The following is a 72,089-nucleotide window of genomic DNA, read 5'->3' as shown; positions in this document are numbered from 1 at the left end:
TAGACGGTGAGAGAGTGAAAGGGAACATGTTGAAGAGGGTGAGTGAAAGTGGGAGAGGGTGGTTACAGGTGGAGGCAGAGAGGAACAGAACGCTGGGGGAGAGGATGCAAGAGATTGCGAAACAGTTAGCTTCAAGGAAAGAGTTTGCAGCGTGGGCTACGGAGACCTGGACTGGGCGTAGGGAACAGTGCAGAGGTACATACAACTCTGTGGGGTGAAGGCAAGGTTAATGCAAGCAGGCTTTTTCCACTTAAGTTGGGTGTCATTGGACCTAGAGGTCATGGGTTAAGTGTGACATGCAAGCTGAAATAATTAAGGTGAATATAAGGGGAAACTCTTCGATCAGAGGGTGGTGAGAGTGGGAACTGATGGAAGTTGGATGTGGGTTTGATTTCCAATAACGAGATGCAAATTCACGGAGTCATAGAGACGTACAACACAGAAACAGACTTCGGCCCATCTATTCTGTGAAAAGGACTGCCTATTCGCATCGATCTGCCCCGGACCACAGCCGTCCATGCCCCTGCCATCCATGTGTCTATCCAACCTCCTCTGAAACGTTGAAAACGAGCTAATTTTCCTCTTCAGCTTTTCAACGTTCATCCGTCGCCCCTGAACACTACAACACAGTACAGGCCCTTCAGCCCTCCATGGTGTGCCGACCCATATAATCCTTAAACAAAACAGTAAACCCACACTACCCATAACCATTTTTCTTTTATCCATATGTCTGTCCAAGAGGCTCTTAAATACCCTTAATGTTTTAGCCTCCACCACCATCCCTGGTAATTCATTCCATGCACTCACAATCCTCTGAGGAAAGAAGCTTACCCCTGATGTCTCCCCTAAACTTCCCTCCCTTAAATTTTTTACATATGCCCTCTGGTGTTTGCTATTGGTGCCCTGGGAAACAGGTACTGACTATCCACCCTGTCTATGCCTCTCATAATCTTATAGACCTCTATCAAGTCCCCTCTCATCCTTCTACACTCCAAAGAGAAAAGTTCCAGCTCTGCTAACATTGCTTCATATTACTTGTTCTCCAATCCAGGCAACATCCTGGTAAATCTCCTCTGCACTCTCTCCATAGTTTCCACATACTTCCTATAATGAGGTGACCAGAATTGAACACAATAGTCTAAGTGCGGTCTCACCAGAGATTTGTAGAGTTTCAACATGACCACTCTACTCTTGAACTCAATCCCCCTGTTGATGAAGCCTAGCAACCCATAGGCCTTCTTAACCGCCCCTATCAACCTGTACAGCGACCTTGAGGGATATATGGATTTGAACCCCAAGGTCCCTTTGTTCATCCACACTCTTAAGTAACTGACCATTAATCCTGTACTCAGTCTTCTGGTTAGTCCTTCCAAAATGCATCACCTCACACTTGCCCGAATTGAACTCCAATCTGCCATTTTTTGCCCAACTCTGCAGCCTGTCTATATCCTCTTGTAACCTTCAATCACCTACAGCTCCATCCACAACTCCTCCAATCTTCGATTCAGCCGCAAACTTACTCATCCGTCCTTCCACCTCGACATCCAGGTTATTTATAAAAATCACAAATAGCATGGGTCCCAGGACATATCCCTGCGGCACTACACTAGTCATCGACCTCCAGGCAGAATACTTTCCTTCCACAACTACACTCTGCTTTCTTCCTTTAAGCCAGTTTTTTATCTAAGCAGCCAAGGTTCTACTTATCCCACGCCTCATGACTTTCTGGATGAGTCTCTCATCAGGGACCTTGTCAAATGCTTTGCTATAGTCCATGTAGACCACATACACTGTCCTACCCTCATCCATTTCTTTTGTTACCTCTTCAAAAAATTCAATCAGACTCGTGAGGCATGATCTTCCCTTCACAAAGCCATGTTGACTATCCATGAGTAGACTGTACTTCTCCAAATGCTCGTAGATCCTATCCTTAAGAATACTTTCCAGTAGTTTGCAAACCACCGACATAAGACTCACCAGTCTATAGTTCCCAGGTTTCTCCTTATAACCTTTTTAAACAAGACAACTACCTTTGCCATTTCCAATCTTCTGGCAATTCCCCTGCAGTCAAAGAGGATACAAAGATCATAGCTAATGCTCCTGCGATCTCTTCTCTTAATTCCCACAACAACCTGGGGTGTATCATATCCGGCCCTGGGGATTTATCAATCTTAATGTTTTTAAGAAGATCCAGCACTACTTCTTCCTTAATCTCCACATTGTCCAGCACACAGGCCTGCTCTACTTCGATCTCATCCAGATCAAGATCCTTTTCACGTGTGAATACTGAAGCAAAGTATTCACTTAGGACCTCTCCAACCTCGTCCGCCTCCAGGTGCATGATGTCCATGTTCCCACCTTCGTTCTCGTCATCCTCCTATTCTTCGCATACGCAGAGAACGCCTTGGGGTTCTACTTAATTCTACAAGCCAAGGCCTTCTCATGCCCCCTTCGAGCTCTCCTAAGTCCTTTCTTTGGCTCCTGCCTGGCTACCCTATATTTCTCATATGCTCCTCCTATTTCCTGTTTCTTATATCTAACATATGCTTTTGTTTTCCTCTTGACGATGCCTCACATGTTTCGTCAGCCACGGTTCCCTTTTCCTACCATTTTTCCTTGCCTCAGTAGGACAAATCTATCCTGAACCCAGCTCAAGTTGTCGCTAAACTTCTCCCACGTTACTTCTGTGCTTTCCCCTTTGAACATCTGTTTCCAATTTACTCTCGCTAGCTCCTGCCGCATCCCTTCAAATTTAGCCCTTCCCCAGTTAAGCACTTTACCATTTTGTCTGATTTTATCCCTTTCCACACCTATGCTGAAGCTAAGTGAGTTGTGGTCACTCTCTCCAAAATGCTCCCCCACCAAGAGGTCAAGTCAATATATTTCAAGACTACTCATTGTAGTCTCGCCCAACCTCGGTGGACAAATCAGCAGATGCTGGAAGTCAAACCAACAGGCACACAATGCAATTCCAATGTGAATTCCACACACTGGAACTCAACAGGCCAGGTCGCATTTATTGAAAAGATTGAACATTTCAGGCTCAGTCTTGATGAAGGATCTCGGCCCGAAACATCGACAGCTTACATTGTGCATAGATGCTGTCTGGCCTGAGGAGTTCCTCCAGAATTTGGTGTTGCTCAGTGAAAAAATCCTGCTTGCATTTGTCCTATACGTATGCCTCAGTATTTATTATACCTCTGTTAAATCTCCCTCTACTCTCCAAGAATTAAAATGCCAACCTATCCTTCTTTCCTTATAACTCAGGTCCTCCAGATCCGACAAGGTCTTTTGAAATTTCCTCTGGACTGCTTCAACCTGATTTATATCCTTCTTGTTAGCAGATGACCAAACCTGCGCACAGTACTCCCAGTCAGGCCTCAATGGCGTCTTATTCAACTTCAACATTACATCCTGTCTCCTGTAATCAGTACTTTGATTTATAAAAGCCAGTGCGCAAAAGGCTTTCATTTCAACCCCTATACCTCTGCCAACATTTAAATGAACTAAGGACCCGTATTGCCAGATCCGTTTGTTCCATCGCACACCCCAGCGTACTGTTCACTGTGTAAATCCTACCCTGGGGGGGTCCTACTGAAATGCAGCACCTCGCACTTGTCTGCATTAAAATCCATCCACCAGTTGTACAGCTGGTCCAAATCCCACTGGAATTTAATAGACTTCCTTGTTGTCCACTGGACCCCTAATATTGGAGTCATCCGCAAATGTGCGGATCCAGTTAGCCACATTATCATCCATATCAATGGTATAGATGTCAAGCAACAGCGGAACCGGCACGATCCCTTTGGCACTCCACTAGTCACAGGCCTCCAGTCAGAGAGGCAATTACTTCCTCGCTTCTCCCACAAAGCTAATACTTAATACAATTTACTACCTCTCATTGAATGCCAAGCCACTGAACTTTATTGACCAGCATCCCATGCGGGACCTTGTCAAATATCTTGATAAAATCCATGCACATAACGTCCACTTCTTTGCCTTCATCAACGTTCCTAGTAAATTGCCCTTAAAAAGCTATCATATTCATTCGACTTGACCTGCAGGACGCAAAACTGTTCTGACTATCCGTAATCAGCCCCTGTCCATGCAAATACTCACAAAGCTGATAGTTTAGAATACCGTCCACTATCTTTCCCAACACTGATGTCAAGCTCACATCAGCTTTCTTAAACAGCGGAACAACTTACACATTACTCATCGACACGATGGGGCAAGTGACCTAATTCTGATCAATTATAGTATGGTCGTGTTCTTGAGTCAGAGAGGGTAATTAAATCGGCCAGAATGAAATGGCAGTGCCGACTCCATGGGGCAAATTCCTCAAATCTGCCCTTATACCTTATCACCTTATTCGCTATTCTCCAGTTTCCCGTTTCCTCACCCGCCGCTAATGGTGATTGAAACATTTCTGCTGGAGCCCGAGCAGTTTCTGCATCTGCCTTTTCGGAGGGAGCATCTTGGCAGGACCTGGGAGTTTGTCAACTGAATTTGCCTCAAGGCAGGAACATGTCCGTCTCTGTGATAAGTATATGGTCAATGAGCTGCTTCGCCTCTTCAGATTCTGCCTCCGTCTCCCGAATTAAACTGGTAACTCCCACAGCTCCCGATAACAATTGGCTTCATGCACTGATGACCGTTCAGGATACAAATTTTGTCCCTTGCAATTATTTTGCTTTTTTCCTTTTCTGAAATCCCCTTCGGATTCTAGTCATATCGTCTCCTTGGGCAACCCCGTGTCTTCTTTAACCTTCCTGATCTTTTCTTTAGTGTTCTCTTGCATCTCCCATACCCCAGAAGTACCTCATTTGTCCCTACCTGCCAATACCTGTAAGCTACTTCATGTATTTCTTCAATGTCTGCCTCAATATCTCTGAAAAACAAAGTTCTCTAAATCTGTTACCTTTACCTTTTTTTCTGACAGGCACATACAAGCCCGCTACTCTCAAAATGTCACTTTTGAAGGCCTCCCTTTCGCCAAGTACACCACTGCCTGATAACAGCGTGTTCCAAAGCACAGTTCTCAAAGCCTTCTTAGACCCCACAAGCCAGACTGTTCCTTATCTATATTTACTTTTAAAATAACGGCATTGTGATCGCTAGGTGTTAAGATTTCGCCTACGCAATCTTCTGTCACCAGCCGTGTCTCAGTATCTAATCGGGAATCAAATCTCGCGCACTCTCTCGATGGGACTTCCACGTACTGATGAAGGAAACTTTTCTGAACATATTTAACAAACACTATCCAACCTAGGAATTTTGAGCATGGGAGGCCCAGTGAATGTGTGGAAACTTAAAATCAGCTACTTTCACAAAGTTATGTTTCCTTATACAATCTGGGATCTCGCTACAAGTACGTTCCTCGAAATGCCTCGGACTGCTGGGTAGTCCGTAATGTAGCCCCAGTAACGTGGTCCGACCTTTTCACCCTTAACGCCTCACTGGAGGAATTCTCCAGTCTGTTCTGATGGAGCACTGCCACGGTATTTTCCCGTGCCGGTAACGCGACCACTTCTCCTTTAAACCCCACCCGCCCGCTCTGTGGCGTCTAAAACAACGGAACCCCGGAATATACAGTCTCCCTCACCACTCCCTCTTCTCAGTCCCTCTTCATCTTCCGGCCCTCTACTCCAGACTTCCCTTCTTGCTCACTGTCTCCCTGAACGTCTCGCCTCTCCCTCACCCCTTCCTTATCATCGCCTCTCTCAATCATCCTTGCTTCCTCACCGCCTCTCTCTCCCTCCCCTTCCCTATCCCTCTCAGTTACACCCCTACTCAACCAGTCTCCCACTCTCTTCCACCCCTGTTCTCGCTCTTTCCTTCTCTTTCACCCCCCTCTCTACTACTCGATCATCAACAGGTCAACAGAGGACGCCATCTCCACGGCACTTCACTCTGCCCTGACCCACCTGGAAAACCCCAACCCTCACGTCAAAATGCTGTTCATTGACTTTAGTTCAGCTTTCAATACTGTGGTTGCCTTTAACCTGATCGCCAAACTTTGCCAGCTTGGTATCAGCTCATCCGTCTGCAGATGGACCTTGGACTTACTGACTAACAGACCCCAATCCGTTAAGTTAGACAACCTCTACCTCTCCACTCTCACCATGAATACAGGTGTGCCTCAAGGCTGTGTGCTGAGCGCTCTTCTGTACTCCCTGTTCACCTATGACTGTGTTCCTCTACATGGTTCTTACTCCATAATCAAGTTCGCAGACGACACCACAGTGATTAACCTGAGCAAAGGGGATGACAAGACGGCCTAGAGGGACGAGGCCCAGCACTTGGCCGCGTGGTGTGCCGACAACAATCCGGCCCTTAATACCCAGAACACCACGGAGCCCATTGTGGACTTCAAGCATGCTAGGAGCTACACTTACATCCCCAGCTACATCAACTGAGCAGGAGTGGAGCGTGTATCAAACTTCAGATTCATTGGTGCCCACATATCCGAGTATCTCACCTCGTCCCTGAACTCGTCCACCATGATTCAAAAGGCGCAAGAGAGCCTTTATATCCAGCGGAGAATCAAGAAAACTCACCTCTGTCCCAGGAAACTGACGGACTTTCCCCGCTGTACCATTGAGAACATACTCACCAACTTCATCTCAGTGTGGTATGGTAATTGACCCGTTTCGGACTGCAAAGCACTGCGTGTGGTGAGAACTGCCCAGCAGATTATCGGCACCCAATTGCCCACCATTGAAAAGTCTACCATAAACGCTGCCTGGGCAGGTCGAAAACCATTATCAGGGATGTATCTCACCTTAACCATGGACTTTTGCCTCTCCTCCCATCCGGTAGGTGCTACAGGAGCCTCCGCTCCCGCACCAGCAGGCACAAGAAAAGCTTCTTCCCTGAGGCTGTGACCCTGCTGAACCTCACATCACAGCGCTAAGCAATATTGCACCCATATTGTCCTGTCTCAGTAACTTTATATTTGTGTGCCGTAGCACTTAAGCACTTACTTTCTATTCGCAGTTATTTTGTAAATAACACTATTCTTTGCATTTCTGGTTAGATGTTAACTGCATTTCATTGGCCTTGTATCTGTACGCGGCACAGTGACAATAAAGTTGCATCTAATCTAATGGAACCTAAAACAAATCGTACTCTTCTCTCCTGTCTCTCTTCATCACCTCACTCCCCCATGCCTCTCTTCATTTCTCTCATACTCTCTCCCATTCTGTTTCTCTTTCTCTTCTATTCTCTATCCCATCTCACAATCCTTGTTCCTACCCCTGTCACCTGCCATCTCACTGTCAATCTCAATCAAATTTTGTTTTCTCCTCTCCATCACCCCTCTCCTCCCTCTTACTCTTCTCCCTCATTCCATCCCCCCGCCTCTCTGTAACCACCTGCATCTCCAGCTCTCTCCCTCTCTTTCTCTCTCCATATGTCCCACCCTCTCCTCCTCGCTCTCCCAAACACTCTCCCTGCTGACTCCCATATCCCACTTTCCCCTCTCTCTCGCCCGCTAAATGCACTGCTCACATCACGCGTTCTCCCTCTTTGTGCGCTCTCTCTCCGTCTCTCTCTTGCTCCCTCTCGTCACACCCCATGCTCTTCACCTCATCCCAACATACATCAACAATATGTAAATGGCAAGTGGCATTTGTAACTGGGATCTGTGTAGGTGACAGATCCTCGGTAATGCTCTTTATATATGAGGATCAGAGGGATCCTGGGGTCCGAGTCCATAGGATACTCAAAGCTGCTACGCAGGTTGACTCGGTGGTTAAGAAGGCATACGGTGCATTGGTCGTAATCAATCATTATATTGATTAAGGTACCGAGAGGTAATGTTGCAGCTATACAGGACCCTAGTCAGACACCACTTGGAGTCTGTGCTCAGTTCTGGTCGCCTCACTACAGGAAGGACTACAGAACCTTTTCTCCTTGAGCGAATGAGGTTGACAGGTGACCTGATAGACGTGTATAAGATAATGAGAGGCATTATGAGAGGCAGAAGAAAGGAAACTATAGGCCACTTAGACTGACAGTGGTTTGAAAGATGTTGGAGTCGATTGTTAAGGATCTGAGTTTGGGGTACTTGGAGGCACAAGATAAAATAGGACGGAGTCAGCATTGTTTCCTCAAGGGAAAATCTTGCTGGATGAATTTGTTGGAATGCTTTGAGAAATAATAACCAGGGTAGACAAAGAAGAATTGGTTGATGTTGTGTACTTGGATTTTCAGACCTTTGATAAGGTACCAAAAATGAGGCTTCTTAACGAGCTCTGAGACTGGTTGGGTGGTGATGAGGAAGGAGCTGATCTCGGGTTTACGTAAATCGACGGTAGGTTGTAGTGGGAAAGGGCCGGGACCGAGCCAGACAGCTGCAGTTTGGGCCGGGGAATGTAGGATCAGTTACTTCTGGTTCCCCAAGCTCTGAGAGTGGATGTTGGTGATGTGGATCTGTTTGCGTGTACGGGTGTGGGGTAAATGGTGGGAAAATTGTGGGGTTACTGGCGGGGTGGAGGGAGGTTAAGGATGTGGGTTATCGGACACAGTGTGACCTGGGAGGATGGATCCTAGGGCAGAATCAGTTGTAAGCAAGGGAGGATCTGGTCCATTGCATCAGACAGCTTTCAAGAAGCAACAAATCTCTCTTTATATTGATCACTGTCTAATCTCGTTGCTAACACTGTGTTTGTCACAGAGCCCAGCGTCTGGGAACAGCTCGATGGTAGGAAGCAGATGGTGATGAATGGAGGCTGTTTATTGGAGTCAAGGCCCGTGCCTCCTGGAGCTCCCCAGGGTGACACCCATTGCTGCTTGTCATCTATGTCAATAATCCGGTGGAGAATGTACAGGATATGGGGAGTGAGTTTGCAGCAAGTAATTACAAACAATTACTTCTTTTTGCAGGATAGTAAATATAAACACCCCTCTTTCCCTCTCTACACTCAGAACTGACCAAAAGCTACTTCAGAAGATGCAAGATCTTCAAATGAACAAACACTGAGTGAATGTGAGTGACTTTAAAGAGCAGGTATACTGACAGTACATTACCAGACCTGGAGAGATTGCAACTGGGTCAGACAGACTTAACTGATACATTCATTCTCACCTCAACTATTCCCTACTTTATTTTGTACAGATACCGTAAATTCCAATGTTTGGGGTCGGCTTATACAGAGGGTGCCAAATTTGGAAAATCAAATACAGGGAAGACAGGTCGGATTTCTTGGTTGCTTTTGAGTCAAATTCGTTCCAATCTCAACGCATGAATCCTTTGGTTTGTTTAAACTCACATCTAGTGGCTGGAGCACGGAGATCAAACCACCGGGGATGACTGCAATGTCTCTATTTTCAGCTTTCGATGCTGCTTTTGTCTCACCTGACAAGTAGCAACTTTTCCCTCCCAAAATCTTCGGGACGTTGACGCCACACCTCTTTAACCCACGTCAAGCAACCGGCTTCGTCTATCCAGCAGCGCTCTTGAACATAAACACCACCCCGAGGGAATTTTCTGAGCAATCTGTGTTTTTTGTCTCAACCCAAGATCACATCTATTCATAAATCGGGTGCACCAACTTCGCGTAGCTTTGAAATTTTCGCTGCCCTCACGGTGGCTTTCGGTCGATTTCAACACTTGAACTCGAATCATTTCTCCGGTAACAATGTAACCGGACTATCGCTGGTGATTCACCCACTCTAAAACGTTTTCTTCCAGTTCTGGACACTGGCATGTTTTCCTGCGGTTTGCACATTTCGACTTTGGCATTTCCCTCAGCGTGTCCTCTGCCTTTCTCCACTCTCTCACTTGTTTCTCGTTTATACTAAACTTCTCAGCAGCTGCAGAGTTATTCGTTCCTTTCGCAAAATCAACAACCTTCAGCTTGAAGCCAGCACCATATCGCACTCGTTTTAATCTTTTGTACATGGTGGTCGCAAACTCAAAACTGAATACATGTATTGATCACGCCACCCCGTGTTATGTTTTAACGATATTACGATGGGTGCCAAATGGTTTCGCGGGGGCGCTTTTCAGAGGCTTCTTTACCCTTGGAGACATAATCCAAAATTTCCCTCCCTGGTTTATTTATTAAGAATTTGCTTATAACGCTCTTCAATGTGTAAGCCTGTTTTCTTAGCAGGTCCCGGTTCACAAAATTTCCAGGTTCCGGATCCTGCAAAGCTGAGTACCGGCATGTGAGATCGTGTGATTGTTTCTGGTTAAATCAAAAACATCTACAAAAGGGGTCGGCTTACACTCCGGAATATACGGCTTGTAATGTCTAAAGAACCAGTGTTTGAGTAAATGAAACTCACCAGACTTGCTCCTGACTGAATCAATGGAAACCCTGAGTCAGAAGGGTTTCTCTCCAGTCAGTGCTCTCAGTCCTCGGGCTGGTTCACTTGGTGCTGTTCCCTCATCTTCAGTCGCGGGTTGCTTCCAGTTTTGGGTTTTTCTTCTCTCACCGCAGGTCTAACATTAACATTAAAGATAATGAAGCATATTAACAATACAAAGGAGAACAAAATATTTCTGCTCACTGAAATCTAAACATTGAAGACAAATATAACGATCTCAGTGAACAAATCTGTCCCTGACACGTCACAAAACCTGATATGGGATAGGAAGGAGTCATCGTTCATTCATGGTAAGACATAAGATGTAGGGACAGAATTAGGTGATTCGATCCATCGAGTCTGCTCCAATCCAATGTCCTCAACCATTCACTGTGGCAAAAATTGCCACAGATCACACGTCTTTTGGCTGAGGATTTTTTTCTCATCTCAGTTTTAAAGGGAAGCATCTTTATTCTGAGACTGTGCTGTCAGATCACAGACTCTCCGTCTGAAGGAAACATCCTTTCCATGTCCCCTGTATACAGTCTTTCCAGCATTCGGTAGCTTTACTTAACCATACATCCCTCCACAACTCCCACAACTCTCAGGAAATTTAAACCATTCCAGAGTGAATGTAATAAAAATAAACCGGAATCATCAGAATCGCTCAAAAGTTAAGGAACTGCTGTGGGGAGAGCAACAAATTTAACGATTCAGGTTCGCAATCTTTTTTCAGAATGGATTCAGAATTTTTCATTTTTAGTGCAGATTTCCAGCAACTTGAGTTTCTGTTTGATTTTCACTGTCTGACAGACAGCTGACAGTGAGAAGGAATTTCCAAACACAGTTCAAACACTGAACCCCCCCCCCCAGGTCTATTTCTACCAGTTCCAACACAGAACAGCCCATTTACTCGCAGCCTCTCTGTGATGGAATACAAACTCATTCTCTCCTCAGATCCCCGGGTCCATGTTACTTGGATCTAATCAGGGGTGCAGAGCTGCCGGAGCTCGCCGGAGCTCACCGGAGCACCACTTCAGCATCTCTGTAAAAAAAAAGTCAAAATAAACAAGCGGGAAATTACATTTGAATAGGATATTTGATAATTTTTGGTGAAATCCTGGAGGTGTAACTGTGGGGGTCCATGGATTACTCGCTAATACAAAACTTAATTTTTCTCACTAACAACCCTATGGCTTCTAAGCAAACATTGCTTCACTTGCTTGATAATTATATTTTATGATAATTATTGAATGCAACCATGCAATACTTTATCATCTTATTAAATTATTATATGTTTTTTGCACCAGTTATAAGCTGAAATGTAGTGATAGGCTATAATTTTCTTAATGTCTGTACTATCACTATATTTTTGTGGAGCTCTGGAATTCATGTATTTCCTTCATCTTGTTTTAGTGCTTAACATTATAAGAAGCTCTATTTATATATAAATATGTTATAGGTGAGGAAGTTGCCCAGTACATGAAATGAGCAGGTACACAATTCGGAGTGACACAGGAGGAGCGATTGATAAGTTCGTGGCCTAAGGTGGAAGGAGTCAATTTTACAAAACATAGCAATTTTCAATTATCTGAAACAGAAATACCGGAACAGTTATTAACTTCAAAATTTCTGCATGATCCCTCAAAGAGTTGAACTGGACGTACATGTACCGAGAGATGTATAATTTTAGGCCTTCTAACTTAGGTACGTACTTATCAATCACCGCTCGTACACTCGCAAGTAAAAATGTTTGCACTGCACCCCTGCTCCAGCCGTCTGGCAAAGCGCGGGTCTGGCCCTTTCCCAATGCAACCGGCCCCTGATTTACACAAACCTACCCCGGGATCAGCCCCCCACTCAACCCCACCCGAACACCAACAACAGATACACGCACACGGCACCGAGCATGCGCTTAGCAGAAGGTTTGCGGCAGCGCCACCCTCGGCCGAAGGTCTTTACATCGTTGCAGGTGGCTGGAGTTCCGTACAACGCTACCTGTGCCGGAGGTCCATAGAGCGCCACCTATGCCGGAGGTCCATACAGCGCCATCATGTAGTTGGGAGGCTACCAAGACGGATTATTATGAGCTGATCCTGAACCCCGAAGGTGGTCTCATCTTGACACAAGGAGGCACATCGGAACGGGAATGGGAATCGGAATGAAAATGTTTGGACACCAGCTGGGAGCGGACAGTTCAAAGGTCACTGTATTACCAAAGCAGGTATCCATAAACAACTCTTGCGTTTTATTATCTTCTCCAGAGAACCACAAAACAAAGAAACAGCATGAAAGACGTTCAGAGAGAAAACTCAAATTCCCTCCCCACCCCCCGCATCAAAAAGAAAGGCATCCGGATCATCAACCCCCAAAACTCACCCCTCCCGCACAAAAGGGAACAATAACATCGATCCGCCCCCCCCCCCAAATAAAACAACCATACCCCGCACAACTGCGGAGGAGCTGGTGTAACCAGTGTAGAGGCGGCCGCATGGGGAGCAGCGGACACAACGGGCGACCCCGGAAGATTCACAGGTAAAGTGTCGCCTCACCTGGAAGGATGTTTGGACAACGGAGAGAGTTCGACCGTCCGGCCCTTTCACTGTGACACCCCGAACTCCTCATCAAATCTGTCCAAACGAAACTGGTGAACTTTAATGACCAATAAATTTAATTTCTCTCAGCGATCAGTTGTCTGAATGAATAACTGACTTTAAAGAGGAAGGGGTATCTATGTTCCACAGTGTCAGGATGTTGAGTTTACCAGGAGACAAAGACTGCAGGGACGAGAGATTTTCTGTTGACTAATACACTGTGAGTGGACCCCGCTGGCAATTCTGGTGTGTGACCCGAATCGAGACAAACACCACGCTGCCCACTCCACCAGCAACACCGCACAGCCTGACACGTAACAGGGGACTTTACGTCTCACAACTCTGGATTCAGTGGTGAAACCCGTGATTAATGTTTTTGTCCCACTGAAATCATAAGAAACGTCCAGTTATGTGTTTTCTCTGTGTTACTAAGCTTTATTTTATCCCATTTGATGTCAGATATAAACTGACTGGATAAACTGACTACAGTCCACTGTCGTGTCTTAAGTGTACACTAAAATACGTAATAATTCTCTTTGTAGTCTCAATACTGCTCCATACAAAATGTAATGTTAATTTACCATGGTGTAAAAATAGATCATGGCTACAGGAAAGAATGCCTCAATAATATTCTTACTTAAACCAATGACAGCTTCCACAGTAACTAGTGACAATTACACAAAGTAAACTCCAGGGCTGCTGCTATTTCGTGAAATATATTCACAATTAGTAAAAGTGAAGGCAGCGTCTTTATCAGCACAACGGAGACTGATACAGGAAACGGCACTGTGATGATCTTTGCAGAGTGGAGCACATTGAACTTCCAGGTGACACAGGAGAAATCAACTTCGCTGAAAAATGTGGTGACACCGTATAAGGTTACTCCTGATCTCCAACAGAGATAATTTCTTCTGTCACAAAAAATTCAGCAACCTCTTCCTCCCAATCATCAACTTTACTGCCCAGCTTGTCGGTGTCAGCACCTCCACGGAGCTCTGAGCGTTGGAGGAGTTGGAGGAACCAGACGAAGGTTTCGTGGATGATCTCCCCGACGAGGAATTGCTGGGTGCTATTTTAAACGATCAACCTCGAAAAGCTGATGGAATAGATTCTGTTATTGTTGTGGATAATGTACCACAAGTTGGACCAGATCGGCTAGAGAAACTTCGAAATGTTATCCAGAAGATATTTTCCAAGTTTGGGGAAATTACAAATGAATTTTACCCAGAAACAGATGGGAAGACTAAAAGGCACATTTTCTTGGAATGCAGTTCAGCAGGTTTTGGTGTGGATGCTGTAAAAATGCAGATTGATATAAATTAGACAAACAGCACACATTTGGTGCTAATCGGTTCACAGACTTTGATAAGTACATGGATATTAGAGATGATTGGGAAATTCCAGAGAAACAACTTTTCCAAGATTTTCGGAATCTTCGATACTGGATAGAGGATCTAGACTGCAGAGACCAATGCAGTATTACCTATAAGTCCGGAGACAGAACACAGTCTATCTTATGGAATGATATAAAAGTTGAAGAGCGTGCGCGCTGGGCAGAAACATGTTCGTTGATCTCCCAAGGCACATACATAGCAATAGTCCATTTATGCGTTTTTAAATACGAGCACTCCCCCACAGGTGACGTCACACAGGCGCACTCACGCGGCTGACATCACACACGGGTGCGCGGTGTCTTACGTCATCCACGCACTGGTGAGCTCGAGCTTTATCGGTTTAACGGCTGAGCAACTAATAATGTGACCAGCCCTCCCCCCCCCCCCCACCGCTGACAGCCGACGCAGCAGGAGCTGCGCTATTGCCATTGGTGCGCAGAAATGTCAATCACTGATTACATCCAATAGATGAGGCGGACCAGCGGAGAGGGCGTTATCCCCGCTGAGTTCGTCTCCCGCTCCGGCCGAACTTCCCTCAGAGCGGAACGAATCTCAAAGTAAACTTGCCCTCCGAGGGAAGCTGAAACGTTTGTGAAGCGTCTCTTGTGTCCGGAGTCTGACGTATCGCTGAGAGGTAGGAGCAGACCGTTCGGCCCGTCGGTTTGATGCCGGTTCCCCGGGGGGCGTATTTTATTGAAAGCATGATGATGGTGTGAAGTGGGCGGAAAGGATGTTTGTCCCCGTGGGGACAGGAGGGGCTCATCTATGGTAATGTCTCAGCCCACGGTGGTACGAGCAGAGGGATTCACCATATTGGGGGAAATACCGACAGACTGTTGCCCTGCAAGCGGGGCCAGTGATCCGGGCAAAGTGACAATTATTTGGCTTTATTGAGATTGTACCTGGAATATGGTGTAAAATCCCGCTCCCCATACTAACACGGGTTATACAGACCAAACAGTGGATCGGGCAGCATCTGTGGAGGGAAATGGACCGTCAACATTTCGGGCTGAGACCCTCCCTCTGGACTGAGTCAACGGGAAATAGTCAGAGAAAACAGGTGAGGGGGGGAAATGGGGCAAGAGCTGGAGAGTGAGAGGTGATCCAGCTGAGGGGGGAGGTGGGAAGTTGGAAATAGTGACGGGGTGGGAGGTGAGTGGTTGGGGCAACACGGGGCTGCAGAAGACGGAAATTAAATCCACGATCGAGGAAATGAGGATCGGACAGAAACATGTGTCTGAGATGGGAGGGTTGTGAAATAATGTGGAAAATGGTTTGGGCAGAGTGTGAGGGGCGAGGAGCAAACACCGTGTCACGTGGGCGACCCTCACCGTCACGTGATTCTCTTTTACCGCAGATCGGCAACATCTGCGGGTTTGTCTCCGTGGCCCCGCCCCGGTCTAATGACGCAATACGAAAACTGCGCATGCTCACAGCCGGGGATGGGCTGCGACTTGTTTCCCCCCGTCTTTGTTGAAGCAGGTCCGGAGCGGTGGTTCGTCTGCGGAATCCAGATCGGGAGGGTGTCCTCGCCCCCTCGGGCGGGGAGCCGGGGGTTCGGATCATTCTCTCCGGAGCGAGGTCGACAAGATCCATGTGTGAGTACTCTATCCCGAGCGATGTTGTACAGTGAGTCCCGTTAACTTTCCCGAACTGGCGGTCTCACCCCGTTTCCTGGACAGAACCTGCCGGGGTCGGTCCGGGCTCTGAGACTTTCACACCCAACCTGGGGATACTTTCCATGGTGTTTGATAAAATATATTTCGGAGAGAAGGGTTAATGCCAAAGTTCCTGTTGTTTTATCTTTGTGATATTAGTACATAGTATGTACTGTTAATTCAGTATCTGTGTATTGCTGGAGGACCATCAATGATCGTCCTTGATCCCTTCTCCCACCTGCTTACACAAGTTTCTATTTGCACATCTCCTGCAATCTCTGTTCAATGTCTGTCCAGTCTCCTAACCCCACGACCTCGATGATATATATCAACAATACCTCTTCTACCGTTGTCTTTTGCCTCACTGAATAATTTCTGAAATCAGTATTTGTTACCTGAACTACCAGAGGATTTATTTAATGCAGAATGAGGAAGGATAAAGACAGTCACTACAATTTTAGTTTCAATGTTACCAAATGGCCGTTGTGTTAATCTTAATCAGACGATTAAAGTTGAGTCTGTTATTTCCTGTTTTGATCATTCTTGGAGAGGAAAAGCCCACAGGATCTGCAGGGAGTGGTGCATATTTTTATCGCGCTCTGGTCACTTCCCCTCATTGAGAGTTAGTGGCCTAGGGAGCAGATTGAACAGACTGATAGGTGGGTGGGGAGGATGTTGTGAGCATTGACTGTACCGACTGTATTAACCCTGTGTTGGAATGAAGAGAATGTGGGACTTACATTTGTGCAACTTTGTTCAGGCTTTCACAAACATCTTGTAATCAGTCAGTAGTTGTGCATCATTTAAAGTAAAAAGAGAAAATGTTGGAAACGTTCAGCAGATCGGGCAGCATCAGTTCTGATACTGAGTCTTCCACAGTTTCTCTTTCCACACATCCAATCTGATGTACCGAGTTTCCAGCATTTAATTTCAATTTGAAATGAAAAGCCTGTTATTCCTGTTAGCCTACAGGAAATGCTACGGCCAATTGTGCTGGACAAGATCCCATGTTACGATATAATGATAAAATGTGTTCAGTTTAGCTGCTGGAGACCATGTGAAACGAATCCATGCCTGCTGCTGGCCCATGCCCAGGTTTCCAGCTCAATATCTGGCACAGTCATTTCCCATTCTACCATAGGTTAATGTTAGAGTGTTAGTTTTTGAACTCTGAATGGCCGACACACTGCAGCGTGTTACTGGCAGCAAATTAGTGCTTGGACTGCAATCCTGAGATGCCGCCTCCGGGAATATGGAACTGTCAGTATTTGGGATTTGCCCAGGTCAGCTCTTCTGTCGGTGGGGCTGAATGTTCCTCCTTCCACAGTGAATCAGGTCCGGGGCTGCTGGACATTGGTTGTTGGGAAATCCCTGATGTGGGGACGATGTGCGAGGTTTCTGGGGTCGGTAAGTGGCACATTCAGCTGCGTGACCTTGGTGAAATGCAGATTTTGACTCTGGTGAAATGGATCATGGATCTCGGGCTCATGAGGTGTTGATCAAGTGTTTCCGGTCTGGTCTCAGTTGTTTGTTTCTGGAGTTCCTTTGGAGGCAGTGAGTGCTAATCTGAGGAGAGAATGAGTTCCTATTCCATCCCTCTCATGGTCATTAAATGTTTGCAGCAATAGAATTGGACCCAGGGGTTCAGTGTTCAAACTGTGTTTGGAAATTTCCCCTCACTATCACATGTCTGTTAGTCAATGGTCCTGGACCTGTGCTCAATGGAGTTCAGAGGGACGGTGGGGGTGGAGGTGGTGCTTGTTTAAGGAAACCTACCGAATGCTGAAAAGCCTGGATACAGTGGACATGGAGAGGATATTTCCTCTATGTGGAGAGTCTGGGATCTGAGAGCACAGACTCAGAATAAAGAAGCTTCCCCTTAAAACTGAGATGAGATGAGGAGAATATCTTAAGTAAAGGGTGGCTGATCTGTGGAATTTGTTGCCACAGAGGGTGAATGAAGCTGCCATTAGGGTATATTTATGGCAGAGATTAAAAGATTTGTGATTGCTCCAAGTAGCTTCAGAGTTACAGGAGGAAGGCAGGAATATGGTGTTGGAATAAAAATCAGCCATGGATGAGTGGTGGAGCAGACCAGATGGATCGAATCCCCTAATTCTGTTCCTGTGTCTTATGTCTTACCATGACTGAATGATGGCTCCTTCTTATCCCATATTGTTTTGTGACGTGTGAGGGACAATTACAGATTAGTTCACTCAGAGCATTATATTTGTCTTAACGTTTAAATTTCAGTGGGTTTTATTTTTAGGAACATTGAACAGTAATGTTTTGTTCTCCTTTGCATTGTTAACATACTTCAATATCTTTCATATTAAAGTTAGACCTGCGGTGAGAGATTTATTTGAAGAAACATTTGTTTCCACAACTGGAAACAAACCACGACCGAAGCTGAGGGAAAAGCAGCAAGTGAACCAGCCCGAGGATTGAGAGCATCAACTGGAGAGAACCCACCTGACTCTGAGAATCCGGTGATTCAGTCAGGAGAAAGTTTGCTGAGTGTTTACTCAAACACTGGTCCTTTAGACATTACATACATGCACAAAGAAAGGTAGGAAATAGTTGGACTGATACTGAATGTGCCCAGAAGTACCAGTTATGCCTCTGTCAGACCGAGTTGTGATCACCAGGTCTGTTGATGCGCTCTGAGTATCACAGCTCTTTAAAGTCAATCACATTCCCTCAGAGTTTGCTAATTTCAAGGTCTTGCTTCTTCTGAAGTAGCTCTTTGTCACTTCTGAGTGTGGAGATTGAAACAAAGGGGAACGTTTATACTTAATATCTTTCAAAAATGTAATTCTTTGAACTTACTTGCTGCAAACTTACTTGACCTTTTCTCCTTGGAGTGACGGAGAAGTAGGGGTGAGCTGATAGAGGTGTACAAAATGATGAGAGGCATTGATCATGTGGATAACATGAGGCTTTTTCCCAGGGCTGAAATGAGTGACATGAGGGGGCATATTTTTAAGTTGCTTGGAAGTAGGCAGAGGAGGGATGTCAGGGGTTTTTCCACACAGAGTGGTGGGAGTGAAATGCATTGCTGGTGACGGTGCTGGCTGTGGACACAATAGGGTATTTTAAGAGACTCTTACATAGGTACATGGAGCTCAGAAAAATAATGTTATGCAGTTGGGTAGTTCTAGACAATGGTTGGCAGAATATTGTGAGCTGAAAAGCCTGTAATATGCTGTAGATTTCATGTTCCATGTTCTAACTTACAACCCTATATATTCCCAGCCAAATGATTGATACAGATGACAAGTAACAATAGGTGGAACATCTCTAGGCACTGGCCTTGAGGCCAAGAAACAGCCTCTCAGCATCACCCTCTGTTTCCCGCCATTCAGCTGTTCCAAGACACTGGGGCTCTGTCACAAACACAATGTTAACAGGAAGATTAGTCAGTAATTAACGTGAAAAGAGAATTGTTGCTTCCTGAAAGGTCACGTATCCTGGCTGATTCAATGGACCACCTCCTCCCTTGTTTACATCTTGATTTTCCTGGGACCTATCCTTCTCGATCACGCTGCGTCTGATAACCCAAAACCACAACCTCCCTCCACCCCACCACATAGACTGATCCACATCACCCACATCTTCCCTCCCAGCTTGGGGAATCACAACTAATGGAACCCACAATCTCGGATCGGGCACGAAACTAAACCCAGCGTTGCAAGACCAGACAGCCCGGACGCTCCAGCGGTCCGGCTCTGTCCCGGCTCACTTCCACTGCAACTAGCGCTCGATTTATGCAAACCCAGGATCAGCACCTTCCTCACCGCTGCCTGAACAGGAAAACTACTGATGTCAGCTGGAGTCACCACTCTGCTGCGATTTGCAGGAGCTCCCCGTGGCATCCCGGAGTGCTGGTGGACAACACAGAGGGTTTGGCTGAGCCATCCTTTCAAGGTGGCATCCCTGAAATCCCCATCAACTCCATCCACCTATGTCTGGACGAACTTCAGTGACCAACAAATATAGTTCTTCTCAGTGATCAGCTGTTTGAATGATACACTGACATAGACGAAGGGGTATCTGTGGTCCACATTGTCAGAGTGTTTAGTTTACCAGTAGACAAAGACTTCAGGGCCGAGAGGTTTTCTCTTAACTGATACAAATCTGTGTTCACACTGCAGCCAAATCCGGTTCACATCAGTAAAGCCATTGTTTATGAAATTAGTAAACAACAGGATACTGCACTGACTGACACACCCCAATCCAGATCACATGGTAAAGTCCTCCCCAGAAGCATTAGGGGTTTTGTGACCCAGCTCGAACAAAGGGCCAGGACGCCCATTCCATCAACAACATGGCAAATCTGGTCACACAGCAGGGGACTCTACTGATTCAGCGAAGAAACCTGTTAAGTTTCCTTCTTTGTTCCTCTGAAATCATTAAAACAGTCCTTTGAACAGCTTTTGAAAGCAAGCTCTCGCCCACACGTGACGTAACTCTGCGCCCCCACATGCCTGATGTCACGAGTGCGCTCCCCACACCAGGATCTGATGTCACGTGTGCAGTTCCTTACATCACACGGGCGCTGAGATGGTTGAATTTTACCGACTGACGTAACAATTACCTGACCCACCCACCCCACCCTATTGTCAATAGAGGAGTGATGTCGATCACTGCTTACACCCAATAGCGGAGATGGGCCAGCCAAGAGGGCGTTACCCCCGCATGAATCCGACTCCCACTCCCATCCCCAAACTCCCTGTCAAAGCAGAACAAACCTCAAAGTAAATGTCCCTCCTTTTTATTTATTTATATTTCCCTCCATGGGAAGTTGGGTGCATTTGTGAAGTGACTTCTACGGCCAGATTATAATCTATTTCTGACAAGTAGGACGAGACTACATGGCCCATTGGCTTGATGCAGGCTACTCACGGAGTGAGTGATCCAGCAGAAGGACGTGGTAAGGGATTTTACTGAGAGGATATATATGGTGTGTGAGTGGTGGACAGGGTGGAGTCTGAGAGGATGTTTGTCCCAGTGGGGAATCAAGGAACCGACTGGGTGAAGGAGCCCATTGACAGTGGGGAAGGGACATGAGCAGCTCATCTGTGGAAATGTCTGAGCCCATGGTGGTGACAAACAGAGATAACAGAGCAATTGGGGCCAATAGTCTGGGCGAAGTGGATTGGAGTGGTGTTGGGGGGGGGGTAGAGTGGACTGGTCTTGGGTCTTATTGAAGGACAGGATATTCCGGATGGGCTGAGTGGCCTGCTCCAGTTCTTGTTGTCTGTGTGTTTAAAGAAAAGGAATAACCTAACCCTTCTTCGGTCTGCAGGATTTCCCAGTGGGTGTTGTAGGGTCTGGCGCTTGGAGCCCAGTTGTTCCCAAACTCTGTCAACAGTTCGGCTGAGGGACTAAATTTGACATTTCCTAGTCAGCACTTGTAAAATAAATCGTATTTTTATACATTGTTAATGCACAAAATGTATATTTATGATTATTGACAACATATATACTTGTTTATTGTTAATGACATAAAACGTGTACTTCTATATTGATAATGACACAAAATTGTATAATTTGTTATCTGAATGTACTTGCCTGTGATGCTGAGTGTTTCTCTGGACCTGTACCCTCCCGTACTTGTGCACTAGACAATACATTCAATTTCTGTTTCTCCTACAGTAGTGGGTGATCTCACATTTCCGACTCTGGGCTCCAGCTGACCTGTTGCTCCCACTCACTCCTTTTGCTTCTGTCTCCTCGGAAACCCCTCGACAAAATACATAGAACATCAAACAGAACAGGCCCTTCAGCCCAAAATGTTTTCCTCAGCTGATTAAATTTGAAATCAAAAGGCCAACTAATTCCTTCTGCCGACACAAAGTCTGCATTTTCCTCACATTCATGAGGAATTTAGATGTCACTTAAATGTCACCACTGTGTCTGCCAGAACTATCACCCGGGGCAGGACATCCTAGCAACCCACCACTCTCTCTGTTAAAAACACTTCCCCCTCGCATCTCCTTTCAAACTACCCCCTCTCACTTCAAATACATGGCCTCTTGCATTAAACATTTCTAACCAGGATAAAAAATATTGTCTGCCTTCTCCATCTATGTCTCTCATAATCATATACACGTCTATCGTCTCACCCCAGCCTGTGCTGCCCCAGAAAAAGAACAACACAAGTTTGTCCAAACTCTTGTTATAGCTCATGCCCATGAATCCAGGCAATATCCTGGTAATCCACTCCTGCATCCTCTGTGTGTTTAAATGGCGAGGGACTGAGGTGCAGTGGGTCGGGAGGGAGGTAGAATGTACATTGTATTTATTGTAAGAGTTATTAGATATAAGAGTGAAAATGACTTTAACAATTATTTGGACTTTGTTGAGATGTACCTGGAATATGGTGTAAAATTCCGCTCCCCATAATAACACGGGTTATACAGACCAAAGAACAAACTGCCCGAGGAACTCAGTGGGTCGGGCAGCATCTGTGGAGGGAAATGGACTGTCAACTTTTCGGGCTGAGACCCTCCCTCCGGACTAAGAGTAGACTGGAAATAGTCAGAGAAAAGAGGTGAGGGGTGGGGTTGGGGAAAGAGGTGGATCCAGATGAGGGGGAAGGTGGGAAGGTGGAAATAGCGACGGGGTGGGAGTTGAGTGTTTGGGCCAACGTGGGGATTCCATAGAGGATTAACAAAGAGGTTAGAGAGTATTTGTTATAGAGAGTGCAATGAAGATTCACCAGACTGATCCCTGGAGTGGTGGGGTCATCATATGAAGAAAGATCAAATGTGATAATCCTTTCATTTAGAGAATCGGGGACTGAGAGGTGAACACATCGAAATGCACAACATCATTGCTGGTTGAACCAGGGATCCCAGTCTCTGAAAAAGGGGGTGGACTGTTCGGGACTGAGATGAGGGGAAATGTCTCCACTCCGAGGCTGAGAAATGTATGTAAATCCCCACCACAGAGGGCGGTGAAGACTCAGTGATCGTCCTCACCTAAAACAGAGGCCGGCAGGTATGTGGAGAACGAAGGGATCGAGGAAATACGGATTGGGAAGGAATATGTAATTAAGATGGGAGAGCAGCCGCCATCTTGTTAATCACTGGAGGTGCTGAATGTCCACCACCTGCTGTTTCCAAATTGATATTTCAGTGTTCCTGTCCAGTAAGGCTGGAGGATTGTGAATAGAAATTAGTGTTTATAAATATAGACTGATTTAAATGAATCCTCCACATTTCTGGTTTGGGTCTGGATTGTGTGCTGGACCGGGATGTGATTCGAACCCGTGGATGTGTGATCCAGTCGGGTGGAGTGATGGGGACGGGGAAATACAGAGGGAAAATTAAAAATGTAGCTCAGTGTAAATATGAAATCATGTAGAAAATGGGGCGATGGGTTGGGCAGCGTGTGAGGGGCGAGGAGCGGAGTAACGGGATCACATGGGAGACCCACCACACGTCATTTCATTTTGCCACAGAGCTCCAGCGTCTGCAGGTTTGTTTGCCCACCGCCCTGATGATGCAATTCACGACGCGCATGCTCAGTCCGGGATGGGTGATGAATTTTCTTTGTGGAAGCAGATCGGCGGTGGGATTCGGGAGGGTGACCTCGCCCCTGGGGCGGAGAGCCCGAGACGGAATATTCTCTGCGATGGGCAGCTGGGGGAAAATCAGATTCCCATCGTTGAGTATTGATGCCAGTTTCGAGTCAGCAGGTCTCAGTGAGTCCCGTTAACTTCCCCAAACTGTTGTCCTCACTGAGTTACTTCTGAGAAATAGAAATATCGGAGGATTTATTGACTACACCAGGAGGTACTGGAAAGACAGTAATTTGTCAGACGGAGACTCCCAGTATTTAAAGTTGAGTCTGTTGTTTCCTGTTCTGGTCATTTTTGGAGAGCTACTTTCTCTGTTGCAAGGAACAGCCCACAGGATCTGCAGGGAATGGTGTACGTTTTTCTTTCTCGGGTCACTTCCCCTCAGTTAGAGTTAGTGGCCTCTGGAGCAGATGGAACAGATTGATAGTGGGGTGGGGAGGATGTTGTGTGCATTAACTGCATTATCCCTGTACAGTGTTGGTTTGAAGAGAAAACTAATGAATGTGGGCATGACATGCGTGCAAGTTTGTTCAGGCCGTCACTAGGGATGTCCTTTGGCACCGAAGTTGCTCATACTGGCCATAGAACTCCTGGCTATGGCAATAAGAAAGCAGACAGTCCTGTCAGGCATCCAGCTAGGAGAGCAGGAACATAGAATATCCTTATATGCTGATGACATGATTCTCTTTTTTAACAAAATTATCGGTAGAATTCCAAACTTAATGCAATAGATTGAATTGTGACTTAAGATCAGACAATGTTAAATGTTTGTGGGTGGAGTTAAGAAACTGCAAGAGTTAAAAGAAAAGAAACATTATTAAAATCATATATACGCCTCCAAATAGCAGCCAACATGTGGGGTTGATATTGTTATGCGAGGTTCAAGAGGCATTTAATAAGGATAATGTCACAATTGTAATGGGGGACATCAAAATGCAAGGGGATTGGAAAAAATCAGGTTGGTGTTGGAACACAAAAGAGGGAATTTGTTGAATACCTTTGAGATTGTTTTTTTTTTAAGAAGATTGTTCTTGAGTCTACTCAGGGAAAGGCTTTCTTAGATTGGGCTTAAGATAGATATGTCCCACAAAATAAGTCCTCCTCAGATGGCAGGAGTAGGCAACTTTGTCTGACGTGAAGTTAAAGACTGCATAAAGGCAAAGGAAATGCCATATAAGTTAGCATAACTGAATGGGAAATGGGCTGATTAAAATCCAGCAAAAGGCAACTAAGAAAAGCTAGAAGAAGGGAAAAGATGAAATACAAGGTCAAACCAACCAATAATATAAAGCAGGATAATAAGCTTTTCTCCCCCCAGTTATATAAACAGTAAAAGGGAGGTGCGAGTTGATGATAGAACACTGTAAAATGCTGGTGGTAGAGACAGTAATGAGGGACAAAGGAATGTCAGAGGATGGGTAATTTGCATCAGTCCATTGTCGAAGACGGAAGCAGTGTGCGTGAGTTACAAAGGAAAAACGTGCTGAGTAAGCTCAAAGGTCTTAAGGTGGGTATATCACCTGGACCAGATCGACTACATCCCAAAGCCCTGAGAAAAATTGCTGTAGAAGTAACGGTCACGATCTTTCGAGACTCATTTGATTCTGGTCATGGTCCTGGAGAGCTGGAAGATTGTAAATGTTAGTCCACTCTTAAAGAATGGAGAAAAGGATATTATAGGTCAGTTAACTGGCACATGACCAAGTGGTTATGGCGTTGGTCTAGTGATCTGAAGATAGTTCGAGCCTCAGCTAAGACAGCATATTGAGTCCTTGAGCAAGGACCTTAACCACACATTGTTCTGCGACGACACCCGTGCCAAGCTGTATCGGGCATTGCCCTTCCCTTGGACAACATCAGTGGTATGGAGTTGGGAGACTTACAGCATGGGCAACTGCCGGTCTCCCATGCAACCCTACCCAGGCCTGCACCCTGGAAACTTTCCAAGGCGCAAATCCATTGTCTCTCACACTAACGGGTAACTAACTGGACTGCAGGGGATGGGAAGGTGTAGGAGGCTATCATTAAGAAAGATGTTTAGGGTTTCCTGGAGAATGATAGTAAAACAACTCAAAGTTAGCATGGTTCCTCTGAAGGGGAATCTTACTAGACAAACCTGTTAGAGTACTTTGAGGAAGTAACACGCAGGGTGCACAAAGGAGAAGTAGTGGATGACACGCTGATTTTCAGAAGGTATTTTTTTGAAATGTCACTTCTGAGGCTATTTAACAAGCTAATATACAATGACTTTACTGCTAAGGTACTAGCATTAATGTAGGAATGCTGAACAGGCAGGAAGCGGTGTGTGGGGAAAAAAAAGGGGGGACTTTTCTCTTGAAGAGTGGTGTTCCTCAGGGGCCGGTATTGCAACAGTTACTTTTCACATTGTGTATCGTTAATTTGTTAATGGAATTCATTGCTCGTGGCAAAGTTTATGCATGACACGAAGATAGGTGGAGGGACAGGTAGTGATGAGGAATTAATGAGTTTGGAGCAGGATTAGACAATATGGAATGAAATGTGAAAACATAGGCAGAAGTAATACAGGGCTGGGAAATGAATGATATCCCATTTTGCAGAAGGACAATAGTGTGGGCTATGTTCTAAATGAGAAGGTTCAAACATTCCAGGTGCAGAGAGTCATCATGCAAGACAACCAGAAAGTAACATTTACAGATCTGTTGTAAAGAAGGCAAATGCAAAGTTGACATTTATTTCAAGTGGAATAGAATAGAAAAGCAAAGAGAAAATACAGAGGCTTTGTAAGACAAGTCAGGCTGCTCTTTATTATCATCAGGCTCACAAATATGATTCTGGGAATAAAGGGGTCAACATATCAGGACCGTTTGGCAGGCTTGGGCCAGTACTCACTGGAATTTAGAAGATTGCAGAGGGAGACCATTGAAACATCTTGAATGTTGAAAAGACATATCCTGCGGATATGAAGAGGATGTTTCCTACGATGGGTATATCCAGAACAGGATGGCACAGCGTCAAAATTGAGGGGTGAACTTTTAGAACAGCGGTTAGGAGCATTTTCGTTCGCGCTAGAGTAGTAAATCTGTGGAATGCTCTGCCAGAGACTGGGGGAGGCCATGGGGAGATTTAAGGTGTAAGTGTATACTTTCCTGACCGGTCAGGTCATCAAATGATATGCCGAGAAGGTAGGTGTATGGGGTGGGGTGGAATCCGGTGTCAGCCATGATCGGATGGTGAAGCAAATGCTTTGACGTCCAGTTGGTGAGTCTGTGCTTGAAGAGCTAAGTGCAGATTTTGTTGGTCTCTTATACAAAAGTTGTGGTTAAATTGTAAAGTGTATAGAGAAAATTTATGAAGTTGGTACGCACGTGTTACAAGGAGAGGAAGGCCAGGCTGTGTCTATACTCCTTGGAACGTATAAGAATGAGCAGCGACTTTACAGAAATATTTAAAATTAAGAGAGTCAGAGATAGTGTCAGTGTTAACAGTCCTGTCCTGTGGTCAGGAGAGGACATAACTAGGGATGTAGATTTCGGATGTGAGGGAAAGTTTTAAAGGGGAGACAAGCAGCAATATTTTCATGCAGCGATTAGTGATTACGTGGTATGAGCTGCCAGGGGAAGTAGATGAGGCAGGGAATATAGTATCACATAAGAAGTTCTGGATGGGTAGGTGGAGTAAAAAGAGAGATCTAGGCACATTGCTCTCTGAAAGTGGCTAAACAGATTTTCTGCACGGGTGGTTAAGAAGGCAAATGGCATTCATTAGTAGATACATTGCTTTCAAAAGTCAGGAAGTTATGTTGCCACATAAAATACCAGTTAGACCACATCTGGAATGTTACATACTGTTTTGGTTGACCCACGCTAGGAATGATGTTGACGCTTTGGAGAGGGTGCAGAAGCAATTTATCAGGATATTGCATGGATAGGAGGGCATGCTGCAAAATGATAGGTTGAACAAACTTGGGTCATTCTCTCTGGAGTGGAGCAGGCCGGATTGAGTCTTAACAGAAGTTTGTTGGATTATGAGAGGCAATGTTGGAGTAGACAGACTGTGTACTTTTCCCTGAAATGTCTACGACCAGATCATGCCTTTAAGGGGAGGTGGGTAGCTTCTAAGGAGATAGGAGAGGCAAGTGTTTTTTTTTCCGCAGTTAGTGTTGGACACTGGAATGAGCTGACTGAGGTGGTGGTAGAGGCAGCTTCTTTATGGATTTTTAAGGGATGTTTAGACAGCCACGTGAGTGTACGGAGAATGGATAACAAACTATGGACATTGTCCAGGCAGAAGTAAATAGTTTAGTTAGACTTTTAATTACTAATTTAATTGGGTTGGCGCAAAACGATGGGCTGAATGGCCTGTTCCTGTGCTGTGCGTCTTGTCGAGAGGTTTTAGGGGCAAAAGGACTGAGCGGGAACAACAGGTCAACTGGCGCCCAATGTGGGAAATTTGAGATCACCCACTTCTGTAGAAGAAGCAGAAACCCTGAGTGTGTTTAAATAGAGAAGGACTGGGATGCAGTGGGGAGGGAGGGAGGTCGGTCAAAATTGTATTGCATTTATTGTAGGAGTTACTACATATAAGTGAAAATGACTTTAGCAATTATTTGGGCTTTGCTGAGATTGTATCGGGAAGAGAAACATAGAAAACCTACAACACAATACAGGCCCTTCCGCCCACAAAGTTGTCCCAAACATGTCCCTACCTTAGAAATTACCTATAGCCCTCTATTTTACTAAGCTCCATGTTCCTATCCAAAAGTCTCTTAAAGGACACCATCGCATCCGCCTCCACCAATGCTGCCGGCAGCCCATTCCACACACTCACTACTCTCTGAGTAAAGAAACTTCCCCCTGATATCTGCCATGTATCTACTCCCCAGCACGTTAAAGCTGTATACTCTTGTTGCAACCATTTCAGCCCTGGGAAATAGCCTCTGACTATTCACATGATCAACGCCTCTCATCATCTTGTACACCGCTATCAGGTCATCTCTCGTCCTCGTTCACCCCAAGGAGAAAAGGCCAAGTTCACTAAACCTATTCTCATAAGTCACCCTCCCAAATCCAGGCAACACCCTTTTAAATCTCCTCTGCAACCTTTCTATAGCTTCCACATCCTTCTTGTAGCGAGGCGACCAGAACTGAACACAGTTCTCCAAGTGGGGTCTGACTATGGTCCTATATATCTGCAGCATCACCTCCGGGCTCCTAAATTCAATTCCACTATTGATGAAGGCTAATACACCATTCGCCTTCTTAACCACAGAATCATCCTGTGCAGATGCTTTGATCATCTTATGGACTCAGACCCTAAGATCGCTCTGATCCTCCACACTGCCAAGAGTCTACCATCATATTTGATCTACCAAAATGAACCACTTCAACCTTATCTAGGTTGAACTTCATCTGCGACCTGGTGCCCAATGTCTTTATCTTTGATTGGTAGAACTAATGCGATTAAGATGCTTATTTTACCTAAATTCCTGTATCAATTTCAGGCGGTATCAACATTCATTCCCAAATCTTTTTTGCTATGATTGATTCTGAAATTTCTTCATATATATGGCAGTATAGAAATCCAGGTTAAGTGTAAATACTTACAGAAATCAAAAAAAAGGAAGGCAGTTTGGCTTTGCAGAATCTTAGATTTTATTACTGGGCAATTCATATTTGATATTTAACGTTTTGGATGCAAGAGTTGGATGAAACTCAATCCCGATGATGGATGAAGCTCAAGCGGGAGGCTGCAGAGTGGTTTTCATTGGCTCTACTTGACGAGCTGTGCTTCCATTTGTATTTACTAAATTGAATAAACAAATGATAAATCCAATAGTTAAACATACAATACGAATATCGTTTCAATTTCGTAATTTTTTTGGATTGAATCAATTTATCCCTTCAAGTCCTATTACATCTATATTTTTTCAAACCATCTAGAATTGATCAAGCTTTTTTTAAAAATGGAAAACAAAAGGAATAACATGTTTTCATGATTTATTCATAGATGCTTGTTTTTGTCTTTTGAACAGATGTCTAAAAAATATAATTTGCCTAGATCACACTGTTTCAGATATTTACAGAGCGGAATCTATCTGAATGCTACTTTACCTACCTTTCTGATATCACATCAAATTGAAGTTACAGAAAAAATAGGTTTAAACCCCTATTAGAGGAGTTTAATAGCAATTATTTATGATCTGATTATGAAAATATGTCTGGGTACATGATAAAATTAAGAATGAGTGCGGAAGAGAACTTCAAATATCTTTATGTACAGAGAAATGGGAGAACATTTTTAAACTAGTTAATACTTCTTCAATGTGTGCCAGACACGCATTAATAAAATTTAAGTTGGTTCATAGGGCTGATACGTCCAAGAATAAGTAAGCTCATTTTTACTGTCATAAGAATCGAAAATACATGTGGACTAAGATGTTAACTGTCCTGTGCTATCATCAGTGGGATCATCAGTTGGTCTGCCACCTGTCTTCAGGAGTTCGGCCCGCTTATGATCAAGACTCCCTCAAGGTGGTGGGCCAGCAGTGCCAAAACACTGGTGAGCTTAACAACTTGGCATCTGCCTCTATCAAAGTTGTTGGTCGCTTCCATCCAACAGATAGTCTACTCTTCAGGTATCTATGCAGCTACTGAATAGCTTACAAGAGATGGATAAGGTGTCCGACTATCTGCCCCTCTGGATGTACTGGATCCATACCCATGATGATCCTGTCTCTGCTGCTTCAGCTACAGCCCTGCTGGTTGACTTGATCTCTCTTCTGGTAAAGCCAAGGTCAGGCAGCCACTTCTGGAAAGTGAACGCAATAAAACCCCGGCACCCTACTTCAAATGGATAGCATGAGACCTTCAACCCTATGTCTCTGCATACTTGGTTATGCGCTCATGGGATTCATCGATGTTGTCTTCCCAGGGAACTGTGAGTTCACCAATAACCACTTCGCTACTGATGTGAGGTCATACGATTATATCTGGATGCAATGTGGTGAAAACTATTGGCTCCAGAAACTGCCTTTCCCATCCAGGTTGGCCTTGACACACCAATCATTGGCTGAAGAAAGCATGCTTGATCGTGGACCTGCGCTGTACACCATTGACTTGGAGCTTTCTTTCACAAATGCTATGTGATGTTCTGTGCAGCATGGGGCATGAGGTAAGTTGTGCTGCAGTACTCTCTGCTCAACCGCTTCTGTTACAACTTTGAGAACATTGCTACGTCTCCAAGTGTACATGCCGCTGGAAAGATTGACTCTGCATGCACTTCAAGATACGTTGAAGTGATCCCTTCTTGCCACAAACATCACACCTGTCTTTCTTATCTTCATACCAGGTACTGAGGTTGGCAGGTGTTTGGAGCGGGTCATACACTGCTCTGTATAGATAAGAAATGCGGAGCAGTTCCCTCTGCCACAGAATATTCCAAGATAGATGTTGTTGTTGAACACTTTCCCACCAGGTCCAAGCCCCTTGTTTGGTTAGGCCAGTTGCTTTAGCTAACCTCTTATCCACTTCTACCTCTCATATTTCTTGCGTTGCAAGCTCACAGCGCTCCTTACCTGTAGAAGATGACCACCACTTGTGTGTTGTCCATCCAGGTCCCTGGCAGCCTAGCTGGGTAGCCCCAACCATCTCCTTCTGCTTCAATTTAGACTCTGCTTCATCAGCTGCTGTCCAGGCTGACCACTTCCTGCCTGATCTCAAATCCAGCTGGGTGTTCTTGACGACAGGGTCTTTTGAGTCTCAAAGCATCAGGAATGATCCTACATTGGCTAACCTGACCTCTTCAACAATGGATTGCACTGGGATCGTAAGCTTTGTCTGGCTACTGTGGATTGCAACATTAGTGAGGCTGCTCTGTACTCCAAGTCACTTCTTCACATACTTGTTGATCTTCCGTTCCTTTGCCTCAACATGGGACATTGCCACTTCATAGACAATTAGTGATCACATTATATAAATCCTGTTTGTGATTGATGTAATTCTGAAGTAATTTCCTTCTATTGAATTCTGGTCTTGTCCACTTCTGGGAAAATACTGGAAAGATGTTTTTGATATTATTTCAATAGTTCTAAGTGTTGATTTACAACTTCATCCTATTACTGCAATCTTTGGACTACCAGTGATAGACTCCAGTCATTTATCCTCATCAGCTTGTCGTTTAATTGCTTTTGTGACATAGCCAGAAAATCCATTTAATTTAAATGGAAATATTCTAACCTCCTACTACATTTCAATGATTTCCATAAATGATAGCATGTCTGAATTTGGAATAAAAATAGGGCTGGTACGATGGACCCTTGTGTTAAATTTAAAGAAGCTTCAAGGCCATTTATTCAATTTCTTCATATGATGCAAGTTAACACTTTCTGAATCTTTTTTTAGTAATTTTTTTGTTCATATATAGCGGAGCAGAGTTAACGACAAATTATAATTTTAGCCAATGAACTATGACAGCCCAATCTTTGTTTTTTTTAGTTTAGTTTTCTTAGTTTGTTTCTTTCTTTTTATAAATACCTTTTTCATGGTTAATTACTAAGATACTGGGAGGCTAAACTGCATTTGTTACTTGAAATATATATTTTTACATGTTAAACGTTATTAATGTAATCCCGACCTCTATGTACCATTATCAATATTGTTATGTTTATTAATTTGAAATTTAATAAAAAGATTGAAAAAGAAAAAAAAACTTAATGGGTACTTTGCATCAGTCTTCAGAGTGGAAGACCGAAGCAGTGTACCAGACGTCCGTGAATGTCATTACTATTACAAAGGAAAAACATGCTGGGGTTAACTCAAAGTTCTTGAGGTGTATATCACTTGGACCAGATCAACTACATCTCAAAGTCCTGAGAACAATTGTGGAAGAAGTAACAGTCACAATCTTTCTAGAATCTCTTGATTCTGGCTTGGTCCCGGAGCACTGGAGGATTGTAAATGTCACTCCAGGTTGGTCTCGTCACAGCTGCAAGAATTATATTGCAAAACTTGAAAAAAAAAGATGTCCCACTGTGAAGGAATGGACTGAGGAAATGGTTAAGATTTCATCATATGAACACATGTTGGGAAGAATTAACAGTGAGGGAAAAGTGCAAGACGTGTGGGATCAATTTTGGTTAAACTTAAATTAGAAGTTGTTTTTATTTTCTGTTTCTTAGTTTTATATGTTTTCCTGTCATGGGATGGCTGGTTAAATATGCTGTACTATATCTGCTCTGTAAAATAAGAATAAATTATAATAAAACATTGAATTACAAAAAAATGAATAGAGAAAAGCAAATGAAAGGGAATTGTAGGTCGGTGAGCTGTACCGCAGTAAAGTGTAAGAGTCTATTATTTAGAACAAGATTTCGGGTTTCTTAGAGACTAATGATAAAACAACTCAAAGTCAGCATGGTTTCTCTGAAGAGAAATTATACCTGACAAAACAGTTAGCTATTTGAAGAAGTAAGAAGCAGGGTGCACAATGGAGTAGTGGATGCCATTTAGTTGGATTTTCAGAACACATTTGTTGAGCTGCCACATATATGGCTGATTAACAGGATAAAATCTTACGGCTTTACAGGTAAGGCACAGGCATGAATGTAGGAAAGGCGAACAGGCAGGAGACAGTCTATGGTAATAAAGGGGCCTTTTCGCTTGTAGAGTGGTGTTCCTCAGGGTCAATATGTGACAGTTAATTTTTCACGTTTTCTGGCTCTATGACAAGGTTTGCACATGATAACAAGATAAGCGGGGAGACAGGTGGTGATGAGGAATTAATGAGATTGCAGTGCGAAGTCGACAAATTCGAAGAAATGGCAAAACCATTGGCAGAAGTAATACAAGGCTGGAAAATGCATGATATTCCATTTTGGTGAAGGAACAATAGTGCGGGTAATTATCTAAATGAGAAGGTTCAAATATCAGAGGTGCAGAGAGTTTTGCATGTTATCATGCAAGACAACCAGAAGTTAAAATTTACAGGTCTGTTGTAAAGAAGGCAAATGCAAAGTTGGCATTTATTTCAAGCGGAATAGAATACAAAAGCAAGGAGAAAATAGTGAGGCTTCGTAAGACTGGCAGGCCGCTCTTAGATTATTATCAAAAGTTTGGGCCCCATATCTCAGAAGGGATGTGCAGTTATTGGAGAGAGTCCAGAGGAGATTCACAGGGATGATTTTGGGAATAAATGGGCTTACATATGAGGACCGTTTGTAAGCTTTGGGCTAGTATTCACTGGAATTTAGAATAATACGGGGGATTTTTGTTGACATATTTCAAATGCTGAAAGGACTAAGTAGTGTGGATATAGAAAGGATGTTTCCTGTAGTGAGGTATTCAGGTCTGGATGGCACAGCCTGAAAATTGAGAAGTGACCTTTTAGGACAGGATTTTCTTCCACCAGAGAGTTTACAAATCTGTAGAATGCTCTGCCACAGACTGCGGAGGAGACCAAATCCGTGAGTAGCTTTAATGTGAAATTTTATAGTTTCCTGAATGGTCCGTGGGATCCAGTTTCAGCCATACATGGTGGAGCAGATGGAAGAACGTTCATCTGCTGAGGCTGTGCTTGTAGAGCTACGTGCAGATTTTATTGTCCTTTTATTGAAAAGTTGTGTATAAGCTGAAAAGAGTGTAAAGAGTAGCTTTATGAAGATGTTGCCCAGACTACAGGTATGAGTTACATGGAGAAGATCCCAGGCTGGGTACTTCCTCCTTGGAATGTAGGAGATTGAGAAGCGTCTTTACACAATGTATAACATTGTAAGAGTCAGAAATAAGGTCAATGTTAACAGCCTTTTATTGAGGTCAAGGGAGGCCAAAACTAGGGAAGTCGAATTCGGATGTGGGTAACAGTTTAAAAATGACACAAGCAGCAACATTTTCATGCAGAGGTTGGTAATTATGTGGAGTGAGCTGTCGGAGGAAATTGATGAGGTCGGGAACATAATATCTCTTAAGAGGCTTTGGATGGGCATGCGGAGTGAAGAGAGTGCTCTGGGCCAATCACTGGAAATTGGAACCAGCTCAGTGGTCACTGTGATCAGCATGATCTCGTTGGGCTGAAGGGTCTGTATCCGTGCTCCACTGCTCTGTGACTCTATCATTCTGATGAGCCCGATATCACTGGACAGATATACAGACATGGTGTGAAAGTTCAAATTGCTTCTCTGATACAGGAGATGGATACAGACATATTTGCAAATGCAATAATATGCAAGTTTACCTCGACGACGGGTAGACACACATTATAGTACAATAGTCTTTGCTTTATTATCTTGTTCACTATTATTGGTATAGTATTTTTGAGTATTATTATTCAGCAGTTATTATTAGGTAAGCACACTGCTAAGTGTGCTTTTAAATGTTGCTGCTATAATGAAAGAATTTTCCATTTGGATCAATCACATTATTATTATTATTATTATTATTATTATTATTATTATTATTATTATTATTATTATTATTATTATTATTAGCACTCTCCCTGATTCACGGCTTCCTTGTGTGTGATTCAGAGGATCACCAGCAGGTGGAGCTTTCCTGCACCTGTACCAAAGTGAAAAAACAAGATGACAATCAACAATCATCAGTCAAAATCACAATGGACAAAGGTATAATCACTGGGTACGATTGAACTTCTGTTTTGTTGGTCTCAGTGGTTAAGATAAGGAAACATACACAGATGTGAACTGAGCACAGGAGAGTTTCAGCAATCAGGGTCATTGATCCCACTGCAAAGGGGCCGCTTTGAATAATTCATCAATCCAACAGTTCCAGAGCAGGGATGTGACACCGATAATGGTCAAATCACAGCGGTCACCATGCAGAGCTTCACCTGAATGAAAGGAGCAGCAGCACCAAAATCAATTAAGCACAGAATGTCACATTCCAGGAAACACTCCAGGGAATAGTCAGCGTCTGTTTTATCTCTGAACATGTCCAGAAGTGGAAGACGCCTCAAACTTCCATTAATAAAAGACCTGGAACACTTCCAGGATTTTAGAGATTGGGTGAATACAGGGCATTTCAGAGCTTGCAAGGGCGTACTTGCAAAAATATGTATGGGCAGAGCATGCACGGTAAATAGTAGGGACATGAAAGGTGTTGCCAAACAGAGTGAACCAAAAGAATCGATGCACATTTCCCTGAAACTGTTTATGCATGGAGATAGGGCAGAGGAAGGATGTCATTAAGATGGAAAGGGTACGGAAAAGATTTTCAGAATACTATCACGAGTGGAGGGCTTGATCTAGATGGAGAGGTCCGCAGAGATTGGGACTTTACTCCCTGTAGCAGAGCTTCATGACTGTCATGTCGTTACTGAAGCATTTTTTCCCACAATCTGTCCTTATCATTAGGATTGAACTTTGAACTTCCCATCAGTGGAGAATGAGGTAATTGGTGGTCTATTCAATATTGTTTACTGTCTAAATGGTTTAATTTAGCGTTTGAGCAAGTGAAGGCAGAATGTTCACCCGTGGTGAGGTGAGAAGTTTATACAAACTTTTAAAGAGGCACAATGGTTGTATCCTTACAGGCTGCATCAGGGTCTTGCATGGAAACACTAATGGCAATGAATGACAAAGCCTGTATGAATTGTTGGATGCAGTTCAGTACATCACTGCCAAACCCTTCCCCGTCAATAAGCCCTCCCCACAAAGGAGAACAGTCAAAAGAGAGCAGCCACTATCATCAAGTAGCCCCCGTGCTGGCGGTACAGTTGTCTTTGTTCTCACACTGGCAGGGTCAGGAACAGTTATTATCCTTTAACTATCAGGCTTCTGAAATAGCGGATATCTTTACTCACCGCAACACTGAACACAACCTTCGAATTACTCAAAGACTCTTGTTCTCATGCCCTTCATTAATTTATGTATTTGTTTGCTGTATTTGCAAAGAATGGAGTTTGCGTATTGGCTGCTTGTCAGCACTGTTTGTAATCTTTCATTGATTCTATTACATTTCTTTTTTCTACTGTCAATGTACAGATAGCACATTGTACGTATATTTACATTTAACAATGACGTTGCTAATGCAGGACACGGAATAATTCACCGGTTCTTGACCTCACTGATAGTGGATGGTGACCTTTAAAACAGAAAAAGAGTGAGGAAATCACGGTAAATTTTACAAATACATATTACGGTGCAGTGTGTGTGAAGGTACTAGAAGACATCAACATCAATAGGATTTGCAAATTGTTGACAAGATGTAGGTGTCTCTGTGAGGAAGTTGAAGTAAATTTCAGAGAGTGTGTTGGCAACATTCAGGCCACAGCAGTCCCAAGCTCAGAGAGAAGGCATGGTGTCCTGTGATTTTGGGGAGGGGGGTGTATCTTTGCTTATGGAAGATCATCCCAGTAATATGCCCCAGCATCATTGTACTGGTGCCATTAAGATTCCCTGGCCATCGGAATGTTCAAATACTGAACATCCAGTGATTAGTATTACTGTGTCTATCCTGTTCTTTTTCTGGGAGTAGATGTGTGCTTATCATGATGGTTACCTGGCTGGTTCATATTAACCAGCACAGCCCCACTCCAAATCTGATCAGCCAGAATCTCTGCTCCATTGCAGCCAGTCATTGTGAATGCTTGTTTTTCTTAGCTCTTAATTATTCTAGTATACACTGTAATGCATCATTTGTTTCAGGTGGGAAATTAAATCGGGCCCGGAAAGTATTCAGGAGAATTTTGCCAGGCATCTCATCGAGAGAAGGTGATCGGGACATGGGCAGCAATGTATCAAATCAAAGTCAGATGGAGACCGATGCCCCAATGGAGGAGAAGCAAAGTCAGCCCAGAGAGAGTGGTGGCACCGACACTGATCAGGTCCCTGCAATCAGCACACGTGAGACAACTGTTTCTCAGCTTGGAAGCTCATTAAATACGTAATTGTCAAGTCCCCAACAAGGAGTGCTTCTGGATGATAAACCCTGTAATATGTCCCTCTATCATCTGTACTGGTGCTATTAAGGTTCTCTGTTCAGCAGTGTGTTGAAATACTCAGCATCCATTGATCAGTATTACTGTGTCTGTCCTGTTCTCTCTCTGGGAGTAGATGATAGCTTATCATGACGGTTACCTGGAAGGTTCACATTAACCAACACAGTCCCGCTCCAAATCTGATCAGCCAGAATCTCTGCTCCATTGCAGCCACTCATTGTGAATCCTTGTTTTTCTTTGCTCTTAATTATTCTAGTATACACTGTATTTCTCAGCTTGGAAGCTCATTAAACATGGAATTGTCAAGTCCCCAACAAGGAGTGCTTCTGGAAGATAAACCTTGTAATATGTCCCTCTATCAGCTGTACTGCTGCTATTAAGGTTCTCTGTTCAGCAGTGTGTTGAAATACTCAGCATCCCGTGATCAGTATTACTGCGTCTATCCTGTTCTCTTTCTGGGAGTGGATGTGTCCTGACACCAGTTTATCGCGATGGTCACCTGGCAGGACGTGTGGTTCACATTCACCAGCACAGTCCCACTCCAAACCTGATCAGACAGAATCTCGACTCCACTGCAGCCACCTATTGTGAGTAATTATTCTGCAAAGCTCTAAATCACTCCAGTATAAACTGTAATTCATACTTTATTTCAGGTGGGAAATCAAAACGGGTACAGAAATTACTCAATAGAATTTTGCCAGGCAGCTCATCAAGAGAAAATAATCGGGTCATGGGAAACAAGGTACCAAAGCAGGATCAGATTGAGAGGAATGTCCCAATGGAATGTACTCCGGGTGTAGAGGAGGACGAACAAAGCCAGTCCAGAAACAGTGGCGACAGCGACACTAATCAAGACAATGCAACTGGAATTAGTAAGTTGACTGCTTGTCAGCACGGAGATGCATCAAACATGGAATTGTCAAGTCCCCAGCACGGAAAGGGTGAGTAAAATATGAGGGTGATTTGATCGCAGAATGTTGGCACGTGGTTAAGGCGTCGAACTAGTAACCTGAAGGTCACTGGTTCGAGCCTCAGCTGAGGCAGCGTGTTTGTGTCCTTGAGCAAGGCACTTAACAACACATTGTTCTGAGACGACACCGGTGCCAAGCTGCTTGGGTCCTAGTGCCCTTCCCTCCGACAACATCGGTGGCGTGGAGAGTAGAAGGCTTGCAGCTTGGGCAACTGCCGGTCTCCCATACAACCCTGCCCAGGCCTGCGCCCTGGAAAGACCCATCCAAGGCGCAAATCCATGGTCTCTCGAGACTAACGGATGCCTATGAAATGATCGCAGAATGAGGCAGGGAGGAGGGAGAATGTCGGGCCTTGTCGGACTGTTGGCAGAGGAGACTTTATCATGTGAATGAGGTGCAAAAGGTGTAGTGGTTCATCCATTACCCCTCTACCGGAAATGCACTACCTGCTCTGAGGGCTTCCAGGATGTGTCTTTGAGGAGATTCCGCTGTCCAGATAAAGAAAGTGTTTTCGCGACGTGAATTAAGGAAATGTATCTCTGGGAAGCGTGTATCAGTGACATACACAGAATTACATTGCCTATCCTAAATTGATCTGGGTGAATGCTGGGGTGGGAGAATTGTTTTCTGGTAATTTTGTTCTTTGGCAAGTTAATGCCCAAAGCATGGTTGAGTTGGTTTTAAGGCCCGTGTTGGAGATTGTGACAAAATCTGTTTTCGTAGCTGAAGGCAGGTGAACGCTGAGATTGCAGACATGATGTATTTACTGAGTGATGTGAGAGCAAGAGAGATGATGGATTTTTGAGTTACTGTCTGCTTTCTCCTTTTTATATTCACAAATCCAGAGTTTACAATCTCTGACCTAACGCGGTGGGACGACACTAGGCTGTACCAAATGACAGACTTCTACAGGGATAGACTGAAACAAGCAATTGAAGAAATGGTTGAAAGGCTCAGTTGGACGTTGACAAAGGAAGGACATTTTAGTAGAGAAGAAAACGAGGTGAGTGCATTTAGTGTATTGTCACAGAGCTGCTGGTATCTGAAGGAATAGTTATCAAAATTCATCTACACTTTCTCAGAGTTCTAAACGGCCATGGCAGTGCATTAGCACTGTTGAACAGACATTCAGTTTAAAACTAATTTTGCATCTTCTCCGGACTTCCCATCAAATTCACTTGAAGTCATTAATCCAGGATGAATATTAAGCTAACAGATTGTAAATTGGACCACTGGCGTCACTACAGTCACTGTGAGAGGGAAAACCTGCTAGCCACACCTGTTCCGGTCTCTATCTGAATTTCCAAACAATGAGTGGCTGAGCTTTCATTGTCACAGAAAAGTACAGAACAGAAACAGGACATTCAGCCCAACTACATGCTGACATATTTACACTGCCTTCTTTCACTGACCTACACGCAGGCAATAGCCCTCTATTACTCTACCAGTGGTATTCCGGTTCTTCTTCCAGACCGCGGACTCTGGGTCTTGCGGCCTCCCCTCCTGTCAGCCTTAAGCCAAATAGGATCATCTTGGCTTAAGAAGGTGCACCTGTTGCCTATCAGCTGGCAAGTGGATATATGGGACTCTGGGACCAAATCTGATGGGGGGGGGGGTTGCCCTGCTCTGAATCTGGTTGTCTTGTATGAGCTGGTTTGCCATGTTCTGAGATGTTTCGTCCGATTGTCTCTGTTTGTTTCGTTCGTCCCGGCTTGGAGGGCCCATGGCTTCATCCTCAAGTTCTGTGAGTCAGCTCTGGAGCCAGCTCGGACCAAGTTCCCTTCCGATCCCTTGCCTCCGTCGGGTAGCAGGCCGGACTGCAGTTGCCTGACGGGGGGACTCTTTCCGCTTCCTACCCCTCACCTTTGATAGGTGGTGCCCACTACCTGCCCAAGTGTCCCGCGTCTTGCCCGGGCCTCCGTGTTCCCGTCTGGGAGGCGGCCCTGCCCAGGAGTATGCAGCCCCCCTGAGGTCTCTACCCCTTCCTACCCCTTGCTCCCTACGGGTGGTGCCTGCACCTGCCCAAGTGTTCTGCGTCTTGCCCGGGCCTCCTGCCTGGGAGACAGTCCTGCCCAGGAGTTATGCAGCCGCCTCAGGGGCTCTCTTGCCTAGCCACGGACTCCGAGACCCAGCCGAGCCATGGACTCCGGGACCCAGCAAAGCCACGGACTCCGAGACCCATCCTAGCCACGGACTCCGAGACCCAGCCTAGCCACGGACTCCGGGATCCAGCCTAGCTACGGACTCCGGGATCCAGCCTAGCCACGGACTCCGGGATCCAGCCGAGCCACGGACTCCGGGATCCAGCCTAGCCACGGACTCCGAGACCCAGCCTAGCCACGGACTCCGAGACCCAGCCTAGCCACGGACTCCGAGACCCAGCCTAGCCACGGACTCCGAGACCCAGCCTAGTCATGGACTCCGGGATCCAGCCTTGCCATGAACTCTCTCTGAACCCCAGGATTACCTAACAGGCCCCGTCTCTTTCGCACGCCCTGGTCTCCCCATCTGGATCTATCCTTTAGTTATTCCTGTCCTGCCCCTAGTACTTCAGTGCCTGCTTTCTGCACTTGGGTCCAGCCTCCTGTCTCCAAGTGACAGAACGACCCCTCCAGCATGGACCCAGAAAGGCAGACACTGGAGTCTATTTCCCGTCACCCTACAGTTCTCTCTGTTCTGTACGTTCCCCCCTACCCACACTTCTCTAGCCCTAAAGACTCTCCTTGGTCGCCTGGAGGCTCCCTTGGACGGGGGGGGGAGGTGTGCGTGGGGGTACTGTTCTGGTCCGTTCCTGTGCCCGCATTGCGGGTCTTCATCTGGTCCGCAGACACCGGACTCCGGGTCTTGCAGCCATCCCTCCTGTCACCCTGGAGCCAAACAGGATCATCTTGGCTTAAGAATGTGCACCTGTTGCCTATCAGCTGGCAGTTGGATATAAGGGACTCTGGGACTGAGCCTAGTTGTGGGGGTTGGGGTTGGGGTTGGGGATGGGGTTGTCGTTGTCCTACTCTGAACCTGTTTTATCCTGTTTGCTGGTTGCCTTGTACGAGCTGGTTTGCCATGTTCTGAGCTGTTTCGTCTGATTGGCTCTCTTTGTTCTGGTCGTCCCGGCTTGGAGGGCCCATGGCTTCACCCTCAAGTTATGTGAGTCAGCCTTGCAGTCACCCCGGAACAAGTTCCCTTCCGATCCCTTGCCTCCATCGGGTAGCAGACCGGACTGTCTTTGCCTTGTGGGGAAACTCTGTTCCCTTCCTACCCCTCACCTCTGATGGATGGTGTCCGGTACCTGCCCAGGTGTCCCACCTCTTGCCCAGGCCTCCGTGTTTCCGCCTGGGAGGCAGCCCTGCCCAGGAGTATGCGGCCCACCCTGATGTCTCTGCCCCTTCCTACACTTTGCTCCCCATGGGTTGTGCCCGCATCTGCCCAGGTGTTCTGCGCCTTGCCCAGGCCTCCTTGTTCCTGCCTGTGAGGCAGTCCTGCCCAGGAGTTATGCGGCCACCCAGGGGGCTCTCCTGCCTAGCCAAGGACTCCAAGAGCCAGCCTAGCCACGAAGTCTCAGAACCCCAGGGTTACCTAGCACCGCCCGTCTCTTTCGCACGCCCTGGTCTCCCCACCCGGTTCTTTCCTTTAGTTATTCCTGTACTGCCCCTAGTACTTCAGTGCTTGCATCCTGCACTTGGGTCCAGCCTCCTGTCCCCTAGTGACAGTCAGTCATGTAGCTATCCAAACATCTCTTAACTATTGAAATCAGGCATCTGTCCTTCCAACGCTTGTGGTGGTAGTGATTCCACACTCTCATGACCTGAGTGAGGAAGCTCACCGCATGTTTCCCATGAACTTTTCATCTTTCACCCTTCACTTTTGACCTCTTGCGGTGCCAGCACCTGATCTCAATGGAAAAAGCCTGCTTGCATTTACCCTATCTATAACACTCATAGTTGTGTTCCCCTCTATTAAATTTCCCCTCAATGTCCTATGTTCCAGTAATAAAGTCCTATCCTATTCAATCTGTCCTTATTACTCATGTCCTCCAGTCCCTGCAACATCCCTGTTAAATTTGCTCTGTATTGTTTCAACTGTCTGCTTCATCAGAGTTTCCTGTTCCTGCACATAGCTTGATATTGCCTCCAAAATTGGCCGCAAAGCCATCAATTCCGTTTGTAACGCCATTGCCAGATAATGCGGAACGAAATGGTCTTATAACCCACACATGCAGAACAATACTAGTCACTGGCATCCAGCATCTGAAGGCCCTTTTTGCTCCCACACTTTGTCTCCTGCCAGTCAGCCAAAAGTCTATCTATTGGAAAAACATGTATCCTTTCTCCATGCTACTATGTTTCTTGTCATACCATGTGATCTATTGGTGTTAAGCTGCCTCATGCGTGGCACCTTGTCAAAGGTTCTCTGAAAGTTCAAGTAAACAAAATTCCTTGTGAGCTATGCTTACTCATCTTCCCTTTCAAATAATTATTCATCCCTTGTGATTATTTATCCTGCACCTTCCAAATCTCTCCCAGGAACTCCAGCCATCCCTGTTCTGCTGTCATGTCAACTGATGTCATCTTTGGCCAACTGCTTTCTCAGGCCTTTGTAATTTCATTAATTCACAGTAATACTGAATCATTTAAGTTCACCTTCTCCCTCTCGAATTGCAGGGCGGGTTCTATCATATTATAATCACTGACTCTTAAGGGTTCCTTTACCTTCTTCTCACTACTGAAATTTGGTTCAAACCGCAACACAAAATCCAGATCCGGCTTCCGCATACTGACATCAATGACAATCTCCACACCCTGGCTACTGTTTGGAGGTCTGTATATAAGTTCCATCAGGGTCATTTTATAATTCAGGTGTCATAACTCTACGTCATACAGTCTTTCTAAGGATCTTTCTAAGCTTCATTTTTTTTAACTAACAGAGTTTACCCAAAGTTACTTGCCAATCCTTTCGATACAATCAAAAGGTGTTATGGCTAACATAAGAAGGCACACTTTTAATGTGCTTGGAAGTCGGCAGGTACTGAGGAGGTTTTTTAAGCAGAGTTGTGAGTGCGTAGAATGGGCTGCTGGCGACAGTGGTGGGGGCGGATAGGTGCATGGAACTTGGAAAAATAGAGGGATATAGGTACCCTAGGAAAATTGTAAGATAAGGACATGTTCAGCAGAGCTTTGTGGGCCGAAATTCCTGTATTGAGCTGCAGGCGTTTCACGTTTCTATGCTTCTAATGTGTATCATTGGATGTAATCATCCAAATATGATCTTCTTTCAGCCATGGTTCAGTGAATGCCCGCTGTCCATTTTTTATCACTCTTATTGTCCTAACTCTCTTGCTCTCCACTGCCTTCTGTTCTTGTCACATTCTCTGTCGTGTTGCTCATGGATAGATCAAGGAAATTAATTACGTTGCATCGACTGCAGAGAGTCAGCAAAGGCTTATTCTTGCTCAGCATGATTCTGGAGGATGAGGCGGCAGCCCAATGACTGAACCTGTTCTGAAGCTACCGGGACAATGAGCACGTATTTTCCTGCAGTTTCTCCATATTTTCTGCCTGCCACACAATAAATTTATTATTTCACTTTTGTAGAAAGTCACTGGACAGACAGAGAAGGGAAACCTGACAGAGAGTTCCAGGCTCTTCCTCAGTTTGGTGATGGACAAAGGCTTCCAGGCCCGGAGAGCGATGTGGGAATCCTTTGTGCAAATGAGGACTGTGTTACCCAAGCTGGACAAAATACTAAAGGAAATAGAGGAGTTTGGTAAATTAAAGCTACGCACTGAACACAAAGTCACATTGAAATTCACAATGTTAATTTTATTTGCTCTGTGTTCATGTAAGTTTTTGATTTAAACAGGCCCAGATCCAGATGAATACCTGAATATTGACCGAGGAGTATCTGACGTACCCACTCAACTGAAAGGTAAGTGATGAAATGCACAGTTCAAACCACAACTCAAATATTAGACTGTGGCCTGGCAGAACTTGGGAATCAAAATTAATCATAATCAGTTTTAATATCACTGGCATATTTTGTTAAATTGGTTAACTTAACTGAGCAGTGCAATGCAAGACTTGATAATATAGAAAAAATGAATTACAGTTTATATATTAAAATAGTGCATCAACAGAAATCGTATAAAAAGTCAGGTAGTGTCCATGGATTCAATGTCCGTTTAGAAATCGGATGACAGACGGCAAGATGCTGTTCCTAAATCACTCTGTGTATACCTGACAACCTTCAGACTTCTGGACACCCTTCCTGATGGGAGCAGTAAGAACCTGGAATGTCCTGGTTGATGGAGATCATTCATAATAGGTGTCACCTTTCTGATGAACCGCTTCTTGAAGATATGTTGGATAGTGCGACGGCTCGTACCCATGATGGAGCTGACACAAGCCTGATTTATGCTTCTGGGTCAATTCTATGGCTTAGAGACGGCATAGCTGCGTACCCTACACTGTAGCCTACGCCGCAGCTGGACGCACACCTCTGCAAAATGTAACTCTGCGTCACGGCGATACAGACCACGACAACTGTGATTGGTCCACTTGATAGCATCGTAATTCCTTCTGTGCATTTTTGGCTGCTTCTTCTCTGCCATTTTCGAATTGAGAGAGAGGAAAAAAAGAACGTAAATTGGAAAATGGACCAAATTGAGGAGATTTGGTCCAATTCAATTCATTCAATGGTCGAACAGACCATCTCCTCCTACATCTTCTCTCTGTTTCAATAAAAGCAACTCCTTTCCAACATTTATTAGCTCCAACTCCAACATGATGCGCTCAGTTTAAAGTCGCCGCTGTTTGAAGTACACAAAGAAACTCAATGCAGTGGCATAGAAACCCCATCACCGACTAGTGTTTTGGCAGTGAATTGCAGAGCAGACACACCAACGCTCAAGTACAAATGCTCACAACAGCGTAGGCATCTTGTGTAGGTTACGGTGTAAGGTCTACACAGAAGCAAAAACCAGGCTTAATTTTACAATACTGTAGCTTCTTTCAATCCTGTGCAGTAGCCCACCCCACCCCCATACCATTTGATGATTTAGCCTGTTAGAATATTCTGCCCTGTGCATCTTTAGATGGCTTTGCATGTTTTAGGTTACAAACCAAATATTCTCAAACTCCAAAATGAAATATAGCCAGTATCTTGTCTCCTTTATAGTCCCATCTATATGATGGAACCAGGTTAGATCCTAACAGAAATTGACACCTGAGAACTTTAAATTGCATATCTCTCTACTTCTGATAGCTCTACGAGGATTAATTCATGCACCCACATCATACCTTTTTCTGGTCCATAATCAACTCTTTGGTTTTAACCATAAATCATTCACTGATCTCCGGATTCAAGGGAAACTCAAATAAACTCTCATTGAACCCTGAATATGCTTCATTGTCTTTTTACACAAATCCGGCTGTTAGTTCTGTAGAGGCCTTCATTCCTCATCCTAACACTCTGGGAATACCAACACACTCCAGACAACACACTCCTGACATTGTGTCTTCCACAGTGATGACCGACAAAAGCACTCACTGAGTTCATCAGCCATTTCATTTCCCCCGTTACTCCAGCATTACTTTTTAGTGATCGGATATGTTCCCTCTTTTTTTGCTCTTCACATATCTGGTTAAAAAAATCGGCATCCTCTGTGATATTATTGACCATAGCCTTTACATTCGTATGTATATCCAGGATTATCTTTAACAGTTGACTCAATCACCATCTAGGCACCCACCACTCTGAAATAAAAATTAAATACTCACGTGTTCTTTGAATGTATCCCGGTTCTACTTAACCAAATGCTATCTGGTATTAGACACTTCAGTCTTTGGTAAGGAATACAGGTTTTCTGTTCTACCTTTACCACTCTCTACTAGATCTCTCCTCAGACTCCAGAGTAAAGAAAGCAAATTTTGTAAAGTTCTCCTTGTAACACTTGCCCTCCGATCCAGGCAACATCTTGGTGAACCCGTTCTGCACCCTGTCCAATCCTTCATAGCGTTGGCCGATCAGAAATGAAAGCAATTCTCCAGATGCAAGCCATGATCATTAGACCTAGAAGCAAAATTAGGCCATTTGGCCCATGGAATTTGCTCCGCAATTACTCTCAAACCCACTGTTCTATCTTATCCCTGTAACTTATGTTCCTGCTAGACTTGGTCCTTAAACTGCTGGAAAACAGTGCAAAAAGAACAGGTGCTGTTTTCTCCTGCAAGGGATTAGATTTTATTTCCAAGTTCTCCTGCCACGTTGTGTTACCCTGCAACCTTATTCTTCAATCGCTTTGAATATTGGAGGACAGTATGTTTATAAGTGTCTCTCTCCAGCAGACTTCATCATCATCATCATGACTCCAGTATTTCTACTATTCTTGAATGTTTCCTAAATGTACGCATGATTTTTTTTTTTGTGTGTTATATCGCTCAGCAGCAGTGCACCAACTGATTGGCCTATCAGAGTTCTCTTTGAGATCTAGTTGACCTGATCAGCATTTCTGATCTGGCTATTGTTCTCGATTGCACTTAATAAAAAAAATCTTAATGCCTTTATCTTTAATCTGCAAACTAGCCCCAATGACTTGTCCCCCACTGCCGTCTATGGCTATAATTTCACAGGTTCACCACTCACTGGTGAAATAAATTTTCCTTCGCCTCTGTTCAATGTGGACATACTTCTATTCTGAGGCTGTGCTCCCTGTATCCTCTCCGACAGGAAACATTTTCTCTACGTACACTATATATCGACCTCCAATATTCAAAAGCATTCAATGGGGCATCCCTTTTTCTTCCAAACTGCAGCAGTAGAATGCTCTGCATACATTAACATTTTCATTCCCAGGATCATTCTCTTGAAGTACCTCTCCAATGCTAGCACATCTATTCTTACAAATTGAGCACAAACCTGCACAAAGTACTCCCAATATGGTTTACCCAATGCCTGATAAATCCTCAGCATTACAGCTGTGCCATACTATCGAAACGAATGCTAAAATTGCAAATGCTTTACTTACTACTGACTCAATCTGCAAATCAGCATTTAGGAAATCCTTCATGGGGGGCCACTTAGTCATGTTTCATTTCTGAATTTTGTTCCTATTTAGAAAATAGTATTCACCTTTATTCTTTTACCCAAGAGAAGAATCATACACTTTCTTACGCTGTATTGAATCATCCACTTCTCTGGCTATTCTTCAAATTTGCCTAAGTAATTTTACGGACTAATCTACAAACTTGTCCACAAAGGCTTTACTTTGGATGGCGAGTTCTAGTATAAAATGAATTTTGTAACATCTGCAGCATTACTTCCCAGTTCAGATCTGAACTAATAAAGGCGAGCAAGCAACATACCTTCCTTACCATCCTATCAGTTCTTGAATCCATTTTCGGGCAACTATGAGGTTGAACCCCAAGATCTCTCTGCTCGTTAACATTTAGCAATGCTCTGTCTGTTTACTTTTGAAGTTGCAGCACTTAATGTTTAGATGGATTAATCATCAGATGTCTTTGTTACACCTATGTTTCCAACCAATCGATATTCCTCTATTTCCTTTGCTGGTCTTTTCCACTATACCACCATTCTTTGTATCATCTACAAACTTACTGATCTTCCCATCTATTTTTCATTTCGGGTCACTGATGAAAAAAAATGTTTGTATATATATAAAAAAATTACAACACGGAATCAGGCAATCTCGGCCCTTCTAGTCCGTGCTGAATGCTTACTCTCACCTAGTCCCACTGACACGCACTCAGCCCACAACCCTCCATTCCTTTCCTGTCCATAAACCTATCCAATCTTACTTTAAATGACAATAACTAACCTGCTTCTGCCACTTCTACTGGAAGCTCGTTCCACACAGCTGCCACGCTCTGAGTAAAGAAATTCCCACTCGTGTTACCCTCAAACTTTCCCCCCCTAACTCTCAACTCTTGTACTCTTGTTTAAATCTCCCCTACTCTCAATGGAAAAAGCCTATCCACATCAACTCTATCAATCCTCCTCATAATTGTAAATACTTCTATCAAAGTCCCCCCTCAACTTTCTACTCTCCAAAGAATAAATACCTAACCTGTTCAACCTTTCCCTTTAACTTAGGTGCTGAAACCCAGGTAACATTCTAGTAAATCTTCTCTGTACTCTCTCTATTTTGTTGACATCTTTCCTATAATTCGGTGACCAGAACTGTACACAATACTCCAAATTCACCTTCCCAATGCCTTAATCAATTTTAACATTACATCACAACCCCTATACTCATTGCTTTGATTTAGAAAGGCCAGCATACCGAAAACTTCCTTCACCACCCTATCCACACGAGATTCCACCTTCAGGGAAGTATGCACTATTATTCCTAGATCACTCTGTTCTACTGCATTCTTCAATACCGTACCATTTACCATGTATGTCATATTTGGATTATTCCTACCAAAATGTAACACCTCACACTTACCAGCATTAAACTTTATCTGCCATCATTCAGCCCGCTCTTCTAACTGGCCTAAATTTCTCTGCAAGCTTTGAAAACCTACTTCATTATCCACAACGGCTCCTACCTTAGTATCAGCTGCATACTTACTAAGCCAATTTACCACACCATCATCCATATCATTAATGTATATGCCAAACAACATGGGACGCAGTACAGATCCCTCAGGCACACCACCATTAGGCTTCCCAATCTGTGTGTGGAAAATTAAAATCTCCCACAATCACAACCCTATGCTTACTATACATATCTGCTATCTGCTTGCAAATTTGCTCCTCCAATTCTCGCTCCCTATTAGGTGGTCTATAATACACCCCTATAAATGTTGCTACACCTTTCCCATTCCTCAAATCCACCCTTATAGTCTCCCTAGATGAGCCCTCTCCTCTATCCTGCCAGAGCACCGCTGTAATATTTTCTCTGACAAGCAACGCAACACCTCCCCCGCTTGTCCCTCCGATTCTATCACACCTGAAGCAATGAAATCCAGGAATACTTAGTTGCCAATCACACCAATCCAGCAACCATGTTTCACTAATAGCTGCAACATCATATTTCCAGGTATCAATCTATGTTCTAAGCTCATCCACCTTTTGTACAATGCACCTAGCATTAAAATAAATGTATTCAAGAAATTCTCCACCTCTTCTTCTCTGTTTATCTCTAACAGTACAAAGAAATTTACTGTCTTCTTTTTCTACCTTCTCCCATACATCTGTTCCTATACTCTGGTTCCCCTCCCCCCTCGTAAAATTTTAAATCTACTGGAACCTCTCTAGAAAACCTACCTGCAAGACTATTTCTCCGCCTCCATTTCAGATGTAAACCGTCCCAACGGAACAGCTCCCGTCTTCCCTGGAAAACGGCGAATTATCTATAAATCTGAAGGCCTCCCCCCTGCACCATGTCTTCACCCATCTGTTAATCTGCACTATCTTACTATTTAGAAACCCACCTGCACGTGTCATGTGGCACTGAGATTGCTATCCTGGAATTCCTGTCCCTTACCTTGGAACTTAGCTCCCTAAATTCACACTTCAGGACCTCCTCACTCTTCCTACTCACATCGTTGGTCCCTGCATGGACCACAATATCCAGCTGCTCACCCTCCCTCTTGAGAATACAGAGAACTCGTTCCGAGATATCGCGGAATCTAGCACCAGGGAGCTAACAGACCATCCGGGATTCTTGATCTCTCCCACAGAACCTTCTATTTTTCCCTCTAACTATCCAATCCCCTAACACTACTGCTCTCTTCCTTTCCCTCATTCCCTTCTGAGCTGAGGGTCCAGTCTCGGTGCCAGAGACGCAACCACTGCATCTTGTCCCAGGTAGGTCGTCCCCACCAACAGTATCCAAAACGGTTTACTTATTGTTGATGAGAACGGCCACAGGGGTGCTCTGCTCTTCCTGTCTATTCCCCTTCCCTCTCCTGATAGTCACCCAACCACCTGTAAGCTGACTCCTAGGGGTGCCTATCTCCCTGTCACTCCTGTCTATTTCTGCTCTGCCTACCGAATGATCCGAAGTTCATGCAGCTCCAGCTCCAGTTCCCTAACACGGTATGTCAGGAGCTGCAGATCGATGCACCTTTTGCAGATGTAGTTATCAGGGACAACAGAGCTTGCCCTGACTTCCCACATACTGCAAACGGAGCACTCAACTGCCCTAACTGCTGCCTCCATTACCTACCAAGCTAATTAGATTAATTAAACGAGTTTACCCGGCCTTACCTCACCTGGAGTGAAGCTCGCATTCAGCCTCTGCTCGCTTTGTAGATTTCCCCGCTGAGCTTCCCCGACTTTCCCGCGCTTGCGCAGTTATTCCCCGTTCAAAGCTCGCCTCTGCCTGATCTCACCGAAGCCTGATAGAGCCAAAGCAGTACCACTGTGCCTCCGTCCACAGGGAGATCCCTGTGTGGATCCTTAAAGAACAAAGAACTCTAGCCAGAATAAGACTCATTACCATCTGTCTTCTATGGGGAAGACAATTATGTATCCTAAATGCCAATTCACCACTGTTTATAAGCATGTTAATTTCTGTATGAGGCTCCCATGTTGGATTTTGCCAAATGACCTCCTGAAGTTAGTAAGACAGTACTTGTCCTGCACAAAGCCTTGCTGCTTTTCCGTCTTCCACCTCAAACATTCTCTTTGCTCCATCTCCCATTGTGCAGAAGATGCAAAGCCTGAATGTACGTGCCATCAGAATCTAGGACAGTGTTACAGTTTAAATACAGCATCTGTATTTATAATACTATTGAATGTTGACCCACTTGGTTAAGACGGTCTCACGATAAAAATAAATATTATAATAAGGTAAAACATAAAGAAAAAAGACCTAAAGAAGAAATCACAAATGACCCATTAAAATATTGTCCGAATCAGCAAAAATACATAATGGCTTCCTTATTGTTGTTTGTTAATAAATAGGGTACTTGTAGTACACAAATGCTTCATCAGATGTTGTAGGAATTTCACAAGTATTGTTTGTAACGCATCATTATGAAGTTCCTGTGGTGCAAAGACGTGAAGGTTCTACCCCAGTCGTGCTCCGCCAACCTGGAACATCTCAAAATCAAGCGTCGTCCATTTTATCTGCGGATGTTTGCAGCCATCATCTTGTTACAGATGTATATCCCAAATCAGGATCATGTCAACAGCACAATCTGTTGCATTCCCCATCGTTTTGGGTGATTTTAAGCAAACCAGCTTGTAAAAAAAAAACTTTAAACAATTGTCACCAACATATACCTGTGGAATCAAAGGAACCAAGACAGTGGAGCACAGTTATACTACTATCAAGAGCGCTTACTGTGCCATCCCACGCTGGCACTTTGGAAAGGTTGATCACACAGCGGTACCTGTAATCCCTGAGTATAGGCAGAGAATAAAGACCACTGGAGTGGTAGTGAGAAACAAGAAGGTATGGACACTGGAAGCACAGGAGCGCTTACAGTTCTGCTTTGAGTACGTGGACAGGGCCGTATTCAAGGATTCATCTTCGGGTTTGGATGAGTGCAACACACTTGTCACTGATTTCATTAAAACCTGTGTGGATGACTATGTGCCTACGAGACCATACCGTACATACCCAAATCAAAAGCCACGGATGATCCAGGAGATTCAAATCAGCCGAGGACTAGATCTGTGGCTTTCATGTCAAGAAAGCCAGATACGACTTACGGAGGGTTATCTCAAGAGGAAAAGAACAACTCAGATCGAAGCTGGAGGGGGAATTGGTACACATCAGCTCTAGCAGTGTTTGCAGGACAATGCTTACAACTACCCGAAACCTAACACAATTACTTACAATGATGCTTTACTCCCAGTGACGCTCACCATTTTTGCTGCACGCTTTGACAGGGAGAATAGAACTACTGCTTTGAGAATCTCTGCAGCACCCATTGATCCTTGTGATCTGTCTTGTAGGCCGATGTCAGAGGGTGAACCCTCGTCAGGTGACACGCCCTGAAGCTGTACCTGGTAGGGCTCTGGAAATATGCGCCAATGAGCTGTTTGAAGAGATTTTCAACCTCTCATTGCTGCAGACGTACAATCCCACCTGCTTCCAAGCGTACCAGTGTCCGAGAAGAGCAAGGTGAGGTCCCGTAATGACTATCGTCCAGTAGCACTCACATCTACGGTGATGAAGACCTATCAGAGATCGGTTATAACTTGAATTCATTTCTGTCTCAGCAAGGGCCTGGACCCACTGCAATTCGCCTATCGCCAACATTGGTGTACATTGGATGTGATCTCATTGGCTCTTCACGCGGCCTTCGATCAGTTGGACAATACGAATATTAATGTCAACTGCAGTTTAACACCGTCATTCCGCAGCTATGATCAAACGCTTCAAAACCTGGGCCTCCGTACCTCCCAACACAAATGGCTCCTCTACTTCCGAGCTGGAGAATCGCAGTCTGTACCGATTGGAAATAACATCTCCACTTTGTTGATAATCAAGTATATCACACCTCAAGGATCTGTGTTATCCCACTTATCTACTCTCTCTAAACCAAGGAATGTGAGACGTGGCACAGCTCAAATGCCATCTATATTGTTGCTGACGACTCAACTATTGTCAGACTGTCAGATGGTGACAAGAAGGCATATAGGAGTGAGATATTTCAGCCAGTTGAGTGGTGCCGCAGAAAGAATTTTGTCTTACTTTTGCCAGTAAGCTCAAAGGATTGCTTGTTGGCTTCAGGGGGGTAAGACGAGCACACACCTGTCCTCATTGGGGGAGAGGAAGTGGAGTGCTTGAACAATTTCAAGTTCCAGGGTGTCAACATTTCTGAGGATTGATACTAGGCCTAACACCTCAAAGAAGACATAGCAGCGGTGATATTTCACGAGGGGTTTCAGGAGATGTAATATGTCACATAATACATTAGCAAATGTCTAAATGTGTGCCGTGGAGATCATTCGGACGTTGTATCATTGTCTGTAACTGAGTCGAAAGGTGTGTGACACTGCAAAGGACCAAAATAAGCTGCTGAAATTTGTAAAGGCAGTTAACTCTATCATGAGCACTTGCCTCCCTGGTATCCAAGACATCTTCCAGGAGCGAGGCCAAAAAGAGGCGGCATCCAGCAGTAAAGTACCCCTTCACACGGAGTATGTCCGATTCTCATTGCAACCATCAGGGAGGAAGTACTCGCTCAATGATCAGGGACAGCAACAATACAACCAGTTGAGGAATGTGAAACATACAAGTATATTGGATAGTAACAAGCAAATAGATTAGAACATTCTGCAATAAAGGGAAATCTTCCATCAGAATTTACTTCACGGCTCAAGCAAACTGCCAGAGCTCAATAGTTAAAAAAAAAACAAAGGCAATAAACTCTTTTGCTGTACCTATAATGGTATATTCTTTTGTCATCACACCTTGGCCATTTACCAATTTGGAAGTTTTTCCAGAGAGAGTAAAAGAATCGAAATAACAAGTTTTAGAAAACACTATGCACACTCGGACGCATTGAATGGTTAAGTGAAAGCCTATAGCTTCCCTTTGGACTAGGAGGCAATTTGATGCGGCAGAACCGAGGAGATTACCCAGACTTAAGGGACCAGAGCGCCAGCCGAATCGAGGAGACGGGATACAGGTCCCTGAGTGTATTGAAGCGACAGATCCCTGTGTATGGATGATATTTGGGCGCCAGGTGAATTGGACAGACCTGGTCCAGGCCACGCAGCGTATCGAAATTACAGATCTTGAGGTTTGTTCAATGATCTGAGCACCAGGCCGAATTTGAGAAGATATCTACAGGATGATATAAGACAGCGGCCTAGAGCGTATCAACGCAACTGAATCTGATGTTTGAATGTCATTTTCAGCAACCAGTAAGAATGGAAAAGTTCAAAAGTGTCGGGATCTGAGACAGTTAGGCAGTTCAGCTCACAGCTCCCCAAAGTTCGCTCTGCTCTGCACGGAACTGGGGATAAGTGGACCGACTTTCTTTGATGGATTTTTGTTCTGAACAACGTTGGTTTGCATGATTTGTTTCCTTCGCACATTAGGTGTTTGAAGATATGCTTTTCAATGGCTTATTTTGGGTTTCTTTGTTCTATCGGTGCCTGAAAGGAGATGAACGTCAATGTTCTATCACTTACACATACTTTGATAATATATGTATTTTGAACATTGCATTACCTAGGACGGAAGGTGGAAGAGGGATAACAGACACCAAGTACTACACAAATGTCAGATAAAACTTCAAGGGATATATTTTCATCAACCAAAATTGGATTCAACACTCCTTGCAAATATGACACATCCCTAAACTTGCGAAAACACAACCGAGCAAAATATAATAAAGAAACATTAAACTTTAAAGGATAGAAGATCAAGACCCTCCACGGAAGACATCCTCACGATCTGATTTGAATAGATGACGACAAGGAAACATTGAATGTCTGGTTCAGAGTTAAAGACCTCTTTCCAGAAACAGGGAGGATCCTTTTGTCAAAACAGGAAATTAACACAAAGAAATATCTAAAATACAAAAAGAAAAGATGTTAAATTCTTGCTTCAATATATACACTCCTAGTAGACAGCGTACCTTATTATAAATACATACTTGATCCAGCTTTCAGAGTCAAATTACATTACGGCGGATTCATTATTACAGATCATCATGGCTATCCATCGAGTTAGAAGGTGATGTTCTTCATTTTGAAGAAGTAGCTCACAGAGGGAAGAAGCCCGTTCGTGTATTTGTTTAATGTGTACTTGATGTTGCACTCCAACATGCACACAATATTTCACAAATCAACCGACTAATTCCAAAGGCATGGACGACTGGAGCTGATGGATTTGTTGCAGCCTTTGTCTGACTTCACAGCCGTTGAATTGGAAGTAACATTGTCTGCCTGTTCCACTGTTGAGATTTTGTTTGGATTGTTCTTTTTCAGGAACAACATTCTCGGCCTTACCGCTATGGGTGACACTACCAGCACCATAGTTCCAGATGTCATCGCTCTCGGGATCACAGGGCCACGGAAGGTTCCCCACCACGACAAGCTGTCAATACACGGAGAATTATTACTGAAAGGACAATCCAGAACAATGAGCCAGGATAAAAAAAAAAACAAGAACACTAAATAGATAAAACCTTTCAAAACACATGTGACGTGCATCAAGTAGAATTCAAAAGCAGCAGGATACAACACACAACTGATGGATTAATCTGAAGCATCTAAGTATTTGAGGTATCAGCAAGCACAGAAGAAGGGAAAACATTCAACAGAATTTACTTCAAAGCTTAGGAAAATCTGCCAAGCAGCTCGACAGTAAAAGGTAGAAGTATAACAATGGCACCAAACACTCATAATTACATGTTCTTTTAGCATAATATCTTGGATTGAAACCAATCTGGTAATATTAAGAAGAAAAATAAGAAAGTAAATGACAATTAAAAAAACATGTACATATGAACCCATTTAGATTAACACCATCCAGGAGAAAAGGAGTAAAAGGTATAAGAGACAAATAGGCAGTGAGTTGGCTTTTCATTATATATTTTTATCAGCGAAAACGGGATTGAGCACTCCACGCAATCATTTGCAATTCATAACAAGAACACCACACACATAACATAGAGAAATCAGTTCGTGGAAAGCAGTAGAAATAAGCTGAGTTAAAAGAAGGAATTGAAAGACTGCAGGACGAGAACAGGGTTTGAAAAATTGTTCCAATAGATGTGCTCAATAGTGTAAAACAATTAGGCCTACATATGTAAATCCGCAGAAAACAACAGTACTGAACAGCACTAGAATAGTCTGGAAATCCCCAACAAATTAGATAGAAATGTCTGTGTTTGGCGATGTCCAGACCAAGGGGTTAATCAGCTTGACCTGAGAAAGTATAATACTAACTTATTGCTAAAGCACTTTTCGTACAGATGGTGTAGTTCAAGCATTATTATCGTTAAAAATAAAACTAAGACAATAAAAGAGAAAATGATGTTAGTTACATACTGTACAAAGTTCAACAGAAAATTGTTTTGATCTGATGTTTAATCGTAACAAATGTCAGCATACAGTTTAGGAGCGTAGTTTTAGACAAAAGGCTGGCCTGTTAATTATCTTTTGGCCTTGCACCTCATTGTCTGCCTGTACTGCATTTTCTTGACAACTGCAACACTGCTTCCTTGAACTATGCTGTTCTGATTTTCCATGTACGGCCTCAATGTACCTACGGTATGTGATGAAATGATCGATATGGACAGCCTGTAAAATGTTTTCTATTGTACCGCTGTATATGTGACATTAATAATTAATTGTTTTCAATAATTGGGCGCTCCACACACCCAATGCCAGACTGAGTTGTAGCTGTTACCAAGGAATCACCACCCTATCCCACTATTGTACATCAGTGGCTCACTCGTGGTCTGTCCCGTTCACGGAGATTTCCGTTCATATTGCATCCCCCTCCTCCAACCCTGCAACTGAAAACTATTAATTTCCTTGCTTGTCATTCCGTTGGGTTATCGACCCTACACTCCTCTGTGATTCTTTACACAGATGCTGCCCAACTTGATTATTTCACATATACATTGTGCCTGATTTGATGCACGAGCTGTGGACACCCGTGAATCCACACTGTGTAACTTTGCCAAAATGCAGTATCCTGCTCTCCATATGTCCGCACCAGGATATCATTAACTTCATCCGCTAATGATGTAAACAATGGTTTAATAGTGATGAAATGTTGGAATGGAAAACATCCACATAAGTGCAGTCAGGATTGCAATGGGATATCAGGGGAACATTCACCTTCACAGTAATTAGTATCAGCAAATGAGAATTGGACATTTTCAGGACATTCATCGTTGTCATTTCCGGTGTTTATCAGCAGGTTTTTACTTTTTTTTCCTGATATCCATGTAAGTATTAAGTTATTTCATGTAACCTCAAACGTTGAATATTGAAATGCAGTTCTAAAGTTCTTTGTCGGTTGCAAGATTTAACATTTTGCTTACTTTCTCTGTCCCCATGGAAGATGTTCAACATAAACACAAGGAGACTCTGCGGGCACAAACTGAGACACTGAGAGTGAACACGATCCTGATGAGGGAAAAGGAGAACGTTTTCCAGCTGGTTGATAGATACGCTGAGCTCACGGTCATTTCTACCATTCGTGATCGGAGACTGGTGGAACATGAACTGCGGGCAAGAGGCACAGAACACGAAGAGTGCAGAGAGAAAGATCTCCGTGGAGAGTTGGAGAGAATACGGACTGATCAGCTGTTTGATGTCAGTTTTTCCCGAAGTAAATCCAAATCTGGGAGTTCAGCAGCAGTGGCTGGGGTCCCGGGGATCGGGAAAACAACAATGGTACAAAAGGTTGTTTATGACTGGGCCACGGGGAAAATATACCAACAATTCCAGTTTGTCTTTAGTTTCAGATTCCGGGATTTAAACTCCATTGCCTGCAGAATTAGCTTGAAGGAACTGATTCTGCATCAGTATCCTTACTTTGGGAATTCTCTAAGAGAGGTCTGGAAACGACCTAAGCGATTGCTCTTTATATTTGATGGTTTGGATGAATTCAAACACAGAATCGATTTTTCCAAGAGTCAGAGGGACACTAGACCTCAGTTGGCATGCACAGATACTGACTTCCGGTGTGAGGTGTCTGATATAGTGTACAGTTTAATCCAGCACAATCTGCTCCCAGGGTGTTCAGTGCTGCTGACAACCCGCCCCACTGTGCTCCATTTACTGAAAAAAGCAGAGATCAGTGTCTGGGCTGAAATCCTGGGATTTTCTCGTGAAGAACGCAAGGAATATTTCATCAAGCATTTTGAAGATGAGACGGTGGCAGCAGATGTTTTCAAACACGTGAAGGAGAACGAGATCCTGTACACCATGAGCTACAACCCCTCCTACTGCTGGATCCTCGCTCTGGCATTAGGCCCCTTCTTCGCACAAAGAGTCAGGGAACCACAGCAAATTCCCAAGACCATCACCCAACTGTACTCCTACTATATTTACAACATCCTGAAAAACCACGGCCGAGAGATCGAAAACCCCCGTGATGTGTTACTCAGGGTTGGTCAGATGGCCTTCAGAGGAGTGTTTGAGAAGAAGATTGTGTTTACAGATGGTGATTTGATCAACTACGTTCTACACCCTTCCCAGTTCCTGTCTGGGTTCCTGATGGAAAGTGAGGATTCTGCCTGGTGTGTGGTATACACATTCCCGCACCTCACCATCCAAGAATTTGTAGCTGCACTCACACAATTTCTGAATATACATCCAGGAAATATCCTGAAATTCCTCACTGGAGCCCACAACACCACAGATGGGCGATTTGAGGTATTTCTACGTTTTGTTGCTGGTCTCTCTTCCTCAATGACAGCTCAGGTCCTGGAGGAGTTTCTTGGTCCATTCCATCATCAAACAATCTGCGGAGTGATTGAGTGGGTGAAGGACAAGGTTAAGCACCAGATACATAACTCTGCTGGTGAAGATGATACAAGGAACCTCTTGAACACATTGCATTACCTGTTTGAATCTCAGAATCGTGAACTGGCCCAGGATACACTGGGAACTGTGGAAAAACTTTCATTCTGTGAAATGCTACTAACCCCGATTGACTGCACAGTCCTGTCTCATGTCATCGGACTCTGTGATACAATAAAACAGCTCGATTTTTGGAACTGCCGCATTCAGTTTGAAGGTATACAGCGACTGGGACCGGGGCTGCACAAGTGCCAGGAGTTGAGGTAACCAGATCTCTCTCTCACTCTGAAATGTTAAACTGTTCCATTGTGCTGTTTCAAAGTGAAGGAAATTGAGTAAAATCTGAGTAAATCAGATTGTGAAAATTTATGCCAAATGGCCAGTGGACTGGTCAGTAATTCCCCAAGGACAGGAGGGATCTGTGGTTCTTTCTGATGGGATTTGGAGACCATCAAATCATGAACAACCGACACTGTCAGCAGGAGGTGTGTAGGAACTTCACATCCTCTTCCCGTTGAGAGACAAGAGAGGGTCAGTTGACTCTCCCAGTGAGAGGTTTAAAAATGCTGCTGTGAGATTGCCCTCCCCTGTCCTTCCCTGTATGTGACTATTTCCATCACTCCACCTGTGTGACTTTTCTCAATCCCTGATACCAAGTCACCATGTGGGCAGCATCTCTCCCGATTTTGGACCTCAGTTTAGATCAACTTCTCCCATGGATCTATGTCCGCATTACCTCCTTTTGTGGGAACATCTTTTCTCATCACTATATTCCTGTGGGATCTCTGTTCACCACTTCCATTCCCACTGTTGGACCTCTCTGTACCAGCTCCATTCCTCCTGTGCATTCGTTTTTTCTCCATTCTTCTGTCGGTTCTCTCTCTACCCCTCCCCATTTCCCCGTGGGGATCTCTCTTCCCTACCCCCTTTGACTTGTGAGTGTAACACCTATCCCCCTTGCTGTTGAGGATTCTCCCTTCTACATCTTCCACCTGTAGGATCTTCATTGCTCACCCCCTTTCCCCTGTAGTGGATCTCTCTTCCTCATTCCCTTCCTGTTGTGAGTTCTCTTCTCTCTTCCCTGTCCTCCTCCCCTTGTGATATTTCTGTTCCCCATCCCCATTACCCCGTGGAAACTCTCTTCTCGATTCCTCTGCCTCCGGTGGGATCTCAATTTCCTCTCCCCCTTTTTTCTTTTGAATCTCTCTTCTCCACCCCCTACCTCCAGTAGTATCCCTATTCTCCAACTGCTTCCTCCTGTGGGGATCATTTTCCCATCTCCCTTCCACTGTGGTGTTCTCTCTTGCTCATCCCCCTTCCTCCAATAGGGATCTCTCTACCTCATGCCACTTTCTCCTCTGGATCTCTCTTCCCTTGGGTCCATTCCTGCTGTGTGGAATCACTCTTCCACTCCTACTCCCTTCATCCTATGGAAATCTCTTCCCCATCCCCCTTCATCCTCTTGGAGTCACCTCCTCATTCCCTATCCCCCTATGGGAAGCCCTCTTCCTCATTCGCCTTCCTCCTGAGGGGATAATTTTTCCCACCACTTTTCCTGTGGTGGGGTCTCTGTGTGCACATCACATGGAGATTTTCCCATCCATAATGCCTCCTCTCAGAGGAACGTTCTCTCACCATTCAACCCTGACCCTTCTGTCATTCTACATCAGGAACACTATACTAACTGTTGGAGAAGGAGACAGATTATGAGAAATTACCTTCACACTGACACTAAATTACTGACATTCTGTAGTGACATTAAATCAGTGATTTACAGAAGGGTTTCATGTTTCCTGAAATATCGGAATGAGAGATATTATCTTATACCCACGGCTACAATCACTTTGTTCATTAGTTTGTATCTTTGTGTTTAGACTTGGGGGAAATATCCTGGGAGATTCAGGAGTGACACTGGTGTCTGCGGCATTGGAGAACCCTAAGTGTAAAATACAGAAACTGCGGTAAGTAACAGATTGTAAGACTGTGTTTACAGTCTCTGGGTGTCAGAAATTAAACATATTAAAAATCAAGCTCATCAGTAATCATTTTACTGATAAACACTGGGAATTACTGATGTCTCTGTCTGTGTGTCCTTCACCCTCTGTCTCTCATCCCCAGACTGAACGATGTCGGACTCACAGATGCTGGTGCTGAGGATCTCGCCTCCGCTCTCAGCGCAAACCAAACACTAACGGAGCTGAACCTGAGTGGTAATATACTGGGAGATTCAGGAGTGAAACTGGTGTCTGCGGCTCTGAGTAACCCGGAGTGTAAAATAAAGAAACTGTGGTAAGTACCAGACTGTAGGAGCTTGTGTTTACAGTCACTGGGTCGCTGACATTTGACATTAATGTGATAATAATTGAGTTACAGATAAACAGTGGGGTTTTGTATTCTCTCCTGTGTCTTGGTGTCTGTTCACCCTCTCTCTCTCTCATCTGCAGGCTTTGGAAGGTTGGTCTCACAGATTCTGGTGCCGAAGATCTCGTCTATGCTCTCAGTACAAACCATTCACTGACAGAGCTGGCCCTGAGATCAAACGCACTCACGGACCGATCTATCCCCACTCTTCATCACCTCATACTGGCAGTCCCGAGTCTGGCCTGTATCGAGTGAGTGTTCCTGTTAATGCTCAGTGTGATAAAATATCAGCGGATCCATAGGTTTACCGGTGATATTTGCTTGTCAGCGTTGTTGAAATTTTAACCCCAGTCCGCTGTTACAGTCACTGTTGTATCAGTTGTTTATTTCCTCTTTATTCTTCCATCCTTTTCAGGCTGTGGAGAAATCACTTCAGTGAGACTGGGGAGACGGAACTGAGGTCTCTGGAGAAACTCAGACCTGGACTGACAGTGTTGCTGTAAACATTTGCACCCAAGGGATGGGTATATTTTGTTCGATTCCTGGCCGTCTCCTTTAATGACAATGCTCCAGTTTTAATTCCCAATGGTTCTAATGGATCTCGTTTCCAACCAAGTGCTCGTAGACGTCAGAAGTGTTTCCACAGTCATGTAATTCCCCTTTCTGACCGGTGACTGGCGCTGTTTGCTGGATGTCCCAGTCTTAGTGCTCATTTAAGTGAGTACTTGTGGAGTTACAAAGACTGAAGGAGACCAGTGGTGGGTCTCAATCTGGGACACCAGTGACCCGGGGTGGGATTATTCTAGGAGAGAATACTTTTGCTCACTTTGCTGAGGGAAGTACATTCAGCAATCTGGCCAATATGATGACGTTAAATGGATAAATACTGTACCTTTGTAGCAACCCTGGAACTGCAGTGATCTCGGACACAGCCCTGAAATGTGATTTTATAATCAGCGTTTCCCCAATCCGGAGTGATGGTGAGAAACGGGACTGATTATTCAATCTGTCACTCATTGTCACCAGTCAGTTATTTGTGTGTGACTCTGAGTGAATTTGGAACAGCTTATTTATTCTCGCAAATTTGTAGGTTACGCGTTGTTGAATTTACATATGTCATAATGAAATCAATAAATCGCTATAACTTCCAGTCTCGGTGTTAGACTTGATCTGAGGTTCCTGCTGCCTGGCAAACACCATGCACCGCGGTAGTGGTCCAGAGCTTCACTCCAGGGCAGTGTCTCACCTCCAGGCTCAGGGAGGTCTAGTATCCAGGACCTAGTACCCCCCACACCCCAATGCTGATCCCGTACTTTTCCAGCTCCTGCCCCTCACCCCCACATTTCATTGGTCCATCCCCCTCCACTCTTACATCGTTCTCACTCTGGCGCCTTCTCTCCTTCCACCCCCACGCATTCTCCTTACGTACACTGCCCGGCCCCAAACACTGTCCAACCTTTAACCACAACAGAGCCAAAAATCCTGCATTTTCTGCCATCTTTTTGACTATCTGATAGCGTCTTAAAAGTCCTGAAAGTATCTGTCTCAATCACCAGCAACCGCAGTTCTCCCAGACACATGACTCTCTCTGTAAAAATAAATCATCCCACTTAAACCTTCCCCCGCACCGTAACCGTGCTGATCTTAACATACCTTTAAAGTTCCCAAGGAATCTGCCTCGATCACCATCCAGGCAACGTAGTCCACACACCCGCAGTCTGTGTAAGAAGTCTGTGCACCTCACATGTCCTTTGGAATTATCTCCATCTCATCTTTAACATATGCCCTCTGCTATTTGATGTTTCAACCATGGGGAAAATACTGCCTGTCCATTATATCCATGTCTCTCATAATCTTAGGAAACTCTAGCAGATATGCGTATAGCCTGTCACGATCCAGAGAAAACAATTCCAGTGTTTCCAAACTATCATAATAGCGCATGCCCTCTAATCTAGGCAGCACCCTGGTTAGCGTCGCCTTCGTCCACTGCAAAACACCGATGTCTTTCCCCTGATGGGGCCACCAGAGTTAATTACAGACTCACTAGAGTATTATAAAGCTCTCCATGGTAGTATCTTTCCAGTAATACTGGCAGCCCTTATCTCATTAAGCAACCTCGTGTGCAGCACCTTGTCCAATGTCTTATGAAAAAAACAATAAACAATATCCACTGACTCTCCTTTGTTGATAGTGGTTGTTGTTCCCTCGGAAAACTGCAATAGATATGTGAGCTATGATTTCCCTTAAGGAACCTCTGCAGACTTTGGCCACTTTTATCATCTATCCCAACACCTCATCCTCCAACATTTTCGTAACGATGAATGAAGACTAATTGGCCTATAATTTACTAATTTTGGCTAGTTCCTTTCTTAAGCAGTGGAATGACGTGCAATTTCCAGTCCACAGGAATCATTCCAGCTGGAAGTGATTCCCGAAGGACACCATCAATGCCTCCATTTGTCATGGTGTAGTAGAGACTGTATTGACTGACTGCATCACAGCTTGCGATGGAAACAGCAATGCATTTAAACAGAAAATCCTACAAAACGTAGTGGATTTGGCACAGTGGTTCACCAGTAAAACCCTTCAACCCATTGAGCACACCCTGACAGTGTGGGGCTGACAGAAACAGCGCAGTTTATAGATATACCTCTGAGAGAGTGAGACTGAGAGATACCGTTCAGAGTATCGATATGCTCTGAATGAATGGTACTGAGAGATACCAGTCAATGAGAGAGTGGGGCTCAAAGACACTGGCCTGTATACAGACATCCCCCTCAGCGTGTGCAGCAGAGAGACACAGGCCAGTGTATGGATATACTGCTGAGAGTTAACTGAGACTTACCGGTCAGAGTATAAATATGCCCGTGAGAGACACTGGTCAGTTCATTTATATAGTCCTGAGACAGTGAGACTGAAAGATACTGGTCAGTGTACGTATATACACCTGAGACAGTGGGAATGAAAGATGCTGGTCAGTATCCCGTCAGCGAGAAGGGCAAAGAAACGCTGGGTCTATGCCGATATACCCTGAGTCAGAGAGATTGTGAGACGCAGGCCAGCGTACTGATATCCATTGAGCGAGGACTGTGAGACACTGCCCGACCACCTCCACCCCCTCGAGTCAGTGCACAGGACTAGACACCAGTCACTGTATAGATTGGGGTATGGGGGAGATATATACAGAGAGGGGGAGAGAGAGATAGATGTGGGGGGAAGGGAGGGAGGACAGTGCAAAATAGATGCCAAGAGGATGATTTTCTGTGCATTGGGATGAATAACATAGTGCAGCAAATCCAGTACTAGGCGAAGTATATATCTAACTGTTATATGGCTTGAGAGGTGTCTATTCAAATGCGAGGAGTATTTTGAATAAAGTGGATGAGCTCAGAACGAGGATCAGCACTTAGAGCTATGATGTTGTGGCCATTAGGGAGACTTGGATGGTACAGAGGCATCAGGTGCAACACCTTAGATGTTTCAGAGAGGACAGGGAGGGAGGCAAAAGAGGTGGGACTTGGCACTTTGATCAGAGATATTGTCATGCTGCCGGAAAGGAGGAAGTCATGGAGGGGTTATCTACGGAGTCTCTCTGGGTGGCAGTTAGGAAAAGGAAGGAGTAAATAACTTTACTGGGTGTGTTTATAGAGCACCCAATAGCAATAAGGACATCAAGGAGCAGATAGGGTGACAGATTCTAGAAAGATTTAATCATAGCAGGGTTGTTGTGGTGGGAGATCTTAATACATTCCCCAAATATTGATTAGCATCTCCCTAGAGAAAAGGGTTTAGATGGGGTGGTGATTGTTCGGTGTGTTCAGGAAGGTTTATTGACACAATATGTAGACAAGTCTACAGGAGGAGAGGCTATACTTGGTCTGGCATTGAGAAAACAACCTAGTCAGGTGTCAGGTCTCTCTGTGGGAGAGCATTTTGGAGATACTGATTACAATTCTATCTCATTTACCATAGCATTGGAGAGGGATAGGAACAAACACGTTAGGGAGACGTTTGATTGGAGGAAGGGAAAATATGAGGCTATCAGGCAAGAACTTGGAAGCATAAATTGGATACAACTTTTCTCGCAGAAATGTATGGAAGAAACGTGGAGGAAATGTTCAGGTGATATTTGCGTGGGGTTCTGCGTAGATACGTTCCAATGAGACATGGAACATGAACCGTGTTGTACAAAAGCTGATGTAAATCCAGTCAAGAAGAAGAGTTCAAAAAACTAGGTAATGAAAGAGATATAGCAGATCGTAAGACCAGCAAGAAGGAGCTTAAGAATGAAATTAGGAGAGCCAGAAGGGGCCAGTAGAAGGCCTTGGCGGACAGGATTAAGGGAAACCCCAAGGAATTCTAAAAGTATGTGAAGAGCAAGAGGATAAGCCGTGAGACAATACGATCAATCGACTGTGACAGTGGAAAAATGTGCATGGATACCCGAGGAGATAGCAGAGGTATGTAATGAATACTCTGCTTCAGTATTCACTACGGAAACGGATCTTGGCGATTGTAGGGACTACTTGCAACATACTTGAAAAGCTTGAGTATGCTGATATTAAAGAAAAGCATGCGCTGGAGCTTTTGGAAAGCATCAAGTTGGAAAAGCCACCAGGACCGGACGGCATGTACACCAGGCTACTGTGGGAAGTGAGGGAAGAGATTGCTGAATCTCTGGCGATAATCTTTGCATCATAAATGAGGACGGGAGAGGTTCCGGAGGCTTGGAGGGTTGCGGATATTGTTCTCTTATTCAACAAAGGGAGTAGGGATAGCCCAGGAAATTATAGACCAGTGAGTCCTTCTTCAGTGCTTGGTAATTTGATATAGAAGATCCTAAGAGGAAGGATTTATGAACATTTGGAGAGGCATAATACGATTCGGAACAGTTTGGTAATGGCAGGTCGTACATTAGGAGCCTGATTGAGGTTTTGAGGAAGTTCCTAAACACTTTGATGAAGGTAGAACAGTAGGTGTGGAGTATATGGATTTTGGCAAGGCATTTCATAAGGTACCCCTTGAAAGGCTTATTAAGAATGTAAGGAGGCATGGGATCCAAGGGGACATTGCTTTGTGGATCCAGAACTGGCTTGACCACTGAAGGCAAAGTGTGACTGTAGATGGTTCATATTCTGCATGGAAGCCGGTGGCCAGTGGTGTGCCTCAGGAATTTGTTCTGGGACCCCTACTCTTTGAGATTTTTATAAATGATCTTGAAGTGGAAGTGGAGGGGTGGATTAATAAATTTGCTGATGACACAATATTTGGGATGTTGTGGACAGTGTGAATGTCTGTTGGAGGTTAACGTGGGGCATCGATAGGATACAAAACTGGGCTGAGAAGTGGCAGATGGAGTTCAGCCCAGAAAATCAGAGGTAGTTCATTTTTGTAGGTCAAATACGTTGGCAGAATAGAGTATTAATAGTAAGACTCTTGGCAGTGTGGTCGATCAGAGGGATCTTAGTATCCAAGTCCATTGGATACTAAGATCTGCTACGCAGGTTGACTCTTTGGTTATGAAGGCATACGGTTTATTGGCATTCATCAATCGTGGGATTAAGATTAATAGCCAAAAGGGAATATTACAGCTATATATACCCTAGGCACACCCCACTTGGAGTATTGTGCTCAATGCTGGGTGCGTCACTATAGGAAGGACATGGGAGCGTTTAAAAAGGCCAGGATTCTTTTCCGGTTCTAAATTCGAAGCAAGATGTTTGTGAGTGAATGGCTGAAAGGATATTCGTCGAGAAGGCATTTTACTACTCGTGTTAAAGAGAGGCAAGACTGCGCAGAAGTTGTTAATGGAGATCCTAACTGGTTGAGAGTATATGATGTGGTGTTATAACAAACGGGAAAAGATGGAGAGATGGCCAATCGTCACCAGACTGCAAAGGTTAAACCTGAAAAAAGGGGAATACCGTCGGATCCGTCAGCTTCAGACACCCGACTATGAACTTGCATATCACCCCTTCCCAATATCTAGAAGTTCCATGTGACATGGAAATAAAACAAGTTGTTGTTGTGGTTTTCTGGCATAGTTACAGGCAACAGCAGCTGTAGCAAAAGCAAAAACCGAGGGAACCAGCGGTTCCATTGGGGAAGCTGGGTTCGGAACAGCACAATCCAGGGACTGATAGTGTAGAACCAGATTCGCAGACCAGGTCAAGAAACGGAAATCTGATGAGATCATTCGGGGCCAAGCCGAGGAGGGACCGGTGAACAGCTCAGACTGGTTGTTCAAGACATGTCATTTTTTAATCCATTGTCCAGGTATTGATTAAGGAAGCCTATGGAAGTTCCTGGTCAGGAGTAGAAGAGGATTTCCCTCTGCGCCACAGGAAACACAAGGGGACTGGACCCCTCCAACGGGGATCGAGGGAATGGCGATTGGAGTCCTACTGACAGAATGAATGAATGGCTGAACAGAACAAAAGCTGCCATTCTCGCAAGAGCCGGGTAACACAGTGATTTTGGAGAAGTGGCTAGATGTCAGCAAAAGAAGTTGGGTGTGGGTGGAATGTTACTGATTTTATTACCTGGTTTAGCGATACTTGGGAATCGAGCACAAGGATACTGCTGGCCGGAAACTACACACTGGCATTGAAAAAGTTAATAAATTGTCTCCAACCATTCTTTTAAATTGCACAATCTGAAATGAAAAAAATAAAATTGGGATAATTTCACAGCATTCCTCATAGATATGGATAGAAAAGGACTGTTTAAAAATCAAAAGGTGTCAATAGGGACATTTAAAGACAGAGAAATGTATACAATATACATCCTGATATTTGTTTCTTCACAGACATCCACGTATAGAGTAGAATGCCCAAAAGAATGAATGAAAATTAAATGTTGGAGCGTCAAAGATCCCCCTAACTCCCCCCTCCCACGCAGAAGCTGCAACAGAGCAACGACCAGACACCCCCCCCCCTTCCACTAGCAAAGATGCATCGGCAGCAAAGCATCAACAAATGCTCAGACTTGCAGTACCCCAAAGACGACTCGTTTTCCCGGCAAATGCTTAGTTAAACTGGCTGTAGAAGCACTTGGTATTGTGCTTTCGATGGTGCTCTTTTGGAACTTGCTAGATAATCAGTAATTAACTGTGCCGATTGGGGAGCTGACATTCAGAATCACGTATATTATCCATGTAATGATTGTGCTCAGATATTCAGTCACAGTCTGTGATCAGTGATGGTTCGGTCCCATTTTTTACTTGACTTTTGTTCTATATGACGACTTTATATATGGACCTTACTGTTGTCTCCGAGATGTGAATGGCTTTGCAACGACAGTGGTTGTTCAGTCAGGGGAAGTTGTAAATAAGCAAAGCCATAATCTGTGCCGATGTTCATGGGCCTGAAAATAAAATGCATTTATAACATCATTTACGTCATTGAGGGAGTAGATCTGCAGTGACGTTATCTGGGTGGCTAATGATACCTCTGAATAAGCATTGTGATCAGCGATGCGCCTCTACCTGTTCTGATAGTACTTTATACTGTCTGTTGCTCTGATAGTACTGTATACTGTCTGTTGAAGTCACGTTTCATTTTGAAGAACGAAACTACGCCAGTGATCACACTGACGTTCGAGAAGAGCAACAAAACGAATTGCCTCGTACTTGTTAATCTTCACGAATGACGGTGAAATAATACTTGTTTCATTGGCAAGTTTGCTCTCATTCGTGAAATACATTGTTCAGTATGAAATTAGCAAGAATATGTGGTGGTTAAGGGAGTTCACTGACTGTCGTGGGAGAAATTAGTGGAAAGTCTTTTTTTCAGCATATCGTGGTTATACGATCGCTCGTGAAACGCGCTGTAATTAGAGGAGTCTAAATTTGCAATGTAAACCAAGAGTTAGAAACTAAGGAATACTTGTCATTGGCGGTCGTCACGAAGACAGATTTTACAGTTGCAGGATTCACCAAAGGAAAGGGGAAATTCTGCTGCGAAACTCAATCAATAAAGTCGATAACTTCAAATAAGTATAAATCCGCGAAGAGGTGAGATCTTATCCCACATTGTGCTTAATTGCTGGAGCCCAGTGAAAAAAATTCGCAAAGATCTAGAGAGTTCAATAACAGAAGCAGTCTCTTCGGTCCGTGTACTCATGCTGAACTATTCGGCCTAGTCCCTTCGACTTGTACCTGAACCATAGCCTTGCACTCCCCTCCCACCTATGTACCTATCCAAATTACATTTGAATGTTGTGTTATGAATGTGAAGCAACTCTGAGGGGCAGAACGGTACAAAGTCGCCCTCTCCTTTTTGAGAATCGCAAGATCGCTATTAATTCTGGTCTGGGACCCAGGAAATAAGAGAGAGACGTCCAGAATACACAAGGTTTGGAATGTGTCCTGACCTCAGCGAAACGGAACCACTGATAACGGCTATTGTCTCTTGGAGACGGAATTGTGTATTGAGTACTGTACTATTCATTCAAACTCCTCAGGGGACAACCAGAGTGGTCTGTAAGTGAGGATAAAAGAGGGTCTCGGAAAAAAAAACCCTTTAGACGCACCAGGAGAAAGACTAGAGATCCCACGATAGCGTTTAATAGCGACAGCCAGTGAGGGCTCGTTTGCCTCCTCCCTTGCCAGGGTGGCGGGCTCACCACGGAAGAACGGTTTATCTAAAGAAGAGGTCACAATTGAACGGCCACGACAAAAAGACACTTGACGGATCGAAATCATAAAGGTTGGAAAAACCCGGAGCGGTAACTGTTCCCATTATATTCCTACTTCTCTCTCTCTCCAACAAAGTGCAACACAGCGACAACCAAACGACGGCAGCTTGTGGAACTGCAGCGAACTCTATATTTCTACCGGTCGATTCATTTACCCCTAGACAACGATAGAGCTTATTTCTTACTGATTATTATTATGCCCGCACTTTTAGATTTATTATTGACGACGTATATTATCTGTATATTTACATAGATATTATTTTTGTGTATTTTTACTAATAAATACTGTTGAAAATAGTATCATCAGATTTCAACGGACGTTTCCATCTTTGCTGGTAAGTGACCCAGTTACGGGGTTCGTAGCAGTTGAAATCTTTCTCTTTCACTCACCACTTACTCTGTCAGCTTGTTCGGCTCTCACGACGCTCTGTGAAGAAAAAAACCCTAACATTCCTTTGAAACATTTCACCTTACACCCTTAACCAATAGTCTTACCGAACCTCAGTTAAAATAGTCTGCTTGCATTTAACCGATCTACACCGTCTAAAAATTTGTAATCTCTCTCAAATCACGCATCAATCTCTTGTTATTGAATCAATACATCCCTAAACTATTTATCCTTTCCTTATATCTCAGGTTCTCAAGAGCCAGCAACATCCCTGTAACGCTGCTATGCACTCTTCCATCTTGTTGCTGTATTTCCTTTTGATAGGTGACCAAAAGCGCACAAAATACTCCTAATCAGGCCTCATAAACGTCTTATTCAACGTCAACATAACATCGCAGCTCCTATACGCAACATAATGACGTATGGAAATCAATGTGCCAAAAGCTTTTTTACGACCTTGTCTACCTGTGATGATAAGTTCTATAAATTATCGATCTGTATTCCTTGATCCATCCATTTCACCGCAGTCTTAGTTGCCCTAAAACAATATATATACGTCCTCCAAAATGTACAACAGTTTCCTCTTATCTGAATGTAATTCCATTTGCCTCCTTCCAGCCTATTTGCCCACCTGGTTCGTTGACTCAATGGTTTTATTGCTGGTAACTGGAGGACACATGGCAGTGATAGCAGATCTATGCAGAGCCTGAAGGGAGAAGTCATTTCTGACCTTTAAATCCATACACAGCTGCAGGTCGCAACACGGAAGAATGTGTGTTGTCTTTCCTCTGGATTTCTTTTCCCAGCACAGAACGACTTCCTGGATACAATTGAGTCCGGGAGCCACTTAACAATGAATCGCCATCCCAGCATTTCCATCCAAACTACAATATGCACATCCTTTAATTACACGAGACACAATATCCAAGAGGAAAGATGTGATATCGTTTTACATACTGTATTCATAGGAATTTAATGGAACGAACCTTAAGACACATCTTCACTATATTTCGGTGCGGGTGAGTATGATCATTGTAAAGCAGTAGGAAGCTAATAAACCCAGACAGAACACAACCTGGATATGTCTGTGTCGGCTGTAGTGAAACGCAATGAGGCTCAGGGTATCGCAATTATTGACAGACGATAGCCAGTTCTTATCCAATCCAGGCAAGGTAGGCGTCTTAAGTCAGGCACTAAATGTTATGAATGTTATCGAATACAGAGAATATTAGATTTTTTTTTCCCCACCAGGAAATTTGTTACAGATCTGAAGCACTTTACGAGAGCTCCCGAAAAAGAGCGGGGAGTCCGACAGCACACGGGAAGTATCTGGATGGACATTCGGATCGTAGGGACATGGAAATATCATCATCAATTTCTAGTCAGCGAGAATTGATGACACGGAAATGGTGTGACACCTTTTCGTATTCTATGAATTTTCGAACCCCTGTATGACCTTCTCTTCTGTCTGTGGTTTGGGCAGGAGAACTGAATATGGGAGCATGATCTCTCCAGGGCCAGCGACTCTCCATGTTGGGGAGACTTCCTTAAACCTGTTCTGTGTCACACCGCGGATGGTAGGAATTGCAATCGGTTTAATATTGTCACCTACGCCGAGATACTGTGAAATACCAGTCGTGTGTACTGATCGTAAAAATCAAGTCATTATATAGAGGAATGAATAGAACAAGGTAAAACAACAACAGTGCTGAATAGAGTG

General features: G+C 44.3%; 1 protein-coding gene and 1 long non-coding RNA gene across 8 annotated transcripts; both read left to right on the top strand.

Annotated features, from left to right (window-relative positions):
* The first annotated feature begins 15,748 nt into the window (after positions 1-15,748).
* Positions 15,749-62,434, top strand: LOC132386090 (NACHT, LRR and PYD domains-containing protein 3-like). 7 transcript variants are annotated; one of them, XM_059958389.1, is made up of 12 exons: positions 15,758-15,903; positions 35,052-35,147; positions 37,188-37,385; positions 38,134-38,421; positions 39,297-39,454; positions 44,040-44,211; positions 44,308-44,373; positions 57,458-59,186; positions 60,798-60,884; positions 61,042-61,212; positions 61,368-61,535; positions 61,700-62,434. In XM_059958389.1, exons 2-12 carry the CDS (start codon positions 35,138-35,140, stop codon positions 61,785-61,787), a joined length of 3,135 nt encoding a protein of 1,044 aa, XP_059814372.1. In that variant the 5' UTR covers positions 15,758-15,903; positions 35,052-35,137; the 3' UTR covers positions 61,788-62,434. The 7 variants fall into 7 exon arrangements, with proteins under 7 accessions (XP_059814373.1, XP_059814372.1, XP_059814369.1 ...); XM_059958386.1 differs by having other exon boundaries at positions 15,760-15,903; positions 35,013-35,147; XM_059958388.1 differs by lacking the exon at positions 15,758-15,903 and adding an exon at positions 22,721-22,968.
* A 4,521-nt stretch (positions 62,435-66,955) lies between these two features.
* LOC132386092 (uncharacterized) lies at positions 66,956-70,289 on the top strand. The gene is made up of 2 exons (XR_009509403.1): positions 66,956-67,746; positions 68,093-70,289. It is a non-coding gene; the product is annotated as an uncharacterized LOC132386092 (long non-coding RNA).
* The last annotated feature ends 1,800 nt before the right edge of the window (positions 70,290-72,089 follow it).

Source organism: Hypanus sabinus, unplaced genomic scaffold (genome assembly GCF_030144855.1).
Source record: "Hypanus sabinus isolate sHypSab1 unplaced genomic scaffold, sHypSab1.hap1 scaffold_100, whole genome shotgun sequence".
Classification (NCBI taxonomy): Eukaryota; Metazoa; Chordata; class Chondrichthyes; order Myliobatiformes; family Dasyatidae; genus Hypanus; species Hypanus sabinus.
The sequence above is the reverse complement of the archived record's forward strand: the minus strand, read 5'-3'. Positions and strand labels throughout refer to the sequence as shown.

What these genes read in the sequence shown, in the direction of transcription:
- LOC132386090 (XM_059958385.1), top strand. Translation starts at nt 37,031, where the DNA reads ATGATGGTTACCTGGCTGGTTCATATTAACCAGCACAGCCCCACTCCA. An exon ending in AAGTCCCCAGCACGGAAAGG is followed by an intron (nt 38,422 to 39,296) that starts GTGAGTAAAATA and finishes TCACAAATCCAG; the next exon opens with AGTTTACAATCTCTGACCTA. An exon ending in AAAGGAAATAGAGGAGTTTG is followed by an intron (nt 44,212 to 44,307) that starts GTAAATTAAAGC and finishes TGATTTAAACAG; the next exon opens with GCCCAGATCCAGATGAATAC.